Below are 72,089 nucleotides of genomic sequence, written 5' to 3'. Positions count from 1 at the left end.
CGTGGAATTTCACTTTCACGAGTCTCCTACTCGTTATCTGAACTTCATGGAATGGCTGGTTCAGCTTTATTAGGATTGGGGCTAAAAGAAGATCAAGACAAAGGGGAGGTTAAGATAGAAATTAAGTTTTCTGAAGACTGAACTGAACAAGTGTATACTCATACAAATTGTATGATTTCTTTGGGAACTAATACCACAAAATAATGAATAAGTAAATAAATTTCTCCAAAACCCCACTATTCATTTTTAGGTTGGTTGGTTTTGTTTAGGGGATGGATTTGGATAAATAAAATAATATATTCTCTAGTTATATTTCTTTTAAATTCAGTTTAAGTTTTATTTATTTATTTATTTTTTTTTTTTTTTTTTGGTGGTGAAAGGATGTTTTATACCAAAGAACTAATCAACACTAACAGCAGCAGCTTGAGTCCTCTCATAATGTACATGCCCATATTGTCATAAAATAAAAGCATAGTGTGGGAACTATTAAAAATAACAAGATCAAAGATAATAATCGGGTCATTTCTAACCAACGCATCAGCAGATTAGTTTGCTTTAATATAGCAATGCTTCATCTTCACTTGGAAAATTTGGGCGATGTGGGTCTTGTAATCCATAATGAGAGAAGCATGGTATATAAGTTTCAAGCATGCTCATTAGAAATCCAATCATACACAACTTTAGCATCAATTTCAATCTCTACCGTTAGAACAATAAGTTTTTATTGTTATGACATTGCTTTTGATGCTCCTTTCCTACCAAGCTTTCAATTGAAGTTATAGTTTCCACAATATTGCCTCAGTTAATTATGACCTGAGAATGGATTATAAAATTTAGTGGAATGGGTCTGAATTAGATATTCGGTATTGATATTGTCTAGAGATAGAAAACATATACTGCAATGCAGTAAAGGATGCCCATTTGGGTCAGGCATGTGAGGGTCCTATATATTTTGCCTCCACCCAAGTTGCTAGAGAAGTTTGACCTTGCTTTGTACACGACATGCACACGGAAACTATCGGTTCAACCTAGTGCATAATATGCAGAACCATAAACGATGTCAACCATGAATAGGCGGACTTTAATTATAGGACCCTGCTGGCACTTTATGAAAAATCAAAGTCTTTGGGTTCTAGGGGAGTACGGTCATGAGATTGAAACTTAAAGGAATTAACAGAAGGACACCACAAGGATTGAAGCCTGTGGCTTAATTTGATTTTTTGTTTTTACTAAACGGCTTAATTTGACTCAACACGAGGAACCTTACCATGACGGTAGCTATTAGTTCAGCCTAGTGCATAGTTTGCAGAACGCTACAAGTGCACATATATTCACAAATGTGAGAGTGTGAGACTGTTGGTGAGTCACAGTACTCCTACCACAAAACTCTATGATATTTTTGCTGTGAGAAAAGAAAATGCTGCCATATGCAAGGTTTAATGAACTCACGTGCTAGATACTAGAACACATACAATCGCTAAAAATTTAGGGTTCAAACCTTTTCCTTTAAACACTCTGAGAAAACTTGAACGGATTATTAGCAACACCAAATAGAGATGTATGCAATTTCCTAAAACATAGCAAATTAAACTCACTTTTGCTTGATTTTAAAATGTAAGGAAAATTTGGCATTCAGGCCCAAAGGAGCTCAACATCCAGAATTGTAAATGTAGACTGTTGCAACAAAAATTGCAATTGTGCTACAGTGCAATTCTAAATGTAGAATCGCACTGTAGCACTATTGCAAAACCAAATATTAATATTTTATTTTAAATATCAGCTTGTCTCTTTCTTCACACGTCTCTCATCTCTCTCTCTCTCTCTCGCCATCACTAAACCCACAGATTCATCCTCACCAATATTCCCACGGTCTCATTCATATGTCCTCTCTTTCTACCGATTCACCCTCACCCATCTCCAAATCCCTTTGCCGATTTACTCATCTCATAAACCCAACACTGAACCCATAGATCAGACCGCAACCCACAGCACAACCAACCCAGCACCATAAATCAGACGGCAACCCACAACACAAGCACAACCAACCACTGTTGTAGCCAGACACCGAACCACCATCACTACCTAGTAACCTAAGCAAAAAAAACCTAGCACCACAACCACGACCCACAGCTAAACCTACTGTGACACCTATGACCCACAACCAAACCCACAAATCTTACCCCCTAATCAACAAAAACCCACTGGAGCACAACTAACAAAAACCCATATCACATCTGGAGCACAGACCCATGAACTCATATCACAAATTCACAATCCACGACCCATGATCCATAACCAGAGCACAGACCCACGATCTTACAGATGCACGAACTGGAGCACAATCAAACCAAGATAACAGAGAGAGAGAGAGAGAGAGAGGAAAGAATGAAAAAAATGAGAGAGGACGAATGAAAAAAAAAATTTTATGTTTACCCAAGATGATTAAAAAAATATTTTAATAAAATGGTAAAATAATAGAGTTGTGGGATGTTGAGTGTATTATAAAATTATATGATATTATTGATAAAGTGACTTTTAGGATGGTAAAATAGAATGTGATAGCATTCCCGGATGTGAATGCTCTAACTAACTAATATTTTAGGTTTTAGATGGGGCAATCTTAAATTCCAAAACTTACAGACCATGCTACCAACTTAAATTCAACGTAATCTTATATTCAAAAACTAGTTTTAGATTTAGATTCTTTTTGGGTGAAATTTTAGATTTAGATTTTCATTTACATATTCTCATTGAGATTGCTACTAACTTGAGTTTAGAATAATATATATCACCAATTCAATTTACACTAGTTGTATTTTTAATTTAATTTAATGAATTTATACAAAAATTGAAACAATTTTACGATTTGTGAAACACCCCCTAGTACCTTGGGGTATTTAGATAGAGATGTTAATTTTGACAATTCTTAAATTTCAAAGATCAATATACAATACAAAATTGATAGTACAAACCCTATGGGTTTTTTTATTATTATTATTATTATTTTTTTTTTTTTTTATAAACATAATAAGCCTGTAAGGGTTTATGCTACCTTCGTCTATAATTTTATTCCTTAACCCAGTCGTTTTAACTTGCAAACCCTAGCTTACTGACCAAGCTAACGCAATCTCACTCACATCTCCCTTATAAATTAATTCTATTGCCCTATATATGTTGTTCTCTTCTTGTTCTTGCTGTTCTACTCTCTTTGTGAAGTCTTCTGATCATCCATCAATCGATCATTACCATGACGGAGGTGCTGTTGAAGTGGGCTGAACGTGAATGGATTGAAGGAAATGATACGTAAAAACAAAATCTGCTCTTCCAGCCAGGATCAGAGTTACCAGTACGTACCTATTATTGACACGTCTTCCCATTTCAATATCCAAGGTCACTTTTCAATAGCTATTAATTTTTGATCAGCAACTAATCACAAGGTTGCAAAGTCTAATAATTTTTAGGCAAATTTAAAATATAAGTATATTACAAATTGACCTTTTAACACATGACAAATGGATTCAAATTGTCAGAATATAACTTTTAAGTTCAAATACTTGGTAGTAGTTGCTGAAATGACTGCAAATGGGTTCGAATGGCCAGAATAGCTTAAGTTCAGACTTTACACTATTGGGAGTCTTCTACGAAAAGATGACATAAAATGCTAGCATGCAGTTACTTGTAAAGAAAATTTTCGCATGCATGCAGAAGCAAAGTTACTTACTGAAGAGCCATCTATTTTCAAGTGGATGCTTCCACCAATTGATTGGTTAAATATTGAATACAGATGGCTTTCTTTCCACAGAAAAAATGTTAATTATTGAATACACTTAATTATAAATAGTGATTATTATCGATCGTTCTTTGAATTGATCAGTGAGATTAAGAGAGTCAAGACACTCCAATGTTCCAATTATTACTGAAATAACTACATGAATTTGACAGCTCCCAAATAAATATTTACTATGTGCGTTTGTTTCTCAAAAATAAAAAATGTTGTAATTAGTTTATTTTTAAAAATTATGGAGCTAAAAAAATTTGTAAATCCAAATGTTAAAATGTAGATACTAGATGGTCCTTTTCATTATTAAGATTAAATTTTATAAATTCAAAGATATAGTATGTGAAATCATACCCTCCAATACTTTAAATGAGGTTATCTAAAAAAAATTAAATAAGGTGGTATTACATTGCAAATGAACTAAGATCCTAATTATTTGAATATCTAAATTGATGTTCAGAGACATGCCTACTGTAGGATAACATTAAATCAAAAGTAATTATGAAAATACTTGTAAAAAAAATAATTACGAAAATTTATAATTAATCCCATCTTTTATTATTATTATTATTGTTATTATTATTATTATTGAGAAGGGAATTACTCCCATCTAATCATGCCAATGGCCCAATGCATGATATAATATACTAATACATAATTATAGTGTAGCACGATATACCTTTGAATGCTCTTAATAATTTTCAAGGTAACAAATATTTTTATATTCTAATAAAAGCAATGCAATTAATATTGTGTCCAACCCCTTATTTTCTTATTACTACTTATATAGTGTTATAAGCTAGCTATTAAAAATTAGATAATTTTATTCCAAATATTACCAAATTAACGAAATGAGGTTACGTCTCCTTGAAGTGTGGTAAAGATTTTTATGATATCTTCAAGAAATTGACTGATGAGGAGGGAATTGAAGTGGGGGTGGCTATATGACGGTAGTCGTGACTCGTGAGTTGCAACCAAAGCTCAAAATTGTTCACGAAATCAGACAGTAACAGCAATATTAATTATAACGTGGAACTTCACAAAGGAGCTTGAATTTTCGGGATTCGATAATAAGAGGCTGTGTTTTGAATTCCAACATCGTAAAAAAATAATTGCACAAATTTCCGAATCGATTTCTATCCTTCATAAAAAATCTGCTTCAACGTGGAACTTCGCTTTTGTTGCTCCTTTCCTACCAAGTTTTTAATTTAAGTGATAGTTTCTACTTTGAACAAAGTTTCTCTCCAAGAAACTCTTCAAACTTCTCATATATTTCTTTTTTGGATGTAAATTTTGAAAATCTAACCGTTGAATTTCATGTTCCTTATGTTCTTAACATGCATATCAAATTTCGTTTAAATGAGATATTATTTACTATTTGATCAATTAACTTATTTTTTTTTTATATAACTTTAGATTACAAAAACTTGATGTTATAACATTTATTTGATGACATAGCAATTGATTTTTGATTTTCTTGAAATTTTGTAAGCATTAAGGATGTAATAAGAACATGTAATCTAACGATTAAATTTTCAAAATTCACACTCAATATAAAGATATACGATGAGTTTGTAGGGTTTTTCTCCAAACTAGTTTGGAGAGAAACTTTATTCTTCTACTTTCTAAAATATTTGCTTAGTTAATTATGACTTGCAAATCTATATATATCTATATATATATAATAGGTGAAGCTGAGAGAAACTCAAATTAAAATTTTAAATTAAAGTTCCAATTTTGCACCATGTGTTCTATAAATTATTTATTCTTAAAGAGTTTTATTTCTTAATTTTAGAATCAAATGTGGGACCACATCATAAATATTCATCCAAGTGAGCTATTAAGTACAAAATTCAAAGAGTCTAGAGTAAATGAATCGTAAAAAAAAAAAAAAAGGTTCTTCTCAATAATAAATAAATAAAAACATGGACAATTTACATTTTATATCTAATAATATCCTTACAAATTTTTTTAAAGAGTTAACAAAATATAAAAATGATTATCAATAATATTTAAATTATATATATATATATATATAAGAATTATATTATGCAGCTTATTGTATATCTTTAAGTGTATCTATGCATATACATGGAGTTACAAACTAGTGGATTATAATAGATAGGACAATCATAAATTTCAAAACTTACAGAACACGCTACTATCTCAAAATTGAATATTTAAATTATTTTTTATAATTAGTGACACATCAATTTGCAAGAAAAATATAGTAAAACTTGAAGTACTCATATCAATATTCTTTTTCCCTTTCTAATAAATCCTTTTGGAATTGCAGACAATGTAAATAAAATGGTTTTAAGTGTATAGACCATTCTTCTCTGAAAAAAAAAAAGCATTGACCATTTAAAATATATATATATTAACATTGTTGACACTTTCACCAAAACGGTTACATTGTCATTTTTTAAAAATAAAATAAAAGATAATAATAAATTATCACACATCTATTTTTAGGCAAATTCGTAAATCTCCAACAAAAGTAGTTTTTTAGATTTTAATATTGGAAATGAGCAGCTAGTGTTAATTGTCTAACAAAATCTTCATTGCCTTATTCAGTAATTGTTGATTACAGATTCTCACAAAGTAAATAAATGCTAACAACTTGGTATCCAATTTATCATCCAAAAATTCTACTTACACATTTTCTATACAATACACCTCCCTTGTGGGATTCCGGATTTCCAATATATTATTCACTCCTTCATAGATTTATCTTGTCTAATAAGGTTAGGAGTTACAGAGTTATCTTGTCTACGAGTGTGAGAAAAACTAATACTGCTAAAGGTATCTGCATAGGATTTGGCATATACAATCAAATGACCAAAAGAGGCCAAGGGTTCATCGTCACTTCTTAAAGCTTCAATAACCACTTCAGAATCACCCTCAAGAATAATGGAAGACAAACCAATTTCATGAGCAAAAACCATAACTCTTACAGCTGCCATTGTTTACACATCAGCTACTGAAGGGGGAGAATTATTTTTTTAGACATGGAAGCTAGAAACAGCCCATGGTTATTCCAAATTATAACCCCCTTGCTTGACTCTTCAAACACTGCACCATAAAAAATTTACGAAGGATTGACCAAAATTGGTTTAGCTAGGCATTCGATAAGACATGAATAATAGGGATTGCATTGTTATCAGTTCTAATTTGATTTCTTTGATACAAAAGAGATCAAACAACCATAGTAAAGACTAGGGCTATCCAGACCCAACGGGAGCCTGACAACTTGGCCAAACCGCCCGATGCCGACCTGATTTCGGCTTGAATCGAAGGTCCAGTGGGTCAGCGGCAGGTTTTCGTTCTCAAAAACCGACATCGGCGGGTCGAGTGGCAGGTTTGCATCTCCAAAACCTGAGCAACTCGAACCCGACCGGAGCTACAAAAATATCCAGTCAAATCCAGCAAAAACAAGCCAGATCCGGCGAAATCTCGACCAAATCTAGCCTAGCGAGATCTCGACCAAATCCGGCTAGATCTGGTGGGATTTAGCTAGATTCGGCCAAATTCCAGCAATTTCTAGTTAAAAAAAAAAAAAATGCAGATTTCATAAAAAATATATATATATAGTTTTCGATGAGATTTTTCTAGTTTCAGGCAATATTTTCTAGTTTCCTGCGAAAATTCCAGATTCTGGCAACTTTTTTTTTTCTCCCAAATTTCAATGCCTTTTTTAATTCTGGCAACCGACTTGGCCCGACTGACGCTAACCATCACCCAAAACCGAATCGACCAATTTTTTCGGCGGTCGGTTTCGGGTTCCTCTGCCCTTCCACCCAATGCCGACAGGTTGAGTCCGGGTTGGGTCCAAAACCAACCCGGCCTGACTTGTGGATAGCCCTAGTAAAGACCTCAAGATTTTTTCCATCATTAATAATTTACTTCACCACCTCGACAAACTTGGAAAAATGCTGAGTTTGACGAAAATTCCACAAATGAAAAAAAATCATATATTATATATTAATATTATGTGTCTGTTCGGAAAAAATTATTTTTGTCAACTTATTTTATTATTCAGCTTATTTTTGCTACTATTTATGGATCTCACTGCACTTTTTAGTAATATTCATGGATCCCATTATACTATTTTAGCTAATTTTTACCTTTATCTATAATACTTTCAGTAAAAAATTTTCAATTTTAGCAAAATAAGTGGATTCCAAACAGAACTTATATGTTACTCACTCATTCAATGAATTTCAAATTTATCTATGATGTTAATTCTTAATATGAGTGGAATTTGCCAAACAATTTAGAATTAATCAATTTACTTTTGCATCCTTATATAATTTTTGGTTTTTTATTTATTAAAGATTAATTGAAATTAAATAATATCCAAGAAAATCTTAAAAAATTATGTGTCAAATGAGGAAAATTCTTTGGTTCTCTCTCTTTGCACATTCATGGTAGACCCCGCCATGAGTGTGAGAAAAGGAAATATCATTTTTCACGCTCTAAAAGTACCTAAAAATTACTCGTGATGAAAAGACGTAAAACATTTACTCGAGATCCTTTGTAATTCTTAAGGTAACTTTTTTTTTTTTTTTTGCATCAATGCCTTTTTTAATTCCAGCAACCAACCTAGCCCGACCGACGCTAACCATCACCTGAAACCGAACTGATCGATTTTTTCGAAGGTCGGTTTCGGGTTCCTCTGCCCCTTCACCTGATGCCGGCGAGTTGAGTCCTGGTTGGGTCCAAAACCGACCAAGCCTGACCCGTGGACAGCCCTAGTAAAGACCTCAAGATTTTTTCCATCATTAATAATGTACGTTTTTAGATCCCAGCAAACACAATAAATTAACCTAGTCAATTAGCCTACTTGATTACTTAGTCTAATTTCAGATCTAGGTTAACACAAATACATCATATTATTGTAAAGTGCGGAAAATAAAGAACACAACAATATGATAACCCAAGAAACCAAACCGGTAAAAACCTGGGGAGGATTTAACCTAAAGATCGTCAAGGTAAAACTGAATTCATTATGAAATAATTGAAGTTTACATAATAGCGACTTAGACCACTAACATCCTATTGCTACCTCGAGTAGGAAACTTACTACCACGACCATGTGACAGTTTCGAGTCCACGGACTACTTCTTTCTTGGATTCCCAGCAAGTACAAGCACTCCCACTTGCATATCTTTAAACTCTTTATTGCAGCAATTGAATGATCATCAAGTTCTTGAATCAAATTCTCCTTCTTGATAAGCCTAAGTATGTGTGGAGGCAAATACCTCTAAATCTCACAAAAAATTCACACACACAGCAAAAGGAGCTTTTTAAAACGTGGCTAGAGTTTTCCTTTTTATACTTAAGGCAAAACATAAAACCCTACACGTTATATGGGCTTAGGGCTGAGTTGAAAAATTCTGCAGAAAAATGTTCTGCCTGAATTTCGATCGGTCGAGTCTATTTCTCGATCAATTGAGCCAAGGAGAATCATACTATAACTTTTGCAGCAACTCGATTTCAACTTTACATAAAATGCATACACTTTGAGCAAGTCTAAACAAGACTAAAAACTTGTTTTAATCATGATTTGCTAACAATACAAATTAGAGTTCTAATACATTAGTTCCTAAGTACTTAGAACCTAACAAACTCCCTCTTTGGCAATCCGTGACAAAACACAAACTAAAATGCTCAAAGTTTACAAAGAAAAGCCCATTACACAAATAATGCCCATTATAACAAATCCAACTTAACTACTATCTATCAGTTGCAAGTGTAGACAGCAACACGACTTAATCAACGTATATATTTCCTGAAACACTTAAACAAAACGCATAAACGCATGTGTGGAAAATACAAGTAAAACAAAATAAACAAACTAACTCTCCCCCTAAGTTAGATACATAAAAAAAAAAAAAAAAATTATTTTCTCTCTCTTTCAAAAGCAATTTCAACGCCCCCTAAACAAAACAAACAAGATTCCCACATGTTCCCACATTTCATTTAAATCTCCCCCTTTTTGTCACGTATTGACAAAGACAACTCATTGTTGCCCAATTTAAATAATATACGCAACAAAAGTTAAGAGAAAATAGAGAATTAAGGGAACACAAAACAATTCAACTCTATAGAAAATAGAGACAACTTCCCCTATGAAGAGCAAAGTTAAAAAAACAAGCTTCTCCCTCTATAAAAATAGAAAAAACAAAACAAGGTTTGGGAAAAACAATTTTGGGGAAAATTTAGGAGGTGGGGAAAAAAAAAACTAAAAGAAATATAAGTTGAGGATACACAAAAAAAATATTCTCTCTTTCAATAAATGCAAACTTAACACAATGTGACCCATAAATAGTTGCATGAGTAGAGAAAATATTTGCATATTGATTATCCATCATATCTCTTAAGAAAAATATTTTCTGCAATTCAAACAAAAAAATAGCCTATACTAAAAATTATATAACTTAAAAATTAATCAATCAATTTTTAAATCAAGTTGAGTACTTAATTTAGCAAAGTGTATGCGTGTTATGTGTGAAAACAATGAGATATGACTACAAAACTACAAGATGGATACAGAAAACAATGCAATGCATGTAAATCCTAAACATAAATGATGCATGAAAAAATAGATTGGTCAAATACTTAAAAACTGAAAATTTTTTAGTTTCAATCAGTCGAGCATCGATCAAATACCAATCGAGCTAGACAAATTCAAACTAAAATTTTTATTGCAATTTCGATCGGTCGAGCAACATGTTCGATCGATCGAAAATCTGGAAAAGTCAATTTTTTGAAAAACAAAGCAATTTTGCAGAAATTCCTCAAAGTATAGTATTTTATGAATAAAATGCATGAGTATGAGATGAAAAGTTTTTCAAAAACACTTATAACCAGATCTCCCAAAAACAAGATTTTCAATCAATTCACCTTAAATTCTCAAACAACAAACATGTTTTGCATAAAACTCAAGGAATTTTCAAATTTGGTTGGCCAAACCAAAATCACACACAATAACATGTATAAAGTTTAGCAAAGAGTAACTTATGTAGTGTGTGCAACTAGTAAAAGTTTGAGATACATGTGAGGTGATATGTGAACAGTAATCAACCACAATCTCTACAAAATTCATCACATAAATTCGAAAGAGACTATCCCTTAAAGAGTTATATCATATAATTCTCACATCTCCTTGAATAAAAGTTTGTAATTATGTAATTTTCTTGATTTGCCTCATATTGTACACACCAATTTTAATTGATCTGAAACTTATTAAAATAGTCGGGATAATGTACACACCAATTTTAGCATTTAAACTGAGGTAACACCTTATATTCTTTTTGTGCATGTGCTACAGTTTCTCGAGTACAAAATCTTACGATATGCACTAAGATGTTAATGATTGGCTAGTAAACAGTAGTGAAATGATTATTTATGTCTTTCTCAAAAAGTTCAAGTCCGACAATTAAAGGCATGTGACTTCAAGATCAAGACAATGTGATTAAAAATTATAAATATCTTCCCACACAACATGCACTACAAAACTCAAACTAGTACAATGCAATAAAATAAGTTCATTCAAGTTAAACAAGGTATATAAAACATGTTATGTAAACATAATATAACCAACCTTGATTATAAATGCAAGAAAAATAATGCAAAACACATAAAAATCTTTTTGGTTTAAAAAATATTTTATGACAAAAAACAAAAAACACATATTGTGCTAAATGAACAATGCAAAGCTATGCATGATAGTGCTTAACTAAGCTATAAAGAGTACACAAACAAGAAATATCAATTAACCCCTGAGTACATGTACAAACTAGTACATACTCAAACAAAATCAGAAATAGCTTAGCACTTATATAACACATACTATTTAAGTTTCTCCACAATGTCAAGCATGTTCTAAATCAAGAGAGAGATATCATAATTCATGTAATCCTCAAGAAAAATAAAACTAGACACAAAATAAAATATTTTTGTCTTTTTGAAAATTTTCAATGTTTTTAGATTTTTTTAAAATAAAAAAACCAAAAAAACAAAACAACCAAAAATAGAAACAAAACATGTCCACAAATAATTGAAAGAATTAAATCAAGGACAAGTACACTACACTCACCTTAGCAAGTCTTTTCTCACCCGTATAGCACGAGTTTTCGGCTTTGTAGGTGAAAATCCACGAGAAGTAAAGTGTGTTTGAGAGATTACACCAATTTTCTGAGAAAGACTAAAATCCTGCAATTTCTTTTCATAAACCAACAAGTTTAAATTTTTTAAAAGCATATGAAACAATTTATTTGAATTTATGGCAGGAGAAATATCATCACATATCTTAAATTGAAATACATAATGTTTAAATTTCAATTTATGACAATTAGGACGAATGTGACCGAAGACAGCACAAGAATGAAAAACAGGAACAAATTTAGGAACTTCAGTATTCCTAACAACAATTCTAGTCTCAAATTTTGGTTTTTGCCTCAACAAAAAATAATTTGGTCTAATATGACCAACAACACCACAAAGGTGACAAGTAGGCACAAAAACAGATTTATTATGCTTTCTAACAATAGGTTTAGGCTTAGGTTTAGAAACTTTAGCGTCAATATCAGAACTTTTACCTTTGTCTAACCTAGAAAAATAAGTCTTTTTGTTATTATTCCTCTTGAAATGAGGGATATAAACTTTCTCAATTTTAGGCTTAAGAGAAAAAGAAATATTTCTGTTATCAACAACAGGCTTGGTACTAGTCAAATTTTCAATTTTAGTTTTAGATTCAACTAACTCTTATTCCAAGCTTTTCATCTTCTCATCATGAGAGGAAATTTGATTTATCAAAAATTCATTCTTTTTATTAGATTCATCTAATCTAACGATCAATTCCTCTTTTTCAAGATTAGCCAATTTTAACTCTTCCTTGAATTTCTTAACAATTTTCATAGATTTCAATAATTTCTTACGAAGAGTTTCACAGGCATCAATAAGATCAACATAAACAACAGCATCTTCTTTATTCAAATTATCACAAACATGAGCAGAAAGACACTTCAAATTATCCATGATAACAGGGATCAATGATCAACTCTTAGATCAAAAGATCTAACACAAAAGAGCTACCCGCTCTGATATCACTTGTACATTTTTAGACCCTAGCAAACACAACAAATTAACCTAGTTAATTAGCCAAGTTGATTACTTAGTTCAATTTCAGATCTAGGTTAACACAAACACATCATATTATTGTAAAGTGCGGAAAATAAAGAACACAATAATATGATAACCTAAGAAACCAAACCAGTAAAAACTTGTGGATGATTTAACCTAGCAATCCTTAAGGTAAAACTGAATCCACTATGAAAGAATTAAAGTTTACACAATAGCGACTTGGATCACTAACATCCTATTACTACCTCAAGTATGAAACTTACTACCACGATCACATGACAGCTCTGAGTCTGCGGACTACTTCTTTCTTGGATTCTCAGTAAGTACAAGCACTCCCACTTGCATATCTTTAAACTCTTTATTGCAGTAACTGAATGATCATCAAGTTCTTGAATCGAATTCTCCTTCTTGATAATCCTAAGTATGTGTGAAGGCAAATACGTCTAGATCTTACAAAAGATTCACTCACATAGCAAAATGAGCTTTTTAAAACGTGGATAGGGTTTTCCCTTTTATACTTAGGGCAAAACATAAAACCTTACACTTCATATAGGTTTAGGGCTGAGTTGGAAAATTTTGCAGAAAAACGTTCTATCAAATTTCGATTGGTCGAGTCTAATTCTCGATCGATCGAGCCAGGCAGAATCATACTATAACTTCTGCTGCAACTCGATTCCAACTTTACATAAAACGCATACACTTTGAGTAAGTTTAAACAAGACTAAAAACTTGTTTTGATCATGGTTTACCAACAATACAAATTAGAGTTCTAACACATTAGTTCTTAAGTACTTAGAACCTAACAAATAATTTACTTCACCACCTCGACAAACTTGGAAAAATGCTGAGTTTGCCGAAAATTCCACAAATGAAAAAAAATCATATATTATATATTAATATTATGTGTTCATTTGGCAAAAATTATTTTTGTCAACTTATTTTACTATTCAGTTTATTTTTGCTACTATTTATAGGTCTCACTACACTTTTTAATACTATTCATGGATCCCACTGTACTATTTTAGCTAATTTTTACCTTTATCTACAATACTTTTAACAAAAAGTTTTCAATTTTAGCAAAATAAGTGGATTCCAAACAGACCTTATATGTTACTCACTCATTCAATGAATTTCAAATTTATCTATGATGTTAATTCATAATATGAGTGGAATTTGCCAAACAATTTAGAATTAATCAATTTTCTTTTGCATCCTTATATAATTTTTGGTTTTTTATTTATTAAAGATTAATTGAAATTAAATAATATCCAAGAAAATCTTAAAAAATTATGTGTCAAATGAGAAAAATTCTTTGGTACTCTCTCTTTGCACATTCATGGTAGACCCTACTATGAATGTGAGAAGAGGAAGTATCATTTTTTATGCTCTGAGAATACCTAAAAATTACTCGTGATGAAAAGACTTAAAACATTTACTCGAGATCTTTTATAATTCTTAAGGTAACTTTTTTTTTTTTTTTTTTAGATTCTAAAATTCCTTCATACATATTTTGTCACATTATTATAATTTAAATAAGTATGGAGTGTTAGGTAGTCAAATAAGATATTTAGAATTCAATCCTTGTTTATACCAAAAATCAATTGGTGCATTGGTCTGATAATAAAAAGACGAAAATACCATTTTCGTCCATAAATTTTGGAGTCATAGTCAATTTAGTCCTTACATTTTTGTAGCAATCAATTTGGTTTCTGTTATTTTCAACTTGTAATCAATTTGGTCTCTGCCGTTAACTCACTAATAGAAAATGCCTGCATGGCAAATGGTGTGAACAATTGATATACTTGACACTGATGTGGCATTAAAATAATAATAAAAAATGCTCCATCAGCATTTGAATAAACAAAATAAATTTATCAATTTTAATGAAATAAAAAAAGAAATAAAATTAAAAACCAAAAACTAAAAACATGAATCGAGATGATTTTGAACGTGAGCCTAGATATAGAACCTATTCAAATCTCAATCATCCACAAAATCCCTCTGAAATTTAGCAAAAACAGTTCAAATACATAGAACCTTTGAGATTTTCTCATGAAACTGACGGAAAAACAAAATCCATCAAAAATTTTCCAAAAGGATTTCTTCTTAACGTGTAAATGATTCCAGGGACAAAGTTAGGAACATTAAAAGGAAAGTGATAGAAAATATTAAAGGGATTTTTTTTTTTTTTTTTTTTTTTTTTGCGTTCTTTTGTTTATGAAATTTTTGGTAATGAACTGAAGTTGATGAACAATTTTGCAATAACATTGAGAAAGTGAGTGGAGATATTGTGAGTTTGGGTTTTTGGCTTCATGGCTATGGTTTTAGGCTTCGTGGAATGAAACGAAAGTTGTGAGGGAACAAATAGAGATATTGTGAGTTTGGTTTTTTTGTTGTGGTTAAGATCTGAGTTTAGTTATATAGATTTGTGTTTCTAGATCCAGGTTCACATTCAAAATCATCTGGGTTCATGTTTTTAGTTTTTGGTTTTTAATTTTTTTTTTATTTCATCAAAATTGATTAATTAATTTTTGTTTATTTTTTTATTACTATTTTAATGCCACGTCAGCGTCAAGTATGCCAACTGTTCACATCATTTGCCACGTAGGCATTTTTTATTAGTAAGTTAATGGTAGGGACCAAATTTATTACAAGTTGAAAATAACAAGAATCAAATTGATTGCTACAAAAAATGTAGAGACCAAATTGACTGTAACCCCAAAATGTAGGGACTAAAATGGTGTTTTCGCCTAATAAAAAGCTATCATCATGAGCCGACACCACATATCATAGGTTGAAACTCTTATATATATATATATATATATATATAAAGTATGGAGTGATTAGAATACTCTTTATAAAAACTAAACATATTGTGAAACCCACATCCATGTTTAACCCATGAATCAACCAACACCACATCCATGGCCAACCTATGAATCAACCAACCACTGCCAAGTTAAAAGTCAGGCTAATCTCATGTTCCATTTTCTCAACCATTTTTTTTAAAGATAATTACAACATACTGCTAACCTACCACTCGAATCCTTTTCTCCCAGTCCCCTAAGCACTTGTGCATAGAGAAGTGCTGGTTCAACTACAAGGCTTTTGGCTTCTCAACTAATTACAACAATAAGAAAAATCACTTGTAAACAAATTTTGAAAAAAATAATGTAACATATACTCAATCACCAATAATGTAACATTTACTCAATCACCAAGCACTACTAATCATCTCAGAGATTCATCAAAAAATACTAATCATCTCAAAATATATAATAAACTTATCACCAAGTCATAAAAATAAAATAGATTAATTCATATCATTAGTTCTTCTTTAACCGTAAATTTCAACTATAATACAGTTTGCAATAGCACATTAAAAGCTTTATTATTTATTTATTTATTGAATATAATTTTAATTTATAGGGTTCACTTTATGGGTAATTATAGAATACTTTCGGAATATTATGAATGTATATTCTTTTCTCTCACATAATTGTGGGTCTCACTAATTAAATTCATGGTGGGACTCACAATTTACGTGAGAGAGGAGAATATATATTTATGATACTCTTGGAATATTTAATAATTTTCTTCACTTTATAATGAATTAATGATTACTCTTATTATAAGGCTAAAACACCAATCAATGTTTGCAAAATACTTAAAAACTTTGTTTATAGTTTAACTAAGAAAATAATGGTATACTTTTTGCAAAATATTTAGTATTTTCTTTATCTATTTCTTCAGAAGTTGTATGTCACTGTCACAGGCTCACAATTATAAGAACTACTAAGAATTTAAAATCCAATCCTAATATAACTCAAAATCTTACCTAAAACAGAAACCCCATAGGAAATAAAATCTTAAAAGCTAAAAAAAAAGTTTCACAAAGTCCTAAACTAAATGAAAAACTAAACATTAATAATAATAAAGTCCTTCTAATTAAACCACTTAAAAATTACAAAATTAAACCCAAATCAATTAAGAAAAGAAAATAAATAAATAAATAAATTTATATATATCAACAAATACAATATAATATAATATTATGTGGCGGCAAATATTACATCTTCTTAAATAGTCTCCTTTAGCTTCACACACTCTCNAACCCATCCCTCACGCCGATCCCAAACCCACCCCACTGATCCAAACCCAGCTCGCCGATCAAACAACGCCTCCACCCTAACTCCGATCCAAACCCAGCCCTCACTCCGATCCAAAAAAATCACCAGCAAAACCAGCCCTCACGCCGATCCAAACCCACCCCGTCGATCAAACAACCCCCCCTAAATCCGATCCAAACCCAGCCCTCACTCCGATCCAGAAAAATCACCAGCAAACCCAGCCCTCATGCCGATCCAAACGCAACACTCACGCCGATCCACGCCGATCCAAACCTAGCCCTCACTCCGATCCAGAAAAATCACCAGCAAACCCAGCCCTCACGCCGATCCAAACGCAACCCTCACGCCGATCCACGCCGATCCAAACCCACCATCAACCGCTCCCAACCAACCACTATGCCCAGATCAACCCATAACCCTCACGCCTAGATCAACACAGAAACCCACAAATCCATAGCAACCTCATCGAATTCCATAACAAACCCATCGGAATCCATAGCAAATGAAGCAGAAAGCAGAACGAAGCAACAACAATTCTGAAGAGAGCAATAAAAGGGATGAGAAAGGATCGGAGAGAGTATTGGAAAGAGTATTGGGTCTGAAGAGAGGACAGAGCAGAGGAGAAAGAGAGAACGAAGAGAGAGAAAAGATGAGAAATAATGAAAGATGAGAGAGAAATTTCAGGTTAAAAAACATTAAAAAAGTATTTTTTTTTTATACCATTCAACCATTCAGCTACAGTACCATCTTACATTTGAGATGGTACTGTAGCTGAATCTCAATTTTTTTTTGCATATGGGATATGGCCTTCCCATTGCTGATCAGTTTTGGGGCTTAAATGCCAAATGTTCCTAACATTTGGCATATAGAAGCCCCACTGCTGATACTCTAATAATAATAAAGTCTTTCTAATTAAACCACTTAAAAATTACAAAATTAAACCCAAATCAATTAAGAAAAGAAAATAAATAAATAAATAAATTTATATATATCAACAAATACAATATAATATAATATTATGTGGCGGCAAATATTACATCTTCTTAAATAGTCTCCTTTAGCTTCACACACTCTCTCCCTCCGTCTCGATCGCCAAGCCTTTGAGAACGTGAACTCTTGTACGTGCCAAATCGACGACGCTTTTGTAGCTTCTGATTCGGACATCAAAACTTCAGGTACTTGTTATAACCGAGTTACTTTAATTTTTCAGATAATCAAAATTCTTAGATTTTGTTTCAAAGTTTTGTTAAATTTGTTAAACCCAATTGTTTTTTCCTTATGGGTTTTTCATGGGTTTCATTAAAAATTGTATTTTTTTAAGGTATATTTCATTGACTAATTATGTGTGTATGCATGTTTTATACACTTCAATGATGTAAAATGATTTTCAGGTTGTGGCTGTGTAAAATTCTGGCACTTATCTATAATCTTCAATGATGTAAAATGATTTTCAGGTTGTGGCTGTGTAAAATTCTGGCACTTATCTATAAACCCTTTTGATATTTCTATGGTTTGATTATGATTAAGGTATTGATATGTGATGTGTGGTATCAACATAGGCATCGAATTTCGTGTTGAAATGATATGGTTTGACCATGTTTTGGTAATTAGTATTAAATTATTCAGTGATATCGGTGCAGGTTATGATTAGAAATTTCATTATAAATGACAGAGATTGGCTTGGAAGCCGAAGATGATTAGAGTGAAAGCTAATGTTTATGGCTTTCCTGTGATCTGAATTGGGTTTAATTGCTAATGGATATCCTTAAACAGAATGGTTATTGTCCTATTAAGTCCCCAAATCTGTCGGGGGACATATTTGAGTTGATCACCTTTCGGGAATTCTAGTAATTAGAGAGAAACCATTTTTTGGGCTGAGAATCTTGTGGTAATTAGCATACATATAGTTTTTGGTAAGTATACTTTACATAAAAGATGGTAGTCCATTGACTCAATTCTTATCAAATTCAAGATTTGTGGATTTATAAGTGAGTCAAATGAATTTCACAAATGGCCGGATCTGTGGGCAATTAGTGTCAGAGCAGCTTGAGAATACTGAAATGTTTTGAATCGGGTTGATTGGATTGAGATGAATTGTAGTTTTATGCGAGTATTGTTTGGCATGTACTTTGCTAGGTTGAATTTATTGTGGCTTGATTTTTTTTTTTTTGTTTAGTAGCTAAAAAAAAAAAAAAACCTTTTTAATTAATAGTATTTAATTAAAAAGCGCAAAAAAAGTGGTGAAACCCCTAAAGAAACAAAAAAGAAGTAAAATACCAGAAATACTATCAAAAGTTCAATGAATCCAAGAAGTCTAAGCAGTTCCCAATAGAGAAAATATTGGAAGTCGAAGGCAACACGGACATAAGCCTTGTTGGCCCTGTTTCAATAATAATTTGATTTTTGTGAATCCTACAATTTATGTTGTGTTAGTGACTGCTCCTTAGGGATTTTATATTTAAGTTGTTTTATGTATGTAAGTTATTTGGAACCTCTATTTTTTTATTTTTTTGATAAGTTCTTTGGAACCTCTTTGAGGTGGGATTAATAGTTTCTTGAGTTACATGAGTGTTAGGTTATCCTTGGTTATGGGACAAAACTAAAGTAAAAAGTTTTGATTCTTGGAATAGGTGTTCTGAGCACCCAAGTTAGAGGTTTTCTGGGTTTAGGCTTTTCTTTTATGGTATGCTTTGAACTCAGCCAATAGGATTGATGTTAATATGCCGGTCATGTTTGTATTAATATTGGGTCAAGTTTAGTTAGTGCGTTTTAATGTCAGGTTTAGGATTGGTATGAAATTTCCTTTCATGAATCCAGTTTGGGTGGCGGCATGTATTTTCAAATTTTGCCTCTCAAAGAATTTCAAAGTCTCAGCAATGTGTAGGAGGTGTAAAATTTACTTATAAAAAGGAAAATTAAAATAATGAGGTCTGAAGCTTTCTTTATTCTGTGACAGAACAGAAGAAATCTTGTACAGAAATTTACTTTTAATTTTTTCCCCCTTTAATTGTACTTCTCTAGTCAAGCTTGGTATGAATATTTGCCAAAACTCCTAAAAATGTGTTTAATTTTTTAGATCTCATTCTAGTCTATTAGATTTAGATATTTCTTAAGTAGGCTCTATTTTAGTCGTACTAATTAATTTTGTTTATGGATTGCTTTTGTATGATGATAAAATCTTGTAGTGTTAAAAATGAGGTCACCATATCCAAAAGGGGAAAAAAATTATAGTTTTTTTCCCTTATGGATAACAAAATAATAGTTGATTTACGGTAAAATGTATCGTATTTTTTGGCCATGGCTACATAGTCTCTTTTTACTTCTGCTTCTTGAATTTTTTTTTGTTTTTTTGTTTTTTGTTTCACTATCTTATTTTTATTATCTCTCTTCCTACTGCACCATCAAACTTCCTTTACAATTTTACTTTTGAACCCTTGGTCTAAAAGTCCCCAAGTGCACTTAGTCTAATCTAACACAAACCTTTCTCTCTTTTCAAGACAGCCCATAATGTTATTTGTTCAAAAAAGATGTTTTATCTCTTTTTTTTTCCCCTCTCCCCATTGGTATTCATTGGGATGTCATCCATCATAAGGATTGCTACCCTTTGCTTCAAACTGTTTTAAGTGTTTCTGTACTAATTTGGTATTTGATGTGGGCTAATCCAATTGGAAAAAAGTGGCCTGTGACCAATCCTCATTTGCCTGCATTTTTATTTCATATTTTTCCTCTTTTTGGCATGGCCACATTTTAAAAGTTTTTTACAGATCATATTGATGACCTGTCATTGTGAATTTGTGAAATCCTAAAGGTGAAAATTGTTCCTTTACATGCATTCTATTTGAGAGAGGTATATATTGAGTTGTGTTGCTTGTGAATGTTACTTCTTATGATGTATGTAACATGTCTATTGTTATTTGCAGATTCATAATCATGAATGACAAAGAGGTTCTGACATATGAAGATATCATTTTAAGAGTGTCAGATTTGGATGTTCTGGAAGGACCCTGTTATCTCAATGATCAAATAATTGCATTCTACTTCAGTTATTTGTCTTCCTCATGTGACTTGAACGATATCCTTCTTGTTCCACCTTCGGTGTCTTTCTGGCTTGCTAATTGCAAAGAGGAGGCTCTCAAAGATATCATAGAACCCCTCAAATTATCAAGCAAGAAATTGGTTCTATTCACTGTGAACGACAATGATGATCTGAGTGGTGGTGATAGTGGTACACATTGGAGTTTGCTTGTTTATGATAGGAGTAGCAATACATTTTCACATCATGACAGCATGGAGGGAGTAAATAATTCTCATGCTATGAAGCTTTACGAGGCTGTCAAGGGATTTATGGGCCCAGCTGCCAAACCAACCACAGTATCATTATCTATACCCAAAGGTAGAACAAAGAAAAAGAAAGATGTGGGTGCAACTGCCAAAGCTGTGGCAGTTGCTGATGCTGAACCTTCCTTTATAGAATGTGATACACCACAACAAACAAATGGATATGACTGTGGACTTTATGTCATTGCCATTGCAAAAGTAATCTGTCAATGGCATTCAAGTAAAAAGAAGGGCAAGGAAAGCAACTGGATTTCTGCTATAGAGAGGCAAGTTAATGCATCTTTGGAGATGACAATGAGAGATGAGCTACTGAAGCTCATCGAAGATTTAAGGAAGGAGGATTGAGGCAAGCGTTTGAAAGATACTTGTTAAGGGGAAAGATTTCTAAACAAACAAGTACAGAGCTTTGGACTTAACCACATGCATGTATAGATACTGCATTGAAAGCAAATTCTGTTACCATCATGAAAATTTGTCCATATATATTTTTTTCTCTCCTTTCATACCTGTAACAACATTGCAGTGTACAGTTAGGAGCACTCTACCATGTTACAAATTTAACAAAAAGTGATAAATGTGATTTACAGACAATAGTTTTTACTGATTACTGAAATTCATTTAGTTATGCATGTTTGGAATATTATTATTTTTCGCAAACATTTAATTGTGGAAATTAATAAATGTTATGTCCATGACATAGTTTGAATTTGATACTTGGTCCTAAAAATTCTTGAACAAGAACTAGCAAGGTCTTCTTCAAAATGGGTAGCAATTGGAAGAGTAATTTAGTCTTAGCTGTTATTGTACAATAATGCATGTATTTAATAGCTGGTGTGCAGCATGCCACATCAACAATTTGTAAAATATTTGCAAAATAGTTTTGACTCTAGCATTACTCATATTTAAGTAATGGAACACGTAAAGAACGTTGATCAATCAATGGTAGCTATTAATTGATAATTATGACGGATTTTTGTTGGCTAGTGCTTGAGAGTTGAGGCATTGAAAGGGTTTCATTTACAAGAATTGAAGAAGGGGGATATGGATGTTGAGTTAGCGTTGTAAGGAGGAATTGGGTGCTTTCATTGGAGGAGTTGATGAGAGTGAGAGTGAGAAAGGTGGTTAAAGCAGAGGTGAGAGAAGAGGCAATGAAACTAGCCCTTGAGCAGAAGGAAAATATAAAGAGAGATGGTGAATTCTTTACTGCTTTTGGGTTTTTGAGCTTGAAATCTTGATGAAAGGATTGTTTGTAGAGCGTTTTTTGGTGCTTGTTATTGATAATTATATATTTGGTATTCTAGTAGTGTGATTGCAAATACCTTTCACAGTTTCACCCAAGCTAGGGACACAAGTAATCCGAAAAAATATGTAAGCTCAATAAAAAATTATATGACATTAAGATATGACGAATGAACAACATCCTAATCTGTCAAAAGCTTTCTCTAGATAGTCTAGACCAAAATTTGCAACTAATGCATCTAATTTGCCATTTTAGTGTAAGATTTCTTGAACTATAACTATCATCAGAGTCCCTTTGTCCATGGACAAAATCAGCTTGACACTGGTGGATAAGATGCTGAAGGAAAAGACATTCAATTAGCAAAACTTGTCCTTATTCCTAGATCTCTTCTCCATAAAACATTCAACCTCTTCAGATCCTAGTTAAAACAATCATTATATTCCCTTTCTGCAACACTATTCCTATCCTATCCCTATTCCTATATATAGCAATAGCATCTTCATTTACCATGTTGTCTCCATACAACTTTTCATGCCATATTCTTGCAAAGTTTTCCTTAGATCAAACTAGTAAACCAGACATTACACAGAAATGTAACATAGGACAGAAGAAGTAAAAGACTAGAAAGTGTTTTAGTGTTTCATCAGGCTTATGATCTCTCTTTCAGAGAAATTGTAAAGGAATCTATGAGATGCCTATCAAAGTATACTTTGATTTCATCACTTCTATTACAGGAATTGACAGTAAACTCAACATGCCAAATAGAAAAAGCAGCAAACAAAAATGAAAATGACTGTTCAATTAATTCATACCCAATACCACAATATAAAAGGGGAAAATGTTTTTAGACTGTCATAGTTCAGCTAATTTTTCGGCATACATGTTTCTTGGTAACATGCAATGGACAGAAGCTCCTCAATTCACAATCACATGCTAGATTTGTCAACATCACCATGTATTATTGAAATACATGTTGCCGTACAATAGATCTGCAGAGAAAAAGCTTTTCAGATTTATCTGAACTAATATTAAAGTAATGGAAAATGTACAGAACTTTTGTGATCATGTTAATGTAAATCAATGCTATTAATTGATGAGACTCCAACATCAAACCCATATCATCATTGCTGTTAAATGCTTTAAGTATATATTTTAAAATTACAAAATGTATATTATGAATTCTCGAAAGATCAATATGTTATAGTATTAGTATTTTTCAACTACTTGCACCATTTGTTTTTCTTTGTTATCTACGTGTCAAACATGGCCAGCTTGTATTTCCTAACTTGACCAAATTTTCTATGCTAGAAAAGATTCCAACCCACTTGTATACGTGGAACGACAAGGATGTTTAACACCTTTGGTCCTATAGTTTCATAAATCCATTAGCAAGAACAGAATCAAAATGAAATTCAACACACGTCCCCAAGTTTTCTGTGATTGTTTGATATAACTATTTAATTATTATAGTTGTGGTTGTGGGCAACAATGATTGAGATGTGCGGAGATAGATTGACATGCATAGGCTTGGATGGGGGCGCCATTGGATTTGGACCACATAAAAACAATGATTTGTTGTCCATTTTAGTTAGAGGCTATAAATTTGTAATTTGACAAAAGAAAAGGCAAGAGAACTTTGATTGTAATACCGTGATCCTTATCATTTATCAACATCACGGGTTATTTACCTAATTATTCACGTTACTTGCCTCATCATAGAGGCAGGTGAAACTTTATTATTGACATGATTTAGTACTATGGGATAATATCACTCTTATGGGTTTATGATTTATCATTGGGAAAAAGACTATTTAACATTAATTTTTTAATTTTTTCAAAAAAAAAAAAACCTTAATTTTTGAACTATTTAGTCAAATAACCCATTTTTAAAACTGCATAGTAAAATACTCTTGTTTTGAAATTCGACATTGTTAAGGTCGAGTTTTACCTAGAATTTGAAATTAACAATGTCAAGTTTTATGCGTATTTTTTTACTTAATTTTTTTTGATAATTTTGTGCAGAACTTGACATTAGGAATGTCGAGTTCTACCTAATAACGAGTTCCAAAACAAAAGTATTTTGCTACATGATCTGAAAATATGGCTATTTGGCAATATTGTTCAAAAATTAAGGTTAAACAACCATTTTTCCCGGTTTATCATTGACATTGTTTTTATTATATACTAGTCATAAGTTCACAAACTATGTCAAACTATTATAAATTTGATTAAAAAAAAAAGCAACAAAAATTATTGTATAATCTAGACCTATTACCAAATAAATAATCACGTATTAGATTAAGTGATAATCTAATGATAATAACATATTTTATAGTATTACATACCCCATCTTTTCTTCACATGCTATCTATTTTTGAAAGGAAAAAAAAAAAAAAAAATCATGCATGGAATGGAACACCATGTCATCATCTAAGCATGTGAAATTCTTCTTCATCTTCTTCTTTCTTGACTCTCCCTAGATTAATATTAAAAGGATAAAAATATTTGTAACCTGCCAATTGCCTATAATAAGTCTAGTGGCATTTCAGTCCGGAACACCCCTTGATTTATTATAAATGTAAAACCACATGTGTGACTTTGCTTTTATCAAAAGTGAAGCTTTACATCATTAAATTAAGTTTAAGGGTATGCTTCTTTTAGTTTTTTCATTTTTAGTTTTTTTTTTTTTTTTTGAGAATGATATGCTTCTTTTAGTTTAAAGCGTCAATTTATTTTCTTTGCTAGGTTTTACAAAATTTAACGTCTCTCTCACTTTTTATTTTTTTAAAATTTTTATGATAGAAAAAACAATAAACTGTGTAATTTGAGCATATATGTATGGCTCAATCAAAATTTTTTTAAATAATTTTTTTTCAGTGGAATGTGGGATTTGCTACTTCCAAAGGCAGTACCGCCTCTGATGGTTGAAATGTTAAATTAGAGATCTGAGACTTAATTCTTGCCTACACCAAAAACTAATTATAATTTGAGTCTAATAATAAAAAATTATCATTAAGAGCAAACATCATAGGTTGAAACTCTCTAAAAATAAAATGTGCAGTACCACTAATCTGGAAAGCTCTTGACCTTGACATTGACAATAACTATTAGCATTGTTATTCATTTATTCTCAATCAGATACAGCTTGCTTTAAAGCCAATTATGCCATGATTCATGCATGGATCCCATTGCTTTTTTGTTTTTCTTGTTTTTCTTGTTTTTAGAAAGTGAACAGGAGTGTTTGATTTACAATACAGGAGGAGATGGAGATTTTTGAGTCTAATAATAAAAAATTATCATTAAGAGCAAACATCATAGGTTGAAACTCTCTAAAAATAAAATGTGCAGTACCACTAATCTGGAAAGCTCTTGACCTTGACATTGACAATAACTATTAGCATTGTTATTCATTTATTCTCAATCAGATACAGCTTGCTTTAAAGCCAATTATGCCATGATTCATGCATGGATCCCATTGCTTTTTTGTTTTTCTTGTTTTTCTTGTTTTTAGAAAGTGAACAGGAGTGTTTGATTTACAATACAGGAGGAGATGGAGATTTAATTTTTTTTTTTTTTTTTTTAAAAAAAAGGTAAGAAAACAAAGAAATAGAACACAACCAATACAAGAATCTAGCAACATTAATCTCTCCACTTGGTTGGTAATAGCAATACATACTTTCATTAGAATCTCACCTTTAACGGTCTTCTTTTCCTATATTTGAGGTGAGAGAATAAAAATAACAAAAAGAATATATATTTGAAGAAGGTATGTTTTTTTAAATGGACAAAGTGTTGCTACAAAATTGGTTGTAGTCTTAGACTACAAACTCACTCAATAAAATAAATATTATTGCATATTTTGAAAATTTAACCGTTGAATTACATGTTCTTTACGCTTTTAATACACATGTCAATTCTTGTGTCAATCAGATATTATTTACTATATAATCTATAATCTTATATTTTATGCATAATTTTAAATTACAAAAACTTATAATTTAAAAATTTATTGATGACATAGCTATTGATTTTTAATTTTCTTGAAATTTTGCAAACATGGAGAATATAAGAAGAAGATGTAATCCAATGGTGGATTTGTCAAAATTCACCTCCAATAAAAAGATATTGAGTAAGTTTGTAGCATAAGACTATAATCGATTTTATAGCTAAACATTGTCCTTCTTAAATTTACTTAATACCAAAATATTTAAGCTTTATCTTTATGTGATCTATATATAAATAATTATAACTAAAAATTCTCGAACATATTTAGTAAAAAAGTATTACGTGTTGAAATTTAGGAGTTCTATAAAAAAAAAAAAGATTTTTTTTTTAAATTTTAAATTAGGAGTTTTGTTTTATGTTCTAACCTCTTTCAGTCAAAGTGTGGAAAGACCTAGATAATTTTAGAGTAATGCTAGATACAAAATATTTTTCACAATTTTTGATACACTACTTGTTATGGTTGGAGTAACATGATTTTCAATTGAATTTAATACTAACATAATTTTAATTATGCATCAATATTACAACAAATAATCTTAGCAATTATATATATATATATAATCTTTAATTATTAACTTCCATAAATAAATATCTAAATATGTAGGTTTCAGTTGAACCAACTCGAAAAATATTTTGTTATCGAGTAAAAGATTTGGGATTTAAATTTTGCCTACATAAAAAATAGATGAGAAATTTAATGTCCAAAATATTTTCACAACAACAAATTATAAGTGACAGATCGTTATGGGTTGTTACTAGCAAGCAAAATAATAATTTTAACAATAGGTTTAAATTAAAACCAATAACAATTTACTTCTTTTAATTTGTTGTGAAAGTGTTGTGGATGTAATATTTCTCAAAAAAGATTGTCTTAATTTGATGATAAGAGCAATAATCATGGAGCGTATGTCATAAGTTGAAATTTTATCTTATCTATAAAAATAAAAATTATTGATAAATTTTTTGTGTGGATAGAGTTTCAACCTATGTCGTCTGATTCTGACGATTTTGCTCTTTATCCCCCAATCAAGTCACTAATTGGTTTTTTTATATAGATAAGGATTAACTATTAAATACTACAATGATAATTTGACACTATAATGTAGCTTGATGATAAAAGTAATAATAATGACCTAGATGCTAGAAATTTTATTCTATCTAAAAATCTTTAGAAAAAATAAAATTTATATATTGATAATTTGATGCTATGATAATATTAATAACATTGGGGCTAAGTTAATTCAATGATGAAATTCTACTGTATTTATCATTATTAATTTATTTTAGGTGACTATCATTATTAGTTTCAAAAAATAAATCATTTAATGGCGTAAATATTATAATAATGTAATAATAAAATTTTGTTTTTCTACGTCCATACGTAGTGTAGTGTAGCGCGAAAATAATAGTAAGGGTCAGGGAACAGGGAACAGAGACGAAGATGACATCTGGTAAATCCAACGGTCAGGAAGAAAGATCCAGCGTAGGCTCCGCCTACGATCGCCGTATCATAGCATATTCAATTATTACCACCATTTCATTTCACTGCCTCTCTCTTCATCTCTGTCCCCTCATTTGCTTTCTCATCTTTGTCAGTTCCGTGAATCTCTCACTCTCTCTCTAACCACTTTCTTCAATTATCTCTCTTTCCAGAGATTTCCTCTCTCTCTCTCTCTCTCTCTCTCTAAAAAACTGTGCTTATCATCTAATCTTGCAGTTACAATAGATTCGTGTGCCTCCGTGTCTCTCTCTCTCTCTCATTCTCTCTCTCTATATATATAAACACACAGTCACACACAGAGAGACACAGACGCGTAAATTTTGGCGAGCCTGAGCTTCGAGGAGCTATATGATATAATACTGAAAAATTTTGTGGCATTTTCTTTTATTTGTGGAAACGAAAATAGTAGAGCTGTAGATCTTTTGCTTGCATTCACCGAGGATTTCGAACCAGAGATTGATTGATTGATTGCGTGCTCTCTCTCTCTCTCTCTTTCTCTGTTATTCGAATCCTCTCTCTTCGTTTACCGATTTCCAAAGCTTCGTTGCTTTCTCTTGTCTCTGCATGTACCTCCCAACCGCTTTCGGTAAGCGTTTTACCTTTCTCAGCTACGTTATCGAAACGATACGATTCTTCGCCGTTGTTTGGTTCCTGAGAAAAGCAAAAGAAAATAAATTTTGGAGCTTTTTTTATAAGAAAAAATTTCTGTTGTTTTTGTTTTTTGGGACAGTAGAAAGGTTTCACCTAAACTTAGACAGAAACAATCCTTCGCGGTTGTTTGGTTCCTGAGAGAAGCAAAAGAAAACGAATTTTCAATTTTGGATTTTTGTTTTTTTGAATTTTTTCTGTTGTTTTTTTGGACGGTAGAAAGGTTTCACCTAAACTCAGGCAGAGATCGTTATGTTTCCTACATTTTCTCAGCAACCAAACAATTCACTGTTGTAATCTTCATTTCTTTGCTTATTTTTGCTTAATTTTTTTTTTCTTTACTGCGTTGAAGCAATTCGTATTTTTCAATTCTGAGATTGAATATGCAAAGAAGCTCGCTTAATTTGTTTGGTTTATTTTAATGCAGAGCTTGTTTGATTACTGAGATCCGAAATTTTGATGATATGGACAGCTCGGAGACATAGATACTATTAATTATTGGCTCTTAAAGGAAATCGAAGTCTTCTATAATTGAAATTAAGTGTATATATAATATAACTTAGATTGGTTGTGTACTAAATTGGTGGAACAAACAATGGGGATCGAATTGAGCTATGCTGTGTCAAAGTTGCAATCGCTATCCACGTCTGATCACGCCTCTGTGGTCTCCATGAACCTCTTCGTGGCGCTCCTCTGCGCGTGTATTGTGATCGGCCATCTTCTAGAGGAGAATCGTTGGGTTAACGAGTCGATCACCGCCCTTCTGATTGTGAGTTTTATAGAGATATTGGCTTTTGAGTTGGTTATTATGTTAGTTTAGGCATTGGTAGAGTTAGTTATGCAAGTGTTTAATCTTAATTTTTGTTTTTTTTGTTTTTTTGTTTTTTTGTTTTATGTTGTATTGGTTGCAGGGTGTGTGTACTGGAATTGTTATTTTGCTCGTGAGCAGGGGGAAAAGCTCGCATCTTTTAGTGTTTAGTGAAGATCTTTTCTTCATATACCTTCTGCCGCCTATCATATTCAATGCTGGGTAAAATTTATAGTCTCTTAATTTATATTCAATGCTCGCATCTTAATTTGTTGTTTAATACGAGTGATATGCTTTTTCTTATGCATCCATTGTTGCTTACGAGTGATTTTGTTGGGAGGGGGGGGGGGGGGGGGGAGTTGTAGATTACAAGTGTGTTTGACTATGGTTGCCTTTGAAATTGTGGTGGGTAGCTTATATTGCTAATTATTTCATTTACAGTTGCCATTTTTTTTTTCTCTGAAAGAACTCAAGTGACTTCAAGCTTGCTTATCTTTTGGTGCTATGGCATTCGGGAACCCAAAAAACATGTTTCAGCATTTTCTCTGCCTTAGTTTGAGACTGTGAGTCAGGTTCTCTTAATTTGACTCATCAAGTTTGATTTTCCAAAATACATTGAAGTGAAAGACTTATTATAAGTAGAAGATAAGATCATGGATGATTTCAATTAAATTTCACTGTGGGAAATGATCTAATTGAGGAATATGCTTTGTAGAAAGTAGGAAGGAATGTCAGAATTTTTTTTTTTTTTTTATTTTATTTTTATAAAAGGTTAGAAACAAGAATCAGAATATTGGATATGTTTGATAATTAGAAGTTATTTTAGACACAAATGCTTAACTGATTATTAAGAAGGATGTAATGTCTAACAGGTTCCAGCTTTGATATGTCCATTATCTGAAACTAGTTCTCAGTACATATTGATTCTTAAATGAGCTATGTGTCATTAAAATGGGTAAGAGTCGACAAAACTGGCTATTTGTGGTATTGAATTAGGCAACTTCATCAAATTAAGATTTATAGACGCGGAAATATGTTGGCTGAGCAATGATAGAAACTCAAGAAGTCTAGGATTTTAGGATCTTGCAGACAGTTTCTGTTTTTACCAATCATTCAGAACTGTATGAGTTCCAGTTAACTTTACCAATCTCATTGTTTCTGACCTGCTCGCACAAATTCCCCCTTTTTCTCCATTCTGTTCTTATCTGATGAATAAAGATGCTAAAACAATCGATTTGTTGACCCAACACGATAAGAAAATAATGCATAGTTGCAACATGTTTTCATTAAGCTAAGTGCCATATGTGCTTGTGTGTGTTTTACGGTTGAAATTTATATCTTCACAAGACTTCCATTAATCTCATATTAATGATGGATTCTTTTAATATATATTTTTCAGCCTTTCTGATATATTATCTTGATCTCTGTTATTTTTGCCAGGTTTCAGGTGAAAAAGAAGCGATTTTTTGAAAACTTTATGACTATCATTCTCTTTGGTGCTGTTGGTACATTAATATCCTGTGGCATCATATCATTAGGTACATCTAGCAACATTATATTTGTGTTTTTTAAAACATAAATTTTATCCTTCTAGTAGTACAGAGGGGAGAAAGGTATATGTCAAGTTTGCTAAACTGCATCCTTTTTCTTTTCGACTGCACTCTCATGTGTTGGCAATGGTTTTATCTCCAAATAAACTGTTTGATATGTATTGTTATGTCATTCTATGTTACTATTTTTGGATTACTTACCTTTGACAATAATTTGGTTAATAATCTTTTCCATGTGTATGCATATTGGTAATAGAATCTTAAATAATAATCAGATGATTTTGCGGATACCGTGGCATATTTCAAATGATTTGGTTGCTGCATTAGATGTTTGTAAGGACGATAACATGTAAATTATGTGGACTTATTATCAATATTTTTAATTTTATGTCATGCTTTTCAGCAATGCTTCTGAAGCTAGACTGGCAGTAACCTATAGGTCACCCATTGATTCCTAGACCCTTATGACTGAACAAATAGTTCCTATTGTGGTTCTGGATACAACAGAGTAAAGTTTTCTGATAACTGTAAGATGTTACTTTGTAGGGCCTGGGACAGATGGTTTTGAGCCTTCTGCCTGAGAGTTGCATGCACAGGGAGGTAATTATAGAGGTCTGGGTTCTTCAAAATGTTGACTTTCTTGGTTCCATCATCTTATTAGAAGAGACATTGATACAATGATGAGAAGTTAGAAGAATGTATATATAGCTAAACATTTTTGTCAACCTTAAAGTTTGCATGAAGTTCGTTTTTCGTTCCTAAACTATTGAAAGCCTTGCACTTTTTGTCCTTAGAACTTTAAAAATCTTTTTTCACCACTGCACTATTGAAAAAATTTCTCTTTTGTTCCTGAACTTTAAATCATTCATGTCGTGCATGTGACCAATGGTTTCATGCCAATTGTTCACCTCATGGGTGTTTTTTTTTTTCCCTATAAAATAAAATAAAATTAATGATCATGTTAGAATGTCAGATTCTCTAATGCTAAAAATAGTGCTACCTAGTTAGAAAGATGGGATAAAAGAGGACCAAAGGACAGAAAGCGTAACGTTTTATTAGTTTACAGATGAAAAAAGAACTTTTGAATTTGATTCAAACTTTAGGGACATAAACAAATTTAAATACATATGTTTCCACCTCATGCATGTACTATTTCTTTAAAAAAAATGTAATAATCATTTTAGACATGTCAGATTCTCTAATCCTACCTAGTTAGAAAGGTAGGATAAAAGTGGACAAAAGGACAGAAAGTGTAACGTTTTAATAGTTTATGGACTAAAAATGAACTTTTGAATTTAATTCAAACTTTAGGGACATAAACAAACTTAAATACATATGTTTTCACCTCATGTGTGTGCTTTTTTATTTATTTATTTATTAATGTAATGATCATGTTAGATATGTGAGATTCTCTACTGCTAAAAATAGTGATACATAGTTAGAAAGGTAGGATAAAAGTTAACAAAAGTGGACGATAGGAGAGAAAGTGTAATGTTTTAATAGTTTAGGTATTAAAAAGAACTTTTGAATGTGATGCAAACTTTAGGGTCAGAAACAAATTTAAATACATATGTTTTCACCTTGTGTGTACATATTATTATTACTATTTTTCACTGTAATGATCTTTTCTCTAATGCTAAAAATAGTGCTACCTAGTTAGACAGGTATGATTAAAATTCACAAAAGTGGACGAAAGGACAGAAAGTGTAATGTTTTAAAAGTTTAGGGATGAAAAAATGAACTTTTGAATTTGATGCAGTACATTAGTTTCTCCAATTAAATTTTAGTACATAGTTCTTCTAAAAAAGTTAAATGCATAGTTCCATTGGATATAAGTATTCTTGGAAAAGATAACATTATTTGTGTTTTATTGGTCAATGTAACCACATGTTTGAATTTAACTGGGGAACCTAATGTATTGTACCTAAGGAATTGTACCTATGTTTTTTGCCCGTAGACTAATATCTTCACATAGATGACTAAAGCTTTCTTTTCTCAAAAAAGAAAAAAAAAAGATGACTCAAGCTTTCTTGGAATCTCTATAAATCACAAATTGTCTATCCTACTTTCTCTACAGTAATATTTATTGGCTGTATATCCGCCAAGCTATGACTTCTCTGATAGATGGCAACATCGCTAATCTACAAGATTACTAAGGGAGCCAATAGTTCCTGTACAATTTCTTAGGTTAGGCATATTATCACATTCAAAATATGGCTGGCATTCATGGAGTCAGTAGTATGTACCTTCTTATGCTTCTCTGAGCAGTTAAAACCTAACCAGTGTTGAACTTCCAAGTCATGCTGTCATGCAATTCTAGCCCCAAATGTGGCTGCAAATTCATGAGCAGATGCCATCATGGTCTCCTCAAAGCACCACCTGAAACCCCTTTTTCAGTGGTAAGAGAGCCACCTGTTTTCAATATTAACCAATCTATTGGAGGAAGCATCTACTTGGAATGAATTGTAACTTGCTTTGAACCTAACCAGCAAGTGCCCACTCAGCACAAATCTGTGTCTCAAGCACAATCAGCCAGATTTTTGGTGCTGATACATTTCACTCTTTTTTGTCTTTTATATTCTTTTAAGATATATCATTTATATGCAGAAATCAGTTACAAAAAATGCTGTTTATTCCTTTCTGTTGTAGGATAGCTTGTGGCTGCAAAGGCTGCTTTTCTTACTCAATCAAATCATTCATCTATGATGATCTGTCCTTCACTCTATTTCTTGCTCCCTAGTTAACACTCCTCTAGCAATTTTGCAATTCTTTAATATGGTCTTTCAAATCAACAAGTGAAAATAAATGATTCTTTTTAGAAACTTTTCCTACTGCACACTAACATTTTCTTGAAGAGTAACTGCATGCTAGCATTTGATGTCTTTCTGTTCCCCATTGAAGTTTCTGACTGTCTCTCTATGTCACATAAGCAGTAATCCCCTGCCAAGGGAGATAGCCGCTGATCAATTTTATTTATATTTGCAAGACTAATGTCCTAGAAGGTACAGAGTCTGCAAATAATCACATTCCAATACCTTATGATTTTAGAGAATATGCTGCTAAGATATTAGCAGAAGAAACAATGTATGTTTATCTGTCTTTAAATAGTCTTGTTTAGTTGAATTAACTAGGGACATTTAGGGAGGTTCTTGGTAACTAGTATCATTGCTTATTTATTGGAATTAATAAATTTGAATGTGTTTCAATTGTTGGATTATCAAATTTCACTTTGTAAGAAGTGCAATTCTCATATCCGTACAGTTTATTCTGCAATCTTTGTGTTTGATTTGGTTTAGGCACTTTGTCTTTATATATAGAGATGGTTTATGGAAGCACTATGTCAGTAATTCATTTTGTTTGAAAGGGTGAAAAGAATGTGATGTATTTACATTTAAAAGTTCAATTTATCTAACTGAGCTGCTTAGGACAAAATGGATGAGCGTCTTAGCATAAATACATACATTCTTTTTATTACAAGTTTATTTATCTTCCCCCCTGTTTGTTGCAAGTACATATTTGATATGGCTAAAGTATATTTGTCCTAGCCAATAAAGCACATAGTTTAAGTGATTTAAAATTTGATTATCTTTTTCTGACTGTAAAATTCTGATTCTTCTCTCAGGTGTTATTCAGATCTTCAAAAAAATGGATATTGGTTCATTGGACATAGGGGATTATCTAGGTACTGCCTCTGGCATTCCCTTCAATTTCTATGAACTTTGTTCTCTATTTGGTCCTCATTATATTCATTTATTCTTTCAGCAATTGGTGCAATATTTGCTGCAACGGATTCTGTATGCACATTGCAGGTACGGAAGATGTTGTCATTGTAGTGGATTTTTCAAACAGTTAAAGGCGCTGACTCTTAAAAACTTAACCCCTCTCATGTAATGGCGCAGGTGCTTAATCAGGATGAGACACCTTTACTCTACAGTCTTGTATTCGGGGAGGGTGTTGTAAATGATGCCACATCTGTGGTGCTTTTCAATGCGATCCAGAGCTTTGACGTCACTCATATTGACCCCAGTATTGCTTTGCATTTCACTGGAAACCTCCTTTATTTGTTTGTCGCAAGCACATTGCTAGGGGCGATGGTAAGTCTCTCTCTCTCTCTCTCTCTCTCTCACACACACACACACAGAGTCTTGTATGGGTGAATAACTAAGACTGTTCTGCTAATGTACTATTCTACTATGGTATGACATACTTCTTTCCCTGTGCAGACTGGGCTATTAAGTGCTTACATCATCAAAAAGCTATATTTTGGCAGGTATGTTGTCTGAATTGGAATGATCTCATGCTGCATTTACTAGTATTTAATTATGCTTAATTGGTAACTTACACACATGGTGGGTCTTGAATTCCTGATGTTGGGGAGGATGTCCTAGTTGAGCTAGAGCTCATTGGCATGCTGCATTTACTAGTATTCTGATAATAGTATTTCATTGTTTGTTAATCCTGCAACTGGGCTAAGTCTCATAGTATGAAGATGCCTTTTCTGGTCTTTATATCATTCATTTGACTTTTCTATGTTGAAAGGGGACTGGTCAAACTAACAAAGGTGCCTTCTTGTCTATGTCAGTTGGATCAGTGGTTGAGTTAATCAAACATAAAATAAGAATTTTATTGAAACTGTTTCATGACAAAGACTACGGTGACTGATAACTAATCTGTAGAATGGTGCCCTAGTTTCCAGCCTGACCCCTCTCCCCTCCCCCTTCCAGGCCTCCACCACAACAACCTAAAAAAAAAAAACTGCTGTAGGTAAGGAGTATGTTAGAATCATGTATAATATTTGACTAAAATAATTTTTTATCTGACATTCAGGCACTCAACTGATCGAGAAGTTGCTCTAATGATGCTCATGGCATACCTTTCATATATGTTGGCTGAAGTAAGATTTCTAATAGCTTTATGGCATTTCTTTGTTTTCTTCCCCCACTTTCCAAGTTTCAAGTGCTCTTTGTAGATTTGATAAATTGCTAATTATTGGTCATATAACTAAGACACTGGTATATTTGATCTGTTCTGCAGTTGTTCTATTTAAGTGGCATTCTCACTGTTTTCTTTTGTGGGATTGTGATGTCCCATTACACCTGGCACAATGTAACTGAAGGTTCAAGAGTCACTACCAAGTATGTGATCTTAGAAGTTATTCTGACCATTTGAACCCATTTGTCTGTGTATAGAAAGGTCAATTTGTCATATACCTAATACTTCAATTTTGTCTAAAAATTATTGCAGGCATGCTTTTGCTACCCTGTCATTTGTTGCTGAGACATTTATATTCCTTTATGTTGGAATGGATGCCTTGGACATTGAAAAGTGGAGATTTGTTAGTGACAGGTACTATCTAAATACTAGCAAGTCCTTGCAATTATGATTTCTTGATTTATTGAACCATAATAGCTATTAGGAATAATAGTGTGTATTTTTCAAACAAAATGTAAAAGCATGCATGCTTGATTTTGCTTTTTGCAGTCCTGGAACATCAGTGGCAGTGAGTTCAATACTGATAGTTCTGATAATGGTTGGAAGAGCAGCTTTTGTTTTCCCCCTATCATTATTAATCAACCTATTTAAAAAAAATCAAAGTGAGAAAATCAGCCTCAGGAAGCAAGTATGTGTTCTGTTTCTGTCACAGTATTATTTTCTTCCTTTCCTACTTTATTGATCTACCAAGACATGCCAACAATTTTCATTTTGTAGGTGGTAATATGGTGGGCTGGTCTCATGAGAGGTGCTGTGTCTATGGCACTCGCTTATAATCAGGTAAGATATGGACATGCTGTTTTATTTGTGGCCAAAAGACCTTGAATTTAAATAAGAAGTCACACAAAAATGTTAAGAATAATATGAACTGTGGGAAATTTCAGTTCGTCTTTACACTATCCTCAGTAAAATAAGAACATGCTTACAATTTCATATAAAACAGTGTGTACTTTTGAGATAGAGAGAGATGATAGTGCAGATGAAATTGTTCAGTAAAAATTTTACTTCTCAAAATGCAGTTCACACGATTAGGGCATACTCAATTGCGAGCGAATGCAATCTTGATCACCAGCACCATAACTGTTGTTCTCTTCAGCACAGTGGTGAGACATCTCCTGCCTATTTTTTTGCTAAACATCTTCTGCCTATTTTGTGATTATGAAATTGCTTTCACCGGATTTAACGGGTTCTCTAACAGTAAATATTATTTAAGCCATTTGTTCTGCTGCACTAATTTTTGTGCATATCTGGTTGGCCTCTTGATTTTCAAACTTGTTTATGTAGTCAGAGTTTGGTTATATATGAATTCATGTTAATATAGTGATTTGACCTCTTGATATGGCAAGGGTTTGTAATTTGCTGTGAATTAGCTGACTAGGTCTACAATGAAAAGAAAATTTGAGAGAACATACTGATGCTTGCTATTTTGGTTGTTGTTCTTTTATTTCATCTCTTGGTTAAGAACTTATAAGTGCGTTAACTATTCTTGTGTACCAAGAATATAATTGTTCCATTTAGTTCAAATCAGGGTCATTGGCTGCGTCCTCTTTTTCTATGTTGTCTTAGTTATAATGCTCCTGAGGGGAACCACCAGAAAACCAACAGCCCCTCCCCTTAAGCTTTTGCGGCAGTTGTATTGATCAGAGTTTAGGTTTTATTTACAAAAGTCATGTTAGCTATTTTATATGAATGTATTTTATGTAGGAAATGTTTCTTAATGATGGTAATCACTCTTCATATATAATTATGGTCAGGTGTTTGGGTTGATGACTAAACCTCTTATACGGTTCTTGGCTCGTTCAAAACAAACAACCAGCATGGTGATGTCAGATCCATCGACTCCAAAATCAGTCTCTGTGCCACTTCTTGGGGAGGGGCTGGATTCTGAGCTTGATATACCGCGACCGGGCAGCATACGTGCACTTCTGGCCACCCCTACACACACAGTTCACTATTACTGGCGTAAGTTTGATAATGCCTTCATGCGACCTGTATTTGGTGGCCGGGGTTTTGTTCCATTTGTTCCTGGATCACCAACTGAACGGAGTTTCATACAAGGGGAAGGGGAATGAGAGGGCGGCCAAGCAAAGATGTACAATATTATATTGTAAATTGTATACATCTTCCAGAAGATCAAGCACCACAGGCCTTTGAACCGACTTGTGAAAGTTGTTATCAAACTTTAGGGTAGTGAGAAGGCTGTGTACCATAATGTAAACTGCATGTACCATGTATAGCTGTTGCATATACCCCAAGCTAGAGGGTATTTTTTGATATCATAATTATTTTGCTGTCAACAAAAGAACTTAGGGTTTAATGTATTGTAATGTATTGTTTCTGTGATTGTTTATGTAATTTTTGTCGCACACTAGGATTTAAACTGTAAGCTGCTTATCTTTTGATATGCGATATCTGATATCTTATGGCTGATGCGTTTCACATTACATATGGCCCATTTAAGAGTAGAAGGATGGTCCTTTTTCAAGGATTGATGCGATCGAAGCTATGCCCAAATTTGATTAACATATTCATTTTGACACACCCAAAATATTGAAACTCAATCTCTCATTGATCTGGAGGATGCATCTCATCTTTGGAAGTAACTAATATATGTATTTTACTAACGAAAAACAAGACCTTTATCCTTTGCTGGATGTCGACACATCCAAAATACTGGAACTCAATCTCTCATTGATCTGGAGGATGCACCTCATCTTTGGAAGTAACTAATGTATGTATTTTACTAACGAAAAACAAGACCGTTATCCTTTGCTGGATGTTGGATACCATAAACGATGATAAACAAGAAAAATCATTTATGAGGGAGTTCAATCTAATATCTTTATGGGTTCGTTTGGATACAACTTATTGTTGCTGAAAATTGATTGTTGCTGAAAACACTATAGCAAAATAATTTTTAAATGTATGAATAGTGTCATGAGACATTTTTAATATTTTTTAAATGCGTGAATAGTATATGCACAGTACATAAACAGCGCATTCACTGTTCATGAACGGTAAAATTTGTCTATAAAAAACTAAAAGCGAGTGAAAAAAAGCTGGAAAAAAAAAAAAAAAAAAGGAGAAAACGCAACTCACAAAATGCAACGCACGTTTCAGTGCTATCCAAACCAACGCTACATCTTTACATTGAAGAAAAGTACAGCTAAATTTCGTCATTGACAAATTACACTTACTCCATTTCATAACGGAGAATATGATTTAAATAAACTTAGTATGAGTTTGGATACAATGTTTGCGTCTGTGCTTTTTTTTAGTAGGTTCTGTGCACTATTTATAGGACCAGTAAATATTTTTTTCAGTAAACAACTTTAAAACTGGGTCTCATGACACTATTTACACATTTAAAAATTATTTTGCTACAATGTTTTTAGTTTTCAGCAATAAATGGTATTCAAACAGACATTTAATATTAATTGGGTACTTTAATGATGCAATTAAAACCATGGCAAATCTATTCTCCAAGAAAAACATAAATGAAACTTGAAACACTATACAAATCCATTGATTTCAAAAGGAAATTTACAAAATATTCAGATCTTTCAGACACATAATGAAACCCCTCAAGTCCCATATATTCTTGCATAGTAAACTAAAATCAAGAAACCAAGACAGTCGTTTCTTTTGCAAGAAAACTAAAAGAATGAATCATGGACTAGGGTTGGCCTTAGGCTAAACCCTCCAGCAACCCATGTTGTCGTCGGCCGTAGTTGGCCTTAGGCTAAACCCTTCTGTGACGCACCATCCGAACCATGTTTTCGTCAGCCGTAGCCGTAAGAGGAGCACATCTTTTCATCCCAACCTTTGGCCTCTGATCATCAGTTTGGGCAGTAGCAGCGGCAATAGAGGTCTCAGTAGTGGTTTCTGGCTTATCAATATTCTTTGGCTTTGGTCGACGTAGACCAACACAAACGTCATAGTATTCTCTCCTTTGCTCGTTACCCAGCACCGCCCACGCCTTGTCCATGAATCTGAGAGCCCCATGCGCCATTGGGGAGGAAAACTCGTTGGGATGCACCAACATTGCATACTCAGTATACCTTTGTTTGATGGAGTTATGAGTGATTGATGGGTAATCAACAGTCTTGAAGCCAAGGAGTGCATAGAGGTCGGTATAACCAAGCTTGTTCTTTTCAAACTCGCCGGCATAGTGGATAGATAACGCAGTGACATATCTGTCCACCCCTTCAAAGTATGGGTCAAAATATTTCGCCGTCTTTGCCAGTTCATAGGCTTCCTTATCTTTCCCTTCAATCCATTCGTGTTCAGCCCACCTTAACATAAGGTCTGTCATGACTTCAGAGAGAGAAGAACAGCAAAACAACGTTGGAATGTGAAATAAAAGCAGATATTGAGAAGCAAAATAGCGTGAATGAATGTGTATGAAATTCAAATTATATAGGAAGAGAAATAGAGAATCCTACTCCTTTTCGGTATTGAATAGTGTTAAGTGAGTGGCTTTCCCAAGTGTGGCTTGAATTGCCACTATATGTTGCATAAGTCGGTTAAGCCTTGACCGAATCCTATTTGCATAAGGAAATTAATCCCAGTCGGTCATGCATGAGATTATCATTAATAAGGAGAAGCCCTTTTTTTATTTATTTATTATTTATTATTTTTAAGGGAGAGAAGCCCTTCTTAATTAGATTATCACTAATAAGGATTTTACCCCAAGCACTAGTCCCCACAAAAAAAAAAAAAAAAAGAAAAAAAAAAAAAACTATTCAAGGCAAGGAATGCTGCCCGTACCACATATAGCCTTATAGAATGAGCAAACAATATCAAAAATATCATTCCCATTTAAGTAAAGAAGGATGTCACTCAATCTAGTTCCCAAAAAAAAATCATGCAAGATTCTGTAAAAGGAAACATTTCTATTCATTCATTCTCTACTTGGGGGTAATTATTAAATACTCTCGAAGTATCATAATAGTAAATGATAATCACCAAATTCAGGAATGGAGTTAGGACTAAAAGTTAGGGGGGTAGCTCTGCTGTTAGTTGTGTGCGGTGGCTTTAGTTTCCAGCTTGGTTGCTTAACAACTAATGGTTTTTTTTTTAGTAAAATATCATTTTCGTCCCTAAACTATCACAAAAGTTCGTTTTTCGTCTCTAAACTTTCAAAAGTTCGTTTTTCGTCCCTAAACTACTACAAAAGTTTGTTTTTCATCCCTAAACTTTCAAAAGTTCTATTTTCGTCCCTAAACTTTTCCAAATGTATTGATTTTCGTCCCTCTCACATCAGCACTTCGTCAGACGGAAGGACGAAAATCATTACGTTTGGAAAAGTTTAGGGACGAAAATAGAACTTTTGAAAGTTTAGGGACGAAAAACAAACTTTTGTGATAGTTTAGGGACGAAAAACGAACTTTTGAAAGTTTAGGGACGAAAAACAAACTTTTGTGATAGTTTAGGGACGAAAATGATATTTTACCCTTTTTTTTTTTTTGGTATATTTTTTATATAAGTGTGCATCCAGTTATGGAAAAAATTATTTTGTTTAAAAATTTTTAAAGGGTCAAGTTGTTTGTTTTGGGTAAAAAGGGTTAATTGAGTTTAGTTATTTTTAGCTCTACTATTGGAAATTTTTGTTATTGAATAATTTTTTTTTTGCTTGTTTATTTTGCTTTAGATTTTAAACCTAGCTTTTTAAAGGAGAAAAATGCTAAAATTACAAACTTTTTTACAAGTTATTAATGTGGTGAGTGGTTATTACTAATTAGTAAGTAAAAATGTGATGTAAGAGTGATGGGCCTAGATGCACACTAATAAAATTTTACTACCATAACGGTTTGTAAAAATGTTATTGAAGAGTTTGCAGCTAGAGTAGTACTCTTAAAAGAATCAATGATAATGTTAAGGGGGCAAAGTGTGATTTTATAGAATAAAATTGCTAGAATTGGTGTCTATGTATATATTAATTTAAAAAAAAAAAAAAAAAAGAAGGGCCATTGCCTCCAGTTCAAGTCTCCCTCCGTCTCTGAGCAAATTAGAAACTGAGGCTTCCTTGTTAACTGAGTAAGTATACGAGTCCAAATACAACTCCTTTAAGGGATTTTGTGCACACCACGAGCCATGCCAAAACCTAACTCAAACACCATCACCAACGTCAAAAGTCATATGATGGGAAAAAGAGTATCTCAGCCCATTTTGACGATACACTAGAGGCCAAAATTGTTAGCTAAGTTAAAGCTAAAAGAGAGAGTGGGGTTTGAGTAAACAACATTGTGAGCTACGTCAATGTGTGGTTGGTTGGAGATGGAACTAGGGTTAGTACTTTTAAGCAGCGTAGAGTGGCCAAAGTGTTTGTGAGTTTGATAAAAACACAAGAAGTGTTAAATCACAATTTCAATTCAAAAATGAAATGTGTGTAAGTTTGTGTGTAACAAAGTATATGTAAGAGGTTTACCAAAAACACTAAAATATATATATATATATATATATAACTTGGCTCAATGGCTGCTCAGATTTTTTATGCCTTACATTCAAGGGTACGTAAAAGTGTAATCCCAAATCAACGAATAAAAAAACTGATTCCTTTTAATTACTTTTGATTAATCCCTAATTGCAACTGATTTTGAATATTACGCAAAGATAATTAGATTCATGTTTATAATTGTGGTCTTCCAAAATATTATATGTGCCATATATCAATTTTTCTACAAGTATTTACGAAAAGTGATATGACAACATAATTGGTGTCACACCAACAATTTAAAAAGTGATTTTTTTATTTTTTTTATTATCATTATTTTATGTTTAAAATTTGATACATTGATTTAGGAACATAACAGTTGACGGGAACTCACTTGCATGAGATATGTTTTTTTCTTTTCTTTTTTTGATAGGAAGACTATGGATATCATTCAACTATAAAGAATCAGTTATAACATTATGGAAAAAAATTTATTCTAAGAAATAAGGATTTTCTTCAATCCAAGCAGAAAAGTTATCAATGCTTAAAACATTTTTAACTAAAAAGTGTGCGAATCTATTACCTTGCATGTGTACATAGGAGAAGACAACTCTACAAAAGTCAAGAAGGATCGACAAAATACCGTAAACTACCAAAGTCACAGACAATAGGGGCGGAGAATGCTAGCTCATTCAAGACCCGTATGCTGTATCATAGTGAAGGGATCAACCTCCATAACAAATATTTCCTGAATGCCCATATCTTTAGCAAACTGAAAACCTATCTCAAAGGCCTTTGCTTCCACTTCAATAGCTCCCAAGGGTTCATTAAGCTTCTTACTAAGGGCTGCTATCAGATTGCCCCTCTCATTCCGAATAACAACCCCCATGCCACTCGTCTTTTGAGTCGAAAACACAGCCCTATATCCACATTGACCTTAAAGTAGTTGCGGAGTCAAGATTTCAATCTAAAGGGGGCAAAATCAAAAGTTGGTATTAAAAAATGAGATTAATTTAAAAAAATATTAATTGATAATAATAAAAAATAATTAAACAATTGTGAACAAATTTGGGTTTATAATAAAAACAGAGTTTAAAACATTGAAAAAGTCAAGATATAGAATAGAAATTTTAAAAAAATTGAGGGAAAAAAAAATACTAAAGTTGCTACAAGTTTTATTACAAAAAAACTAACAAATTGATGTGGTAAGAACGTGATTAGTTCCACTAGACAAAAGAGGAAATAAATATAATTAAATATTTTTATGGTAATACATCATCTTATAAGATTAATGTAGTAAAATTTGTTAATATCTCTAGCATTACTTAACAAGAAAAGTTATACGTACAATGAATTAGAAAAAAAAGAAAAGAAAAAAGCAAAACAAAACAATACACCAGTAAAATAGGTGAAAATATGAGACAAGAATCTTGTCACAAGATATAAGCTACTTTAAAAGAATAGTGAAGTAAGTGAAGAGCCACATGTTTTGAATTCTTTGATACGTGAGGGAGAGAGTTTTTCCTTTGTCAGGTTGGTGTCAAGGTCTGTTTCTCTAAAGGGAGTATTTTTTTTTCATCATATTAGGTAGGCAAACTGCTTAAGAACAGAAGTACCTAAAGAATTTTTGGGAGGAGAAGTCGATCGCTTTATTGCAACCAAAGCAGGATGGATGAATGTTTCACTGTCACAATTCACAACAGATCTATATTCATCCAAATATTGAGGCACCACTGAACAAGAAAGCACTCGTCCATCCTTCCTTGCAACCCCATGAGATATGTTATTAAAGAAATCATACTGTACAAAATGTGATAACACTTTCAACTTGTACATTGTTAGGCTCTTTTATCTTTATTTTTACCAAGCAAATATGGGAAGCCATTATAACTGCGAGTAGCAGCAGTACTACTACAGCTAAAGCCTAAACCACACAAGGGGCCATGAGTGACCGCGTATATAATTCTAAATTTTTTTAATTATATATAAAAATCAATATATAAGATTTAAAAGTATTAGGAAAAAAATTATACCTAGCCTAAATATGTGGTCACTCTCTTCATGCAGCACCCCTACTTTAAAAAATCTTAAATTATTAGGAATTGTCAATGGCTGGTAAGCATTATAAAATTAATCATCACAAGTTTATAGTGTAGTTTTATTTTTACTAATTCAGTTTTTGTTGCAACTAAATGGAACCAATTAACATGCAACCATAAATATTGTCAGAAGTGAACTAGGTTAAAAATAAAATAGAAGACAGTTTCTAACAAAATATTATATTGTGTAGTAAAAGGAAATTTCTATAAAATTTAGTACAAAATTAAATCATAAATGAATAATTTTGAAACTTCTAAGAACGTTAAATTAAATTTTGATGCATTATATATAATTGATTTTAAAACTTATATCTATAATAAAAGGAAATTGCATTTAATTTGGCAACCAAAAAAAAAAAAAATTGCATGCATCTCTATTTAGTTCGGCTAAAATAATCTGTTCAAGTTTGCAGAGTGTTTGAATTAGCATTCTACTACATACATAACAAAAGAGAGATACAAAATGCAAAAATTATTAGAAAAGGAGAACTATTAATAATGCAGAGAGAAAAATTGATTAGAGAAATAAGTAGTGTTTTTATCTCCAAAATAAAAAATTAAAATTAAAAACAGAAAGAAGAAGCTGTAAATGAAAAAGAAGTTGTGCGTAAGAATATATAAGAATACACTTTAAAAAAACTATATATATAGAGAATTTTCAATTGTGAGAAAATTAGAATTTTAATAAATCTAGGAATTATAAGAGAAATGAGCATTATTAGGAAAAATATATGCATTAGAAAAAATTGTCACAATTAACATTTATATATATATATATATATATTGTGGTGATAAAAGCCTAAATTCATGTATTGGGCCTAAGATCCTATTTGAAGACTAAAAGTTTGTCCGAAGAGAAATAGATGATTGAGAAAGACCCCAGGTGGGGGAGATATACCTGGAAATGATTGAGGAACATAGTCCGAAGAGAGTATTAGTAGTTCGAAGAGTGTGTTATCCTCGGATATAAAGAATCTCAGTTAAGCCAATACCTGGGAGGTTTGAGTGACCTTCCTATCGATTCCAATGATAAGGATAAACTTCAAGCATGTATGGAGATGATAAGAACAGAGAAATATCTAAAGGAAAAGTTGCTACCACCGCATTAAATGCACTGTAGCAACTTTTCTTACCGCATTAATGTGGAGAAGACCTCTGAACAGTACAATCTCAACTACCGCCACTCATGGAAAACCGACAAAGTTACCTGATGGAACGGGTACTCAAGTGAACGTTTAGATGAAGACAAGTAGACGATTAAGAGAGTCTAAAAGAACACTATATAAATATAAGGGACCTTTTATAGAAAGAGGGGGGGAGGGAAAGGGGGGAAGAAAGTCTATGATAATTCTAAGAGTGATATATACAAAAGTTTGTCTCTTTGGACATGAACTCATTTAAATTTCAAGTTTGTTCTTACACTGATTGATCAATAAAACCTCTGTTGAACGTTGTTTCATTCACAACCAGCTCAGCTCTTTCACACACTCTCTACAAATTCATTGTATTGGGCTTATTAGGCTCATACTCCAAATCTTTTGGACTTGGGCTACAAATCTGGACCCTACAATTGGCACTATCTGTGGGAAGAGCTTGGTCAGGAGTGAAAGTAACAATTGACGATGGCGGAACCAGGGCAACAACCAGCAGAATCTAGGGCATCCCAACATGCTGATCCTTTTCTGAACTTGGAGCAAAGAAATGATCGTGAAGGTAGTGTACACACTACGCATACTGATTGAAGCCAATCACAAGGTGGAAGTCATGTGTCCCATGCAGAAAAGAACAAAAACATGCAAATGGAGATTAACCAGTTGAAAAGGGAGTTGGGCCATGCAAAGAGGAGGCGAACTTCTTCTTACTCTGATGATAATTCTGACGATGAGCCAGACATCACCTATAAACAGAGATTTAGAACACTGGTTAGTGAGTCTTTTTCCTACGAAGAAGAGCACTATCATAAGCGGTAACCTCAAAGTCCATCACGTAGAGGTGTGGGGAATGATGCTATGAGCAAGGCCTTGAATCAAATCTCTAGATCACCTTTTACACGCAGAATTGAAGATGCGACACTCCCTTCGCGTTTTAATCAGCCGACGTTCACTATCTATAATTGTAAAACAGACCCCGTGGAACACGTGAGCCACTTCAACCCGAGGATGGCTATCCATTCTAAGGATGAAACTCTGATGTGCAAAGTCTTCCCTTCCAGTTTGGGACCAGTTGCAATGAGATGGTTTGACAGCCTGAAAGCAAATTTCATTAGTTCATTCAAAGAACTCACTCAAGCATTTGGTTCCCGTTTTGTCACCTGTCGGAGAGTCGCTTGGCCCTTAGCTTCATTGCTATCCTTGAGTATGCAAGAAGGTGATACCTTGTGAACGGTTTTAGACCCCTTAAAACAACCAGATTGGTTAGCCTAGATTAATTAGCTAAGTTGTTACTTAGTCAAATTATGCAATTCTAGATTAAAGTAATCAAATAATCATATCAAGATATAAAGCAGCGGAAAATAAGTGAAGACAAGATATGATGACCCAGGAAACCACACGGTAAAAACCTGGGGAGGATTTGACCTAGCTATCCTCAAGGTAAAACTGAATCCATTATGCGAAAGAATCGAAGTTCATACAGAAGGACTATAAGCTCCCTGCTTGACTTCCTAATGCTACCCACCAGTAGAACTTACTGACACGACCACGTGCAAGCTCCGAATCCACGAACTCCTTCTTTCTTGGATTCTTCAATCAGCTACAAGCACCCCCGCTTGATATTCTTTAAGCTTCAATGGTAGCAACCAAGTTGATCATCAAGATATTGATATTATCTCCAACTTGAAAACCCTAAGCTTTGTGTAAAGGAAAGCTCCTCTAGATTTCACAAGAGATTTACACAAAACAGCAATGTATGAGCAACAATACAATTGGAGCAACCTTCAAAAACGTGGCTAGGGTTTAGTTTATATACCTAGGGTAAAAACATAAAACCCTAAACGTTTAATGAAGTAGGGCTGAGTTAGAAATTCTGCAGAAAATCAACATGTGCGATTTTCGATCGATCGATCGAGCCAGGCCGAAAGTCCCAAGTACTTCTGCAGCCACTCGATTCCAACTTTACAATAATAAACCAACTTTGAGCAAGCCTAAACAAGACTAAATACATTTTTTTGATCATGGTTTGCCAACATTACAAATTAGAGTTCTAAATACATAAAATCCTAAGACCTTAGAACCTAACAAACTCCCCCTTTGGCAATTCGTGACAAAACCCTAATTAAAAGCTCAAAGTTTTACAAGTAAAAAGCTCATTACAAAGAAATGCTCATAAACTTCAAATTCAGCCTAACTACTATCCATCGGTTGCAAGTGTAGACAGCAGCTTAGTTGAATCAACCTGTATATTCCTGAAATACTCAACAAACGCATAAACGCATGTGTGACAGAAAAGAGTAAAACAACAGGTATAACATTCTTGTAAGATTTACACAACACAAAATAAAGATATATATGAATGATTAACTCAAAAATATAAATCAATAAGCAGTGAATCACAAATCAACAAGAATCAATAAAAAAAAAACATGTATATCAATCAATGTTACTCCCCCTAACATAAATATCTCCAAAAATGATATACAAAGTGAAGCACCTAGATACAATCTAAAAACTCCACAAGCTCCTCTCAACAAGTAACAAAAATCTCCCCCTAACAACAAAACCCCTCTACAAGTCAAAACCCCACTCCCCCTTTTTGTGATGGAATGCCAAAGAGCAATCATGAGTCGCCATCAAAAGAAGGTGGTGAGGGTGAATGAAGACACACTAAATCGGCTCGGAGAGCACAAATCTCATCGAGTAAGTCCACCAAAATGTGACCATGAGCCGCCTGAACGGTCATGACAGTCTCTAGAGTACGACGAACATCAAAGTCGGTCGAAAGAGGTGAAGGAACATCAGTAGCAGCAGCATCATCACCAACTGGATCAGGAACATCCTCACCAGCAATACCTGTAGAAGAAGAAGGAGGAGGTGCGCTACTAGACGGCTCAGACCTAGGGTGTTTAGAACCAGCTCGAAGATGAGTGGCCCTCTATTTAAGAAAAGACGCACCTATGGGAGCTATCACATGAACGGGCTCAGAGGAAGGGAAGTCACTAAGGTCAAGAAAGAGCAAAATCCTATAAATGAAAATAGGATGAACAAGGGCATGAGAAGTAGATGAACTCCTATAAACATCATTCAAAGAACGAAGAAAGAGATGGGGAAAACTAATAGGAGCATCAGTAACCAGAGCGTACAAAAATACACACCTCTCAAGAGGAATGGTGTGAACATGAGAAATGGGCCAGATGGAATGACAAGCTATCCTAAAGAACAGATAATGCAACCCGGAGAGCTCAGCAGAAGTGATCCTAGGATCAGAACCCCACTGGACAGAAGTCCCAGTGATGCAAGATAAAACATCGCTCAGCTCGGGAAACTCGTCATATGGATAAACAGGATCCCTAAACAACGGTACCCCTAGAGCATCAGCCACTGCCTGAGGAGTAATGGTGTACCCTACACCTCGTATCCAACTCTTTACTAAAGTGTTGGAATCATAGACGTGGATAGAGATGTTCGAATAGAACTCTCTAATCAAGGCAGAAGGTGGAGAAGGATCAGAAATGTCCAACAAAGGTAACCAGCCCTGACGCTCAAAGTTTGCCCTAATGGCAAGATCTAGCTCATCTAACAGAACAGAACGCTCAGCCCAAATCTTTCTCTTAAGGTTAAGTTTCTCAAAAAGCTCTTGGTTTTTCTCACTCGAAAACCTCTCACGGTCAAAGGAAGGAGGGGATGGAGAAGAAGAGGGAATGGACCTACGGGCTCTAGTCTTCCTAGGCATGATGCTAAGGAAAGAACAGAGACACAAAAGAGAAAACCAAAAAGACACAAGAAAACAAAACCAAGGACAGACTGTAAGTTAGCAACAAAAATAATAGAATGAAAATCTATATGATGCATGAACAGATACAATGCCATGATGCATTTACTAATGCAGTACGCAATTTAGTTCAATTGAGTTTAAATTGACAAAATTGGCTTGAGCAGGGAATTTCTAATCAAAAACCCCAAAAATTGAAAACCACTTGAAAATTTTTAAAACAAATTGATGAATTGAGCATTACAAAACTTAGCACATAGATTATAATGCTTAATTTCATCAATACAACAAGCCAATTTCATCAAATTTTACCCAATTTAACAAAATCCCCAAATCGGATCAATTAGAAACCTTAGATTTTTCAATTTTTCATCAAATTCAAAATTGATCAAATTAAACTATTAAGATCATGTCTATAGCATGTCCCCACAAAAACCCATTGATCAATTTCACAAAATAGGGCTTGAATCAACAGAAATCCCAAATAGAAAAAGTTCCAAAATTTTGAGTATAAATGCATGAAAAATGCATGAAATATGTAAATAAACTCAAAAAGGAAGGGCAAAACAGACTTACCGGCTTGAGGAAAGAGAGATTTTGCAAAAAATAAGGAGGAAAACGACAAAAATCTCTATGTGGAGCCTTGCCTCGTCGGAGAGAGAAAAGAAAAAGTTTGAAAAGTTTGAAATAGAACTTTGAAAAAGTCAGATTTGAACTTTTAAAAAAGCTTTTCCACGATCTTCGATCGATCGAAAATTACACTCGATCGATCGAATGAAACAGTCATTTTAGAACAAACTAAAGCACTTTTTCGATCGATCGAAAAACAGACTGGATCGATCGAAATGGGCAGAGGCTCACTAAATTTTGAAAAAAAAAAATCCAGTTTTGAAAGACACAAACCTAATTTTGAAAAACAACTTCTCAAAGCATTAAACAAGGAAAGCAAAATGCATGAGTATGAGATGGAATGCCTTTTCAAAAACCCAAATTTTTTAAACCCAAATTATGTCAAAAAAAATTTCAATCATTCTCCCATTGAATTTTCTCAAGCAACAAAAAATGTTGTGCACAAATCTCAAGATATTTTCAAACTTGGTTGGTCAAACCAAAAACACACACACTAGCATGTACAGTGTTTAACAAGGAGTAACTTGTGTAGTGTGTGATACTAGCAAAAACTTGAGATACATGTGAGGTGATATGTGAATAGCAATCAAACACAAAGTCTACACAATTCATCACATAGAATTTAAAAAAGACTATCACCTAAAGAGTTACATCTTATAACTCCCACATCTCCTAGAACAAAAGCTTGCAATCATGTAAGTTTTTTGCATTTTTGCCTCTTATTTGTATGAGATGGCATTCAGTCTAACAGTACACACCGATTTGAATTAAGTGAATTGGCATCAAGCCTAATAATACACACCAGTTTTAATTTAATTTGAGGCTACACCTTATGTTCTTTTTGTGCATGTGCTACACTTTCTCGAGCACATAATCTTATGATATGCACTAAGGTGTTCATGATTGGCTAGTGAATAGTGGTGAGATGGTTATTTATGCCTTTCTCAAAAGAGTCAAGTCCGACATTCAAATAACATATGACTTCATGATAAAGACAGAGTGATTAAGAACCATACACATCTTTCCCACACAACATGCACTACAAAGTTTCAACTAGTCAAGTGCAATGAATAAGTTCATCAAAGTTAAACAAGGTACACAAGACATGACATGTGTAAAAAGATAGACCAACCTTGTTTTTCAAAAATCAAGAAAAATAGTGTCAAACATAATTTTTGCTTTCTCCTTTTTCTCTTTTTTTTTTTAAATTTTTTTTTTTTATTTAAGAGAAAACAAATAAATCCTAGAATGAAATGCATGAATATAATGCAATGCAAATCCTAGAACAAAACAAAAGAAAACACAAAAACCAAAGAATAATGGTCACAGAGGAATGAGCAATAAAGCACAAGGACCATGTCAGAAAGACTCAATTAGGTCGAGTCTTTTGCATCCAAAACCTTTTAGATGCATCATGAGCATTGGAGTTCTTATTCACATTCGAGTGATTTCCAACTCCAGGATTGGAATAAAGGTTCAAAGCTTTTACCAATTCACCAATAAGTGTCATAAGATCTTGTGCTTGAGACACAAACACTTTTGGTTTGTTTGCTCTCTTACCAGCTTGAAGCTTGTAACAGTTAGAACGAATGTGTCCAGACTTACCACAAAAATGACAAATCCAAGCAGGTTTACCATGCATCTTGTCCTTAGAAAGGGTAGGTTTAGTTTCTCTCAGATCAACCCTATTCTTCTTAGGAGATGAAACTTCTACGGGTTTGACTACCTCACTCACAGGTGGTTTGACAATTTCACTCACAACCTCACTCACGGAAGGTTTAGAAGAAGAAGAAGGAACAAAATTCATGGAATGCAGTGCAGAGTCAAAGATGCTTTCAACATAACCTAACCCAGATTTATCAGAAGGATACTTTTGAACATTCAGCATGTGATCAAGTTTAGAACTAGCAGATCTAGTAACAGATAAATCATGTTCCAAAGTTTTAACTTTATCAGCAAAAGCATGTTCTCAGATTTAACATTGTTCAAAAGATCATTAGCATCAAACAGTTTAACAAGCAAATTTTTCTTTTCAAGCTCAAGAGAATCAATTTTCTTCAGGCCAAGTTCTACATTCATAGCATCCCTAGCAGCAATTTTGTAGAGTTTATTGTAGGCCTCTTGAAGATCTGCATCCTCAGAGAGTTCCCCATCAGAAGGGTTCTCTTCAACAGATATGCTTTCATTGACTACAGCAGTAGCAGTGAAAGTAATGAAGTTTCCATCCTCATCACATCCGGACTCATTATCGGAAACCTCATTATCGCTAAGGGTTACAGCCATAGCTTTACCCTTAGTCCTTAAGAATGTAGGACATTCAGATTTCACATGACCATACCCTTGACAACCAAAACACTGAAGACCCAAAGAATTATTTGAAGATTGACCAACTTTTTCTTTAGGTTTTTCAAGGTTATTAACCTTAGTGGGATCATTCTTCCTAAAATTTCTAGGTTCAGCAGTGTATGTACCTCTTGCCTTTCTGTTGGTAATTCTAAGAAAGTTTTTGAAATTTTTGGCAAGATAGGCAATCTCTGTAGCAGAGAGCTCATTATCAAATCCACCACCATCAACATCATCAACAGACTTAAGAGCTATTGATTTGGATTTGTTCGCTTTAGATAGGTCAGACTCATAGGACTGAAGGGATCCTACAAGCTCATCAACAGGGATGGAGTCCACATCCTTGCTTTCAGTGATGGCAGTCACTTTGGGTCTAAAGTCTTCAGTTAAGGATCTAAGTATCTTCCTAACAATTTTAGGTTGATCATAGATTTCAGCCAAATTAAAAGCAGAATTGACAATATCATTTAATTTAGCATAGAATTCATTAAAAGATTCATCATCAGACATTCTAATGCTTTCAAATCTAGAAGTCAATTGTTGCAATTTATTGATCTTAACTGCCTTTGTGCCTTCATGCACAGTTTGGAGCATTTTCCAAGCAATATGAGCAACCTCAACATTAGAGATTCTTTTAAATTCCTCCATGGAAACAGCGTTGAAGATGGCATTCATAGCTTTGCTATTGAAACCAGCTGCTTCTTTTTCAGAAGTTTGCCACTCACTCACAGGAGTAGTGGGCTTCTCCCATCCGTACTCAACAGAATTCCAGACTCTCTCATCAATGGATTTCAAGAATGCTTTCATCCTTACTTTCCAATAAGCATAGTTGTTCCCATCAAAGTGAGGAGGAACAAATAGAGAGTGTCCATGCTCCATGACAACAGGGGTCAAGGATCAGCTCAGAGATCAAGAAATCTCCAACTAAAGAGCTACCTGCTCTGATACCACTTGAACGGTTTTAGACCCCTCAAAACAACCAAATTGGTTAGCCTAGATTAATTAGCCAAGTTGTTACTTAGTCAAATTATGCAATTCTAGGTTAAAGCAATCAAATAATCATATCAAGATATAAAGCAGCGGAAAATAAATGAACACAAGATATGATGACCCAGGAAACCACATGGTAAAAACCTAGGGAGGATTTGACCTAGCTATCCTCAAGGTAAACCTGAATCCACTATGCGAAAGAATTGAAGTTCATACAGAAGGACTGCAAGCTCCCCGCTTGACTTCCTAATACTACCCACCAGTAGAACTTACTGACACGACCACGTGCAAGTTCTGAATCCACGGCCTCCTTCTTTCTTGGATTCTTCAATCAGCTACAAGCACTCCCGCTTGATATTCTTTAAGCTTTAATGGTAGCAACCAAGTTGGTCATCAAGATATTGATATTATCTCCAACTTGAAAACCCTAAGCTTTGTGTAAAGGAAAGCTCCTCTAGATCTCACAAGAGATTTACATAAAACAGCAATGTATGAGCAACAATACAATTGGAGCAACCTTAAAAAACGTGGCTAGGGTTTAGTTTATATACCTAGGGTAAAAACATAAAACCCTAAACGTTTAATGAAGTAGAGCTGAGTTGGAAATTCTGCAGAAAAATCAACCTGTGCGATTTTCGATCAATCGAGTCTATTCTTTGATCGATCGAGCCAGGTCGAAAGTCCCAAGTACTTCTGCAGCCACTCGATTCCAACTTTACAATAATAAACCAACTTTGAGCAAGCCTAAACAAGACTAAATACATTGTTTTGATCATGGTTTGCCAACATTACAAATTAGAGTTCTAAATACATAAAATCCTAAGACCTTAGAACCTAACACCTTGTAAACGTACTCAGATAAATGCTGGGAAATGTTCAACGAAATGGAAGGTGATTTTGATGAAGTGGCTGTCAATACATTCAAGCTCGGCCTGCCGACCGACCATGGTTTAAGGAAGTCTCTGACTGGAAAACTTGTCACTAGTGTGTATCAGCTAATGGACAGGATTGATAAATATAAGATAGTCGAAGAAGATCAGCAATAAGGAAAAGGAAAGAGCAAGGTTATCCCCCAGGAGAGGAGGGATTTCAGGTCGGATAGATACAGTAATAACAAACTGCGTACGAATTTCGCTGGGCAGTCAGGATCAGAGAATCTTCAAATAGTCAACGCTGTATTCAAAGAGCCAGCACATCAGATCTTAGAAAAGATTAAGAACGAGCCATTCTTCAAGTGGCCGAATAAGATGGTGGGAAACCCAGAAAGGCGCAATCATAATCTCTATTATTAATACCATTAGGACCATGGGTATACCACAGAGGATTGCAGGAGCTTGTGGGATCATTTGGACTAACTTGCCCGCGAGGGTAAATTGAAACAACTCTTACATTATTCCAACAGCCGAGGAAGTCAAGCGAGTACGGAGTCCCGAAGGGATGATTCTTCAAGACCTTTTTTAGGAACTATCAATGTCATCTTCGCCGCACCAGGGAGAATATGATCTTGGCCATCTAGGGTAATGTCGGTAGCCCGGTCACTCACCAATGATAATCATGATCCAAAGAGACCTAAAATGGGTATTCCACCAATTCTTGGATTCTCGGATGAAGATAAAGTGGGAACCATCCAACCTCATGATGATACTTTGTAATCACCCTCAGAATTGGGGGATATGATGTGAATAGGGTAATGGGAGACCAGGGCAGCGCAGCCGAGATAATGCATCCTGATCTATACAAATGGCTGAACTTAAAACCTGACGACCTAATGCCATATAGTTCTCTATTGGTGAGCTTCGAAGGAAGAGTTGTTATCCCAAAGGGCCAAATACGATTACTTGTGCAAACTGGTATGGAAGTAGTAGAGGTAGATTTCATTGTCGTGGATGCATATTCGCCTTACACTGCAATCGTGGCTAGACCTTGGCTTCATACACTAGGGGCTATTTCCTCTACCCTATATCAGAATATTAAATATCCATCCGAAGGACAAGTTAGTGAAATCCAGGGAGATCATTCCGTTACCAGACAATGCTTAGTGGCTGCCATCCAACATAAGCCTGAAACTGGGTTTTCGACCTAGGTCGAAAGGGATTTATAGCAATTAAACCCTCAGGCATTGCTTGTCGAAGATTCAGCTGAGGGCGCTAGGTGCGAAGGTTTGATAAAAGTTATTATCAAAGACAATCTAGAAAAGTTCTTTCAAGTCGGATCTCAGCTACCTTTACAGGAGAAGGAAGAGCTAATAGAGTTCCTTAAAAGAAATCTTGTTGTATTCGCCTGGAACACTTACGAATCCCCAAGGGTAGATCTATAATTCATATGTCACCATTTGAAAGTCAACCCATTGATCACCACTAAGAAGCAGCTTCTTCGGTGCCCATTCAAGGAGCATGCTGACGCAGTGCAAGAGGAAGTAGCAAAGCTTAAACAAGCTGGAGCTATTAAAGAAGTTTTTTACCCTGAGTGGCTAGTGAATATTGTGGTGGTAAAGAAGAAGAATGGGAAATGACGAGTATGCGTAGATTTCATTGACTTGAATAAGGCTTGTCCTAAGGATCCATTCCCTATGCCAAAAATTGATCAGCTACTAGATGCCATTATCGGCCATCCTCAGATGAGTTTCCTGGATGCTTTCCAAGGCTACCACCAAATACCATTAGCTCTAGATGATCAGGAGAAGACTGCTTTTGTCACCCCTATTGGGAACTACCACTACAAAGTGATGTCATTCGGTTTGAAAAATGCAGGATCTACCTACCAAAGAATGATGACGAGGATGTTTGAGCCACAGCTGGGTAAAAGCATCGAGATTTACATAGATGACATGGTTGTGAAAAGCAAGATAGTTTCTGAACATGTAAAGGACCTTGAAAACATTTTTGAAGTTCTAAGAAGGTACAAGCTAAGTCTAAACGCTTCCAAATGCTCATTTGGTGTAGGATCAGACAAGTTCTTGGGCTACATGGTGACTCACAGGAGAATTGAAGTTAACTCTGATCAGATAAAGGCCATCAACAATTTACAACCTCCTCGAAATCCCAAAAAAGTTCAGAAATTGACTGGAATTGCTGCAGCTGTGAACCAATTTATTTCTCAGTCGGCAGATAGGTGTAGGCCTTTTTTCTCACTGATTAATAAGTGGAAGGGATTTGAGTGGACTGAGGAGTGTGCTTTAGCTTTCCAGCAGCTTAAGGACTATTTAGCTTGGTCGTCAATCATGTCCAGTCCTAAGCCAGATGAAGTCTTGTTTGCCTACATTGATGTGGCTCCTTATGCTGTAAGTTTGGTGTTGATACGAGTAGACCAAGGTGTACAAAGGCCAGTTTACTACTTGAGTAAGTCATTGCACGAGGCCGAGATTCGATATTTGCCACTAGATAAAGCCATCCTAGCAGTAGTGCTTGGTACATGGAAGCTGTCTCACTATTTCCAAGCACATGCGGTGGTTGTTCTTACCCAACTTCCGCTCAAGACCACACTCAGAAGTGCTTACTACACAGGGAGAATAGCTAAATAAGGTACTATCCTAGGGGCTTTTGACATCAAATATATACCCAGCATTTCCATAAAGGGACAGGTCCTTGCGGACATAGTAGCTGAGTTCACTGAGCCCTCAACAGAAGAATTGGAACCAGCATGGAGCATGGATGAAAAATTGGTTGGTATGGTCTTTCAACATGGTTCCCCGATCTGGGAGGTATATGTAGACGGTGCAGCAAATCAGAAGAGTTTTGGAGTGGGGCTAGTGTTAATATCTCCAAAGAGGATTGTTATCAAAAAGTCACTAAGACTAAGCTTCACGGCCACGAATAATGAGGCTGAATACGAAACTCTACTGATGGGAATGACTATGGTTCAGAGAATGGGAGGAAAGTCAGTGGAGGTGTTCTCGAATTCAAGGCTAGTCATCGGACAAGTGCAAGGGGAATTTGAGGTGAAAGATAAAAGAATGCAGGAGTACCTGAGCCGAGTTAAATGCTTGCAGTCAGAGTTTGAATCTTTTAATTTGTTGCAAATCCCTAGAAGTGGAAATGCACATGTTGATTCTTTGGCCACACTCGCCACATCCTCGGCGCAGGATTTGCCCAGAGTTATTCTCGTCGAAGACTTGCATAAACCTACTAAGACAAGGGGAGAGGTAGTCCGAATTCATCAAATCAGAGCTGAGCCCAGTTGGATGGATCCTATAGTTAAACTCTTAAAAGAGGATATTTTGCTTGAAAAAAGGTCAGAAGCTGACAAAGTTCGAAGGAAGGCAACTGGATTCTGGCTATCCGAGAACCAGAAACTATACAAGCGCTCTTATTCAGGACCGTACTTATTATGCATACATCCTGAAGCAGTTGAATCACTTCTAGAAAAGTTGCATAGAGGAATCTGTGGGAGTCATACTGGAGGTAGATCTTTGGCTCACAAGGCCATTACTCAAGGTTACTGGTGGTCGAATATGCAAAAAAAAGCCCATGAATACATTAAAAAATGCGATCAGTGTTAACGGTTTGCGCCAAACATACATCAACCAGGAAGAGTCCTTAATCCACTATCTAGCCCATGGCCATTTGCTCAATAGGACTTAGATATTGTGGGTCCATTCCCTTAGGCTGCAGGAAACAAGAAGTACCTTCTAGTTGGCACAGATTATTTCACTAAATGGGTTAAAGCCAAGCCTCTAGCCAACATCAGAGACGTAGATGTAAAGAAATTTGTCTGGAAAAATATTGCCACTCGATTTGGGATTCCTTACACCCTCATTTCGGACAATGACCTTTAGTTTGATAGTAAAGCATTCAGGAATTACTGTAGAGAGTTGGGAATCACAAACAGATACTTTACCCATGCTTATCCCCAGGGGAATGGGCAAACAGAAGCTGTTGACAAGGTCATAGTAAATGGACTAAAGAAAAGACTAGATGACACGAATGGTAAATGGGTGGAAGAACTGCCACATGTACTTTAGACATACAGAACTACACCGCGTAGGTCTACTGGAGAGACCCTCTTTTTAATGACCTATGGGGCTGAAGCTGTTATACCTCTGGAGACTGGGTTCCCAACGTTAAGAACTAGTTCATTCAGTCCGACTAATAATAATGAATAGCTAGAGAAAAGTTTGGATTTGATTGAGGAAAGAAGAGAAAATGTAATGGTCCGATTAGCACATTATCAACAAAAGCTCAGGCAAGCCTATGATGCCAACGCTAAGCTGAGGCCTCTAGAACCCGGTGATCTGGTGCTCAAGAAAGTTATGGACATTGCCAAAACCCAGCTTGGAGAAAGTTAGGGCCCAATTGGGAAGGGCCATATCATATTACTTCAGGGGCTGGCATTGGGGCGTATTTCTTGGAAGATTTAGATAGTCATATAATACCACGCCCCTGGAATGTAAACAACCTTAAAAGGTACTATTATTAATCGAATTTTTTCTTTAATCAATATGCCAGTTTGTTATATAAAGTTTTTGGATAAGTGTTTAAACTTAAATCCAATCATGCTTGAAGTCCTCGGACCAGATGATTTGGGTTAGTTAACACTCGTTTACAATTCTCCTAAGTGTTTAAACTTAAATTCAATCATGCCTGAAGTCCTCGTACCAGATGATTTGGGTTAGTTAACACTCATTTATAATTCTCCTAAGTGTTAAAACTTAAATCCAATTATGCCTGAAGTCCTCGGACCAGATGATTTGGGTTAGTTAACACTCATTCATAATTCTCTTAAGTGTTTAAACTTAAATCCAATCATGCCTGAAGTCTTCGGACTAGATGATATGGGTTAGTTAACACTCATTTATAATTCTCCTAAGTGTTTAAACTTAAATCCAATCATGCCTAAAGTTCTCGGACCAGATGATACACTATTGATTTCCATAAGTGATTAATCCAATCACTCTTTGCAGATGCTATGCTAAAACCAATTTAAGTAGGGCATTGATTCTTATGTTCATTAACAATTCTTATGTGATTCATTTATTCATTATTCATACAAGCTGTTCGTATCACTAGCAGGATATTGTTGTTATATTTGCGCAAGTCATAGTAGTTATCAATCGAGTGCTATTATCAACAACAATAAATCTCTCAGTATGTGCAATGAAGATATAGAAGATAAAAGAAAAACGATTTCATTGATTAAAAAGTATTTAGCAATTCCTTACAAAAAAAAAAAAATACAATTATGGAATAAAATCCCTAAATACTTAAGTCTTTGTCTGGGTGGCCGAGGAGTCAGCTGTCTGGCTAGGCTGAGCGACAGCAATGTCTGGGGCTTGATCTTTAACTTCAGGAATTCTCTTTTTCTTCAGATCTTTACTTTTTTCCTGAACATCCTCGGATTGCTTACTCATACCATCACCCTGACCAAACTCTTTGGTAGCTTCAATAGGAGCAGGAGGGGTCTGGTTGACTTTGGAGGGACCCCAGCAGCGTTGAGGGCTTTATCCCAAGTTATATCATAGTATTCTCTGCAGACCTTTACGAACTCCTCAGTAAGTCTGACTTGGGTTTCCTCCATCCCAAGCTTATAGGCTGCCTGCCTTTCGGCCTCGACTGCCTCCTTGACCAACCGAGCACTATTCTCGGCCAATTGGGCAGCTTCCTTGGCATTTTGTAGTTCTGTACAAAGACCTTTAATCAACTCTCTCTATCTCCAGATTGATCTCAGTCATGCGCAACTGCTTGCGTTGGTGTTTGGCTTGCTTTTCAGCGGTCTTCAGGCCAACATCAAGATTATTCCTTTGGCTAGTTATTTCTTTCAGCTGCTTGGACAGCCGAGAATAATCTTCCTTCAGATTACCCAGAGACTTTTCAACCTCAAACTAAATGTGGGCCTCGGCCTAGTCTTCATTATAAGTCCTTTTATTCCACTCTTTGGCCACATAAACCTACTAGGTAATCTATATAGTAGAATGAAAAATTTCAATATAAAGCAAAGAAAGAGGAATAAATTAAAAAGATCAGCATCTTAATTGAAGAAGTGGATTAATTCACTTACCATGGCTAAATCCCTCTTAAAGGATAAGAAGAGTTCATATTGGCTGAAGCGCTTGTAAGACTTAATGTCTTTCGAAAGGAGAAGTGGTTGCTCCAGGGCTTTAGCAACTAAACCTGCCCTCCCCCCGTGATAATTTCTGAGGGAGGTATCCCAGGGGATGGGAGCACCGTCCAGTTCCAGCTTAGGGGACCAGGTGCGCGGTCCTCGGCGCACCTCAGCAACACGAGAGTCATTTCTACTATCAGTAGATGAAGCCCTTTTGCTTCGTTGGTCCTTAACCACTTTCTGTTGCTTGGTTCCTTTTGGAGGCACCACCTCCATTTCTTCAGTATTTGGGAGGGACCTTTTCTTCTTCAGATCTGGCAATGGCTGTAGGCCGAGATCTGAAGGTACCTGAGGAGGTGATGGAGGAAGGCTGATAGTTGGTTGAGATGTACCAGTCCCTTTGGCCTCAGGCACCTTTTTCCTGGCCTTCATTAAATCCCTCAGGCTTGCCATATCCTCCTCTTCTTCTGAAGAATCGTCTGGAAGGGCGGTAACCAAAACAGGATTGCGAACACTGGACTGCCTGTCAATTTCCTCCTCGGTGTCCGAAACTTGAATGACTTGAACCCCTCCTAAATCCTCTCCTTCAAATTTGAACTTATCAATTTGCTCCTCAAGGGAAGAAGTCGAGGAAGCAACTCTTTCACCCACTACTACTGGTTCGAGGGGAACCTGCTGAACTGGCTGGACGAGTAATGGTACCGCTTGCAGATTTGGATGTGGCATGGGGTCAAGATTGAACAGCGCTAGAAAATGACGCCGAGAGACGTTTATTCGGTTAATCCGATAGTCTCCTTGCGTTATTGCGTTGCCGACTAGTTGAAAATCGCTCGATTTTGGTGTGTAACTGAGAATAAGATGGGCAGCCCGAAGTTGTCTATGTTCACTTACGAAAATCTCTGATCTCAATAGATAGTTGAGTGCGGCAGTATTAGTTAGGCTGAGCCGAAGAGCAACTTGCCTTTTATCTGTTAACATCACAACGAAATTATTAATAATCAGAAACTCAAAGATGCTAATATGGAGAAAAGAAAAATAATGTTAAGTGATGAGTAGCCTAAGTCTATTGTTAGGAAATCTAAATCTGGGATATCCCACCTGGCTCTCTTGGTTGGGTTGGGCAATGAAAACCATCATACCATGCGCCCGAGATGATTAGATAGTCGTCTTTCATCCCCTTATTAGACTTGGGTAGGCAGGAAATGAGCTTAACGATGTCGGATCGGGATTTAAGATAATATCCCGCTCCCTTTTGGCTATGACATTCGTACATGTGTACTACGTCAAGCTAGGTGAGCCCCAGTCCTAAATGACGATTCAAAGCATCAATTGCCCCTAAGATCCTAAACAAATTATGTGCGCATTGATCAGGAGAAAGCCTATGGTTACGAAAATAATTTTTGGTAACTAGACCCATAGGGAGAGTCATTCCTCCTTCTATGAATGCTATCATAGGGATTACGACTTCTCCCTCTCTTCGGTCAGATAATATCTTTTCTGGGGGACAATACCTTAGGTTTACTCCCTGTAGTATGCCGTATGTTTCCTTAAATGCCTTTATTAAGGCAGGACTATCGACCAGGTACTGAAATTTACCCATTTTTGGTTAAATAGAGAGAGACACAGAATAGTAACTGAGAAATGAGAGTTTGAGGGCCGAGAACATCGGCCGAGAGGAAAATGAAGGGTTCGAGGAGATTAAAACTTACACAAACAGGGTTGGGGAGTGATCCTTAAATCCTTGGAAGGATTTGCATGAATTTTTGCAGAAATGAGGTGGATGATTTGAAAAAGTTGATGAGCTTGAACGTTTGGGTTCGCTGGAGAGTTAGAAATCGGAAAGTAAAAGAGAGAAAGTCTTCTTTGAGACTTTATATAGGGGCCAGAAAGTGGGTGGGAGTTATCCCACCCATATTCTGAGGAAAAACATCATTCGTAGGATCGATGATCCATTGTTGGAAGCAAGAGACAAGATGCCGCCTGGAGCAATTAATACCACTTTGTAAATACCGAAACAACAGCGGCACTGATGAAGCGCCTAGATCTATGCTCACACACGTGTAAACTCAGGTATTCTCTGCATTTTTATCTTTTATTTTCTGTAACAAATCAAAATCCTATTTTTTCTCCTCGGATGCGAGGGAAAAATTAAAATTTTGAGGGACTATTGTGGGGATAAAAGCCCAAATTCATGTATTGGGCCTAAGGCCCTATTTGAAGACTAAAATTTTGTCCGAAGAAAAATAGACGATTGAGAAAGACCCTAGGTGGGGGAGATATACATGGAAATGATCAAAGAACATAGTCCGAAGAGAGCATCAGTAGTCCGAAGAGTGTGTTATCCTCAGATATAAAGAATCTCAGTTAAGCCAGTACCTGGGAGGTTCGAGTGACCTTCCTAGCGATTCCAATGATAAGGATAAACTTCAGGCATGTATGGAGATAATAAGAACAGAGAAATATCTAAAAGGAAAAGCTGATACCACTGCGTTAAATGCACTACAGCAACTTTTCTTACTGCATTAATGTAGAGAAGACCTCTAAACAGTACAATCTCAACTACCACCACTCATAGAGAACCGATGAAATTACCTGATGAGACAAGTACTTAAGTGAAAGTTTAGATGAATACAAGTGGAATATTAAGATAGTCTAAAAGAACACTATATAAATGTAAAGGACCTCTTACAGGAAGCGAGGGGGGGGGGGAGAGGGAAGAAAGTCTATGACAATTCTAAAAGTGATATAAACAAAAGTTTGTCTCTTCAGACATGAATTCATTTAAGTTTCAAGTTTGTTCTTACACTGATTGATCAATAAACCTCTGTTGAACGTTGTTTCATTCACAACCAGCCCAGCTCTTTCACCCACTCTCTACAAATTCATTGTATTGGGCTTATTGGGCTCATACTCTAAATCTTTTGGACTTGGGCTACAAATCTGGACCCTACATATATATATATATATATATATATAAACCTTAAAAATCACATCACTTAGGAAACGTGTATATCCACAAAACAAAAAAAAAAAAAAAACTTGGAATTTAGGACTTGGGAGAGTTTTATTAGACATAGAATTTTAAAATTATATTTAAGCAAAATTATATGAGAAAGTATCATATAGTTTTTGAAATTAAAGAATCGCCTATCATTTGAAGTTCTAATCAATATATTAATATATATATATATATCGTTAAAAAATGTTTCTATAAAAAAAATAGCGTGTATTATTTTTAAAATTATTTTTTATCTATAATTTTCAATTTTTAATTTTAAATAAAATATTAATTGTTATACTACCCTAATTTATGTATATTAGTTATTTTATCCATGTTTCCAAGGTTATGCATGTATTGTTAGCTTATCCAAAAAAAAAAAAAAAAAATCAAAACAAGAAAACAAAGAAGAAATATGATTAAAAAATGTTGCTTGTATTGTTAAAATATTAAGTAGAAATTGATAAGAATAAATAAATTGTTGTCCATATCCTAAAAATTTTAATAATTTGGTGAAGCAACATAGTGCAACCATAGAGCCACTTGACTTAACCATGACTTCTAAGCCTAACTTTTACTATATAGTATATGATTATAAATTATTCCAATGGTTGGTAAGGGTTAGAAAATCAATCACCCACAATTTCCTTATAGAGTGGTTGTATTTATACTAATTCAGTTTTTCTTGCAACTATGAAACAAGCATTCAACCGTAAATATTGTCATAAGTAAGTTAAAAATAAAATGGAAGATAATTTTCTAACAAAATCTTATATTGTACAGAAAAAAATAAAATCATTATAAAATTTTTGTACAAAATTAATTATAAATGATTTTAGAATTTGAAAAAAAAAACATTAAATTTTGATGGGATACAAATAATTGAGTTTAAATCTTATATTGTATACACAGCAGAATTTTTTTTTGCATTTAACATTATTTTTGAAATATTTTAGTTAGTTGTCATGTTTACAAAACTATGTAACAAACTAGCATCTCGAGTTCAAAGGTGAAATTTGAGTTTCTAAAATTCGAGTTGTATGTGATGGCAATGTGATGTGGAAAAAAATCCACGTGAAAATCAAGTAATTAAAACTCAATTTCCTATGTTCACCTGGTACTTTTCTTCTTAGTTGTTCTTCTTGGTTCTTCTTCCATGGAATCCTTTCTTCTTTGTGCTTGGGTCATCGTGTTCTTCATCGTGTTCTTCCATAGGTTCCTTTCTTCAGTATAAAACAAATAATTAAAACTAACCCGCCCAATTTGGTGGGACGGTGGAGGTTTGGAATTTTTTCAACATGCAACCATAAATATTGTCAGAAGTGAACTAGCTTAAGAATAATATGGAAGACAGTTTTGTCACAAAATCTTATCTTGTGTATTTAAAAGGAAATTTCTATAAAATTTAGTACAAAATTAAATCATAAATATATAATTTTGAAACTAATAATAACTTTAAATTAAATTTTGATGGATTATAAATAATTGAGTTTAAAACTTATGTCGTATAATAAAAAGGAAATTGCATGCATCTCTATTTGGTGTTGATAATAATCCGTTCAAGTTTGGTAGTGTGTCTAAAGGTAAATGTTTAAATCCTACCTTTTTATTAATTGTATGTGTTCTAGTATCTAGCGTGTGAGTTTATTCAATATTTCTTGTGGCATTTTTTCTTTTTATTTTTCACAACAAAAATTCTATAGAGTTTCACATTTGATGCACTATAACACAAAAATAATATCTCACATTTGTGAGTACACAAAAAGGTCAAATTGTAAGAACTACCTTTATCACCAACTGAACGGAGTTTCGCACAAGGAGAAGGGAAATGAGAAGGCGGCCAAGCAAAGGTGTACAATATTATATTGTAAATTGTATACATCTTCCAGAAGATCAAGCACCACAGGCCTTTGAACAAACTTGTGAAAGTTGTTATCAGACTAAACTGCATGTAACAATTGCATGCATGTATAGCTGATTGCATATACCCCAAGCCAGAGGGGTATTTTTTGATATCATAATTATTTTGCTGTCAACAAAAGAACTTAGGGTTTAATGTATTGTAATGTATGGTTTCTGTGATTGTTTATGTAATTTTTGTCGCACACTAGGATTTAAAATGTGAGCCACCTATCTTTTGATGTGCGATATCTGATATCTTATGGCCGATGTGTTTCACATAACATATGGCCCATTTAAGAGTAGAAGGATGGTCCTTTTTCAAGGATTGATCCGATCGAAGCTGTGCCCAAATTTGATTGATTAACATATTCATTTTGGCACATCCAAAATATGGAAACTCAATCTCTCATTGATCTGGAGGGTTCACCTCATCTTTGGAAGTAACTAAGATATGTATTTTACTAATGAAAAACAAGAATGTTAATCCTTTGCTGGATGTTGGATCCCATAAATGATGATGAACAAGAAAAATCATTTATGAGGGGATTCAATCCAATATCTCTACATCTTTACATTGAAGAAAAGTACAGCTGAATTTCAAGGCCATTGACAAATTACACTGTTATTCTGTTCCATAATGGAGAATATGATCTAAATAAACTCAATATTAATTGCAGCACTTTAATGATGCAATTAAAACCATGGCAAATCTATTCTATAAGAATAACATAAATTAATGAAACTTGAAACACTATACAATTCCATTGATTTCAAAAGGAAATTTACAAAATATTCAGATCTTTCAGACACATAATGAAACCCTCAAGTCCTATATATTCTTGCATGGTAAACTAAAACCAAGAGACCAAGAAACTAGTTTCTTTCGCAAGAAAACTAAAAGAATGAATCATGGACTAGGGTTGGCCTTAGGCTAAACCCTTCTAGGACGCTCCAGCAACCCATGTTGTCGTCGGCCGTAGTTGGCCTTAGGCTAAACCCTTCTGTGACGCACCATCCGAACCATGTTTTCGTCAGCCGTAGCCGTAAGACGAGCACATCTTTTCATCCCAACCTTTGGCCTCTGATCATCAGTTTGGGCAGTAGCAGCGGCAATAGAGGTCTCAGTAGTGGTTTCTGGCTTATCAATATTCTTTGGCTTTGGTCGACGTAGACCAACACAAACGTCATAGTCTTCTCTCCTTTGCTCGTTACCCAGCACCGCCCACGCCTTGTCCATGAGTCTGAGAGCCCCATGCGCCATTGGGGAGGAAAACTCGTCGGGATGCACCAACATTGCATACTCAGTATACCTTTGTTTGATGGAGTTATGAGTGATTGATGGGTAATCAACAGTCTTGAAGCCAAGGAGTGCATAGAGGTCGGTATAACCAAGCTTGTTCTTTTCAAACTCGCCGGCATAGTGGATAGATAACGCAGTGACATATCTGTCCACCCCTTCAAAGTGTGGGTCAAAATATTTCGCCGTCTTTGCCAGTTCATAGGCTTCCTTATCTTTCCCTTCAATCCATTCGTGTTCAGCCCACCTTAACATAACTTCTGTCATGACTTCAGAGAGAAAAGAACAGCAAAACAAAGTTGGAATGTGAAATAAAAGCAACGAGAGAGATAGAGATAATGAGAAGCAAAATAGCGTGAATGAATGTGTATGAAATTCAAATTATATAAGAAGAGAATCCTAATCCTTTTCGGTATTGAATAGTGTTAAGTGAGTGGCTTTCCAAGTGTGGCTTGAATTGCCACTATATGTTGCCCTAAGTCGGTCAAGCCTTGACCGAATCCTATTTGCATAAGGAAATTAATCCCAGTCAGTAAAGCACGAATCAAATTTAATTATTAATTTTTTTTTAATTGTAGTAGACATATTAGTGTTATACTTTATATTTTAAATTAATCTATATCCTCCTTTATATTATTATATGTATAGGAACATGGAATTTAAAAGGGTTTACTTATTCATCAAGTTTTTAGTTGCCCCCCAAATCATATCTTCCAGGCTCAGCCACTGTCTCTACATTTTGAAACATGCAAAAAATGCACTCTTCCTTCACACTAGCCACATCAAATTCGATGTCACCAAATTCTAAACTATTGAGGAATATTGTTTTCCAAACTAATTCTTCCACGCAAATAATAAAGATAAACTATCACTAGCATTACCCATTAAACTCTAAACATTAAGAAAACTTCACATTACACATAAATAAAATCTTAGTTGCACCTACACAAATCACACCAACCCATTAAAGAGAAGTCCTTATTAATGAGATTATCAATAATAAGGATTTTACCCCAAGCGCTAGTCCTCACCCAAAAAAAAAAAAAAAAAACCTATTTCAAGGAAAGGAATGCCACCCGTACCACAAAGAGTCTTATAGAATGAACAAGCATAAAAAATATCATTCCCAATTAAAGACCCCCTCCCGCCATAGGGTAAAGATGGATGTCACTGAATCTAGTTCCCAATCATGCAACAACCTGTAAAGGGAAACATTCCAACTCATTCCTTCTCCACTTGCATGGTAAATGGTAATCAGCAAATTAGAAACCGAGGCTTCCTTGTTAACTGAGTAAGTAAACAAGTCCAAATACAATTCCTTTAAAGGATTTTGTGCACACCACGAGCCATGCCAAAACCTAACTCAAACACCATCACCAACGTCAAAAGTCATATGCTGAAAAAAAAAAAAAAAACATTATCTCAGCCCATTTTGAAGCTACTCTAAAGGCCAAAAGTGTTAGCTAAGTTAAAGCTAAAGGAGAGAGTGGGGTTTGAGTAAAGAGCATTGTGAGCTAAGTCAATGTGTGGTTGGTTGGAGATGGAACTAGGGTTAGCGATTTTAAGTGGTGAGAGTGGCCAAAGTGTTTGTGAGTTTGATAAAAACACAAGGGGTGTTAAGTCACAATTTTAATTCAAAAATGAGGTGTATGTAATTTCTGTTTGTAATAAGGTATATGATATAATGGTGGTACCAAAATTTGTTGCAATAAATTATATAATGGTGGTACCAAAAATTTGTTGCAAAAATAATTAATATCAAGTTATTACAATGATTTTCAATTTAAGTTATTGCAATACATTTTTGGTACCACCATTATATTATACTTCTTTCATTCTGTGTGTAAGAAACATGTATGTAACTCCTGTATGTGTAATGGTGGTACCAAAAATTTGTTGCAATAACTTAAATTGAAAAATCATTGAAATAACTTGATACCAATTATTTTTGCAATATATTACAATGAAAATTTCAAAGTGATAGATTATTACAATAAAGCAATCATTGCAATAGCTAAATATCAATTATTGTACAATTTATTACAATGAAAAATATGAAATTGCAATAAAAATATTATTGCAATAATTTGATATCAATTATTTTACAATCTATTGTAATAACAACCATAAAAAAATTATTTATTACAACAAAGATATCGTTGCAATAACTTGATCCAAATTATTTTGGTAAATTATTTGCAATTTATTGCAATAAAATTCGTGAAAGCTAGTACTAAGTTCTTGTGATTAAAAACACATGATATTGTGCATGACTATGCATGGTCAATCACAAAAAAGGAATGCATCGCGAAAGATAGTGACAATTGGATGGAATCGGATTATAAAAATGCTTGGCATTTGTTTTTAGACAGTCAAATATAAGCTCCATTTAATGTGTCCATTGAAAGTGCTAAAAATCTATGCACTTTCTTTTAAATGGGTTGTAGCACTGATTTATTTCAAAATTTTAGATGATTATGAACATTCACTTTGAAGATTGGTATCTCTTAGAACATTAGAAATTTTTAGCATAAATGATAAGTACACTGGAGGATGTAACCTTGGAGAATTGAATGTTTTGAACAACTTAATGTAAGTGAAGCCAAGAATGCACAACTCGAGAAAAAGACACACCTCCATGATTTGTCTCTTTCTTTTGAGAAAGGGAAGGATAGAGAAGATAGAGGAATGGATTATTTGGGAATACCTATGAAAAAATGAGGAGTGATGTATTAGTTTTGAATGCCTTAGAGTAGCCTCCAAACTTGGAAGGTTTATGCATTGGAGAGTAACAGGGCCTCACCCTATCCTTGGTTGATTTCTTTGACCAAATTGAAAAATCTTTCTCTTTAATATAAAACTACAATAGAAAAATTTGTTGCAATAACTTAAATCAAAGAAATTGTTGCAATAATTTGATACCAAGTATTTTTACAATCTATTACAATTAAAATTTCAAAGTAATAGGTTATTACAGTAAAGATGTCATTGCAATAACAAAATATTAATTATTTTACAATCTATTGCAGTTTCATATTTGTCATTGTAATGACAAATATGTGCAATGACAAATATGAAACTACAACAAAAATATTATTGCAATAATCTGATATCAATTATTTTACAATTTATTGTAATAATAAATATAAAACAATTATCTATTGTAACAAAAATATCGTTGCAATAACTTGACCCAAATTATTTTGGTAAATTATTTGCAATCTATTGTAATAAAATTTGTAAAGTAATAACCTATCGCTACAAGATATTCGAACTAGTAAATTGTTTGTTAAATAACAAATATATCATTGTATCAACGTTGTCATTAAAATATCTAAATTTTATTACAACGATTTTTTTTTTTTTTTTGAACAAACCTATTACTTCAAATTTTATTCCAACACCTCACATTAACTATTGTAATGTCTTTGATGTTATTGCAACAATTTTTTTCATTGTAATAAATATTTTTTAACTTTTAGTATATATAGGTTCAATTGATTGACGTTGTTAGTTTGTTACTTCATGTTGTTTACGTCAAGTTGGTAAACTTGTTCTGCATCACGACATTGCTCACAAGATAAAAGCAATGAATTGAAAATTAGATAAAATTACTAAAGAGAGAAAGAGAAAGAGAGAGATGTATAGATTTCAGTTGAATGGAAGTCCTATCTTTGAGGAGCAACCAATAATTGACTCTAGCACAAGTTGCATACAATTATCCTAGTGTGCATGCCCATTTTGGAAAAGGAGTTTGGGTTTCCAAACCTTTTGATCGGTGTAGGGTTGCCAACGTAATCATTGAAGTTTTTGATGTTGATCGCCCAACATTACTGAATTTCCAAGTCTAATGGCAAAAAATTGTGAATTGATTCAGCAAATATACAAAGTTTTTATTGTCTTCGATGATGTGTGGACTGTAGACTTTAATTTACAGTCTAGAATGGTGCCCTAAGTAGTAGAATTTTGGTCACCACACATAAAGTTAGAGTTGTAGAGATAATGGAAAGTGAGATTGAGATCAATCTGGTGGTGTTGTCTAAGGAAGATCACTAGTCAGTTTTTTGTAAAATTGTGTTTTATGACAGGGATTCTAAGCAATGTGGCCAATTGGAAGACCTTTCTAGGCAAATGTGTGTGTGTATATGACCTCACGCTTCCCTCACGAGGGCCACGTTGTGCATTAGACTTTTTTATTATGAAAAATTATGGAGGACTTAATTGAGATTTCCAAATGATAAATCCTTATATAAAAAGATTTTCTTTCAAATTAAATAGGATTTAAGCTGAATTGGCCTTGTAGCTGAATTGGCACTTCCCCATGCATAAAGTGCTTGGGGGTCTGAGGGGAAAGGATTCGAGCTGCGGGGTTAACAGCATGTTGTAATTATTTCTCAAAAAAAAAAAAAAGATTTCGTATATGGCTATTTATATCTTAGCTTAGGATTCTTTTAGCAAATTCTAATTAGTTTAACCAGTAAAATCTTCTATTATAAAATAAGAGATTTAAGTTTGAATCTACTTAATTACACTAAAAATTAATTAATATCTTGAATTGATTTATTGAATGCTTTTTTTTTTTTTTTTATGTTTATTTCCTTAAAATAATAATAGGGAAAAATACAATTTACCACCCTAAACTATACACCAGATTACACTCTACACTCTAAACTCTTTGAACGCACATTTTGCACCCTAAACTATCACACTTATCACACTTTGCACATCAGTGTTATTTTTGCTGTTATATTTAATGGAATCCTATTGCACATGAGAAGCACATATTTCTTTCTTAGGTGGAACAAACTTAAAAAACCAAAACACCCTTCTTTAAAATCAATTAAAACAAAACCAAATTTTTTTCACATCTCTTGCATGCGTGCCTGTCCCAAATTTAGATTCTTATAAACCCTAAAGACACATGACCATGTCTTTGCTTCTAGCCGTGTATGGAAGAGGCTTACCAAAAACAAACTTTACGACCGTAAATGTAAAAATATTTGGGAGAAGAGTTTGCGGGTATTTCACTATTTTGTGGGGGAGTCACGTGAAAGCTGGGAATAAATATTTTCTTTCTTTTTTAATCAGACAAATTAAGTTCTCAAATACTAGTGTATAATATATATATATATATATATATGTGAGAGAGAGAGAGAGAGAGAGAGAGAATTTATAATAATTCTTTTTTAATCAGACAAATTAAGTTCTCAAATACTAGTGTATAATATATATATATATATATATATGTGAGAGAGAGAGAGAGAGAGAGAGAGAATTTATAATAAATGTC

General features: G+C 34.1%; 3 protein-coding genes across 4 annotated transcripts; 2 read left to right on the top strand and 1 right to left on the bottom strand.

The window, feature by feature from the left end:
- Nucleotides 1-18,083: 18,083 nt before the first annotated feature.
- LOC112039291 (NEDD8-specific protease 1) lies at nt 18,084-22,003 on the top strand. Of its 2 annotated transcripts, none has more exons than XM_024072153.2 (2): nt 18,084-18,233; nt 20,979-22,003. In XM_024072153.2, exon 2 carries the CDS (start codon nt 20,989-20,991, stop codon nt 21,739-21,741), a length of 753 nt encoding a protein of 250 aa, XP_023927921.2. In that variant the 5' UTR covers nt 18,084-18,233; nt 20,979-20,988; the 3' UTR covers nt 21,742-22,003. The 2 variants fall into 2 exon arrangements, with proteins under 2 accessions (XP_023927921.2, XP_065626440.1); XM_065770368.1 differs by lacking the exon at nt 18,084-18,233 and adding an exon at nt 18,293-18,379.
- Nucleotides 22,004-28,227: 6,224 nt separating this feature from the next.
- On the top strand, nt 28,228-38,584 carry LOC112039292 (sodium/hydrogen exchanger 2). Its single transcript, XM_065770367.1, has 15 exons — nt 28,228-28,728; nt 29,218-29,559; nt 29,702-29,820; nt 31,039-31,136; nt 34,771-34,830; nt 34,911-34,957; nt 35,048-35,242; nt 35,372-35,418; nt 35,976-36,042; nt 36,183-36,283; nt 36,393-36,494; nt 36,630-36,768; nt 36,858-36,920; nt 37,160-37,243; nt 37,895-38,584. Exons 2-15 carry the CDS (start codon nt 29,386-29,388, stop codon nt 38,210-38,212), a joined length of 1,614 nt encoding a protein of 537 aa, XP_065626439.1. The 5' UTR covers nt 28,228-28,728; nt 29,218-29,385; the 3' UTR covers nt 38,213-38,584.
- Nucleotides 38,585-39,882: 1,298 nt separating this feature from the next.
- LOC136066303 (uncharacterized) lies at nt 39,883-40,455 on the bottom strand. Its single transcript, XM_065770410.1, has one exon. It carries the CDS (start codon nt 40,453-40,455, stop codon nt 39,883-39,885), a length of 573 nt encoding a protein of 190 aa, XP_065626482.1.
- Nucleotides 40,456-72,089: the final 31,634 nt, after the last annotated feature.

The sequence above is a fragment of the Quercus suber genome, unplaced genomic scaffold (assembly GCF_002906115.3).
Source record: "Quercus suber isolate HL8 unplaced genomic scaffold, Cork oak 2.0 scaffold_30, whole genome shotgun sequence".
NCBI classification, from domain to species: Eukaryota; Viridiplantae; Streptophyta; class Magnoliopsida; order Fagales; family Fagaceae; genus Quercus; species Quercus suber.
This window is presented reverse-complemented; position numbering and strand designations above follow the sequence as displayed.

What these genes read in the sequence shown, in the direction of transcription:
- LOC112039291 (XM_065770368.1), top strand. Translation starts at nt 18,348, where the DNA reads ATGGGTTTCATTAAAAATTGTATTTTTTTAAG. An exon ending in AAAAATTGTATTTTTTTAAG is followed by an intron (nt 18,380 to 20,978) that starts GTATATTTCATT and finishes TGTTATTTGCAG; the next exon opens with ATTCATAATCATGAATGACA.
- LOC112039292 (XM_065770367.1), top strand. Translation starts at nt 29,386, where the DNA reads ATGGGGATCGAATTGAGCTATGCTGTGTCAAAGTTGCAATCGCTATCC. An exon ending in CGATCACCGCCCTTCTGATT is followed by an intron (nt 29,560 to 29,701) that starts GTGAGTTTTATA and finishes TATTGGTTGCAG; the next exon opens with GGTGTGTGTACTGGAATTGT. An exon ending in CTGTGGCATCATATCATTAG is followed by an intron (nt 31,137 to 34,770) that starts GTACATCTAGCA and finishes TTCTTCTCTCAG; the next exon opens with GTGTTATTCAGATCTTCAAA.
- LOC136066303 (XM_065770410.1), bottom strand. Translation starts at nt 40,455, where the DNA reads ATGACAGACCTTATGTTAAGGTGGGCTGAACACGAATGGATTGAAGGG.